This window comes from Haliotis asinina, chromosome 4 (assembly GCF_037392515.1).
Source record: "Haliotis asinina isolate JCU_RB_2024 chromosome 4, JCU_Hal_asi_v2, whole genome shotgun sequence".
Taxonomy (NCBI): Eukaryota; Metazoa; Mollusca; class Gastropoda; order Lepetellida; family Haliotidae; genus Haliotis; species Haliotis asinina.
This window is the reverse complement of record NC_090283.1, coordinates 5,599,415-5,671,503: the sequence shown is the minus strand read 5'-3', so window position 1 is coordinate 5,671,503 and position 72,089 is coordinate 5,599,415. Positions and strand designations below refer to the sequence as shown.

General features: G+C 40.9%; 5 protein-coding genes across 7 annotated transcripts; 4 read left to right on the top strand and 1 right to left on the bottom strand.

Moving 5' to 3' along the window:
* Nucleotides 1-8,028: 8,028 nt before the first annotated feature.
* LOC137282559 (uncharacterized) lies at nucleotides 8,029-13,098 on the bottom strand. The gene is made up of 6 exons (XM_067814330.1): nucleotides 13,066-13,098; nucleotides 11,471-11,522; nucleotides 9,639-9,740; nucleotides 9,169-9,224; nucleotides 8,555-8,711; nucleotides 8,029-8,315 (listed from the first exon to the last, which is right to left on the bottom strand). Exons 1-6 carry the CDS (start codon nucleotides 13,088-13,090, stop codon nucleotides 8,282-8,284), a joined length of 426 nt encoding a protein of 141 aa, XP_067670431.1. The 5' UTR covers nucleotides 13,091-13,098; the 3' UTR covers nucleotides 8,029-8,281.
* Nucleotides 13,099-15,464: 2,366 nt separating this feature from the next.
* Nucleotides 15,465-23,858, top strand: LOC137282109 (uncharacterized MFS-type transporter YhjX-like). Its single transcript, XM_067813839.1, has 11 exons — nucleotides 15,465-15,693; nucleotides 16,605-16,794; nucleotides 17,188-17,314; nucleotides 17,515-17,654; nucleotides 18,270-18,390; nucleotides 18,835-18,962; nucleotides 20,693-20,807; nucleotides 21,486-21,608; nucleotides 22,285-22,494; nucleotides 22,802-22,901; nucleotides 23,512-23,858. Exons 1-11 carry the CDS (start codon nucleotides 15,609-15,611, stop codon nucleotides 23,565-23,567), a joined length of 1,395 nt encoding a protein of 464 aa, XP_067669940.1. The 5' UTR covers nucleotides 15,465-15,608; the 3' UTR covers nucleotides 23,568-23,858.
* A 3,772-nt stretch (nucleotides 23,859-27,630) lies between these two features.
* On the top strand, nucleotides 27,631-37,175 carry LOC137282108 (uncharacterized MFS-type transporter YhjX-like). Its single transcript, XM_067813838.1, has 12 exons — nucleotides 27,631-27,852; nucleotides 29,613-29,802; nucleotides 30,400-30,526; nucleotides 30,760-30,899; nucleotides 31,279-31,399; nucleotides 31,560-31,670; nucleotides 32,049-32,158; nucleotides 32,727-32,841; nucleotides 33,678-33,800; nucleotides 34,370-34,579; nucleotides 35,257-35,356; nucleotides 36,161-37,175. The coding sequence occupies exons 1-12, from the start codon at nucleotides 27,768-27,770 to the stop codon at nucleotides 36,214-36,216; spliced, it is 1,488 nt and encodes a 495-aa protein (XP_067669939.1). The 5' UTR covers nucleotides 27,631-27,767; the 3' UTR covers nucleotides 36,217-37,175.
* Nucleotides 37,176-42,598: 5,423 nt separating this feature from the next.
* LOC137282228 (oxalate:formate antiporter-like) lies at nucleotides 42,599-50,118 on the top strand. Its single transcript, XM_067813964.1, has 10 exons — nucleotides 42,599-42,768; nucleotides 43,319-43,445; nucleotides 43,714-43,853; nucleotides 44,040-44,154; nucleotides 44,323-44,537; nucleotides 45,069-45,183; nucleotides 46,060-46,182; nucleotides 47,165-47,374; nucleotides 48,670-48,769; nucleotides 49,511-50,118. Exons 1-10 carry the CDS (start codon nucleotides 42,599-42,601, stop codon nucleotides 49,564-49,566), a joined length of 1,371 nt encoding a protein of 456 aa, XP_067670065.1. The 3' UTR covers nucleotides 49,567-50,118.
* A 2,404-nt stretch (nucleotides 50,119-52,522) lies between these two features.
* On the top strand, nucleotides 52,523-64,857 carry LOC137281216 (metallo-beta-lactamase domain-containing protein 1-like). 3 transcript variants are annotated; one of them, XR_010956716.1, is made up of 7 exons: nucleotides 52,523-52,649; nucleotides 54,305-54,393; nucleotides 55,171-55,269; nucleotides 57,380-57,543; nucleotides 61,944-62,058; nucleotides 62,651-63,767; nucleotides 63,922-64,857. XR_010956716.1 is itself a non-coding variant. In XM_067812340.1 (6 exons), the coding sequence occupies exons 2-6, from the start codon at nucleotides 54,339-54,341 to the stop codon at nucleotides 62,920-62,922; spliced, it is 705 nt and encodes a 234-aa protein (XP_067668441.1). In that variant the 5' UTR covers nucleotides 52,560-52,638; nucleotides 54,305-54,338; the 3' UTR covers nucleotides 62,923-63,805. The 3 variants fall into 3 exon arrangements, 1 of the variants encoding a protein (XP_067668441.1); XR_010956715.1 differs by having other exon boundaries at nucleotides 52,563-52,638; XM_067812340.1 differs by lacking the exon at nucleotides 63,922-64,857 and having other exon boundaries at nucleotides 52,560-52,638; nucleotides 62,651-63,805.
* The last annotated feature ends 7,232 nt before the right edge of the window (nucleotides 64,858-72,089 follow it).

Below are 72,089 nucleotides of genomic sequence, written 5' to 3'. Positions count from 1 at the left end.
TGCATTAAATAATCACTTGGTTTTAATTTTAAGTTTGCCATATGTCATTTTTTGGGCACAAATCAATAAAAATGTACTTACCATGTCCACATGACTTGCTCTGTATTGTCAATGCCAAATTGTTCTATCTCCAAGTCATGTGATTCAAAACTCAACAGTGATTGGACCATCACTTAGAATACTATGGTCCGTACAAAACACCTGGTTTTGTGGATATGAAACAATTTTAAAATCTAAAAATGACACTTCCAGTGCATATATCCATGTGAAACTTTATCAAAAGATAGAATGACACTACAGATTTGGTACAATAGTCATAACTCATTTTTTTCAAAAAGTGGACTTGGAACACTCTGGTTTTCAGGCGACGATTTAGGTATAACGGCAAATCGAATGATCATAGCGTTAATATCGATAACAAAGTCATCGTCTACAGAGTGTAAAATTTATCGTCTCTTCATCCTATATAAATCATCTGTAGTTCCTATATTAGATTACGTCGATCGCATTTGGGATAAGTGTTCAGACGAACAATCTAAACTACTGGAAATTTTACACCTACACGCTCTCCGAACTATCTGCAGTACAGTAAGAGGTACGAACCACGCAAGTCTTTGGCATCCAACACTGATGAGATAATAAATATACCAGGCTTAATGGTTTAGACCGTTTCCTTAGTTGAAAGAAATGTGAGCGTTGACCTTTTTGTCCAAAAGAGAATAAATTATATTTTTCAGCATTCCTGAAAGCGACCATCCGGGTAACAACTTCCTCTTTACTCATGCTTGTCAAAAGAAGCCACTTATCAGCTGATTGGGTCTGTATGCTATAGTACATACTTGTATTCTCTTCAAAAAAAAGGGGAAAATAATGAACTTAATCGTAAATAAAAAAAGAAGATTCCCTACTATTTTGAAGAGTCTACTTACAACTGAAAAATATGTGAAATGTTGAACAAACTTTATAGGTGATAAATTCTTTGTGCAAAAGACATCGTTTTTCCGATTTTTTTTCAATATTTCGCGCCTTGACTGCAAAAAATGCCACTCAGACAAGTAAAGATGCAATTGTTACAGGGAATGTGTGAGATCATAGATTTAAACGTAGTTCAAAGTGAGTCAGTGATTTGATGAAATCAGTGACAGTTTTACGGATCACGCAGTGTCTATTCTAGAACTGAAAATCTAGGGGGGAGTTCTCGCCCCCTTACAAAAAAGGAGGTGGGATTTGGAAAATGTAGGGGGAAATACCTGTATTACCGTCTTTCAAAATAGTGTGGATGAGAGAAAGTTATTGCAGCCACCACCAGTGAAACTATTGCTCATTTGAAACTATTGGCTATAATAGTCACATATCATAGCACCAAGCTCATTTTGAGAGAACCTTGGCATTCTTGCAACCATTTTTTTTTCTGAAAAACTCTTGATTTGGGTTTTTGTAGAGTCGGAGGGACCGGGGTCAGTTTCTGGGTTTCGCTCGCCTTTCGACTCACACATCTCCTTAACAGACGTATTGGTTGGGGGAGACATGGTGGACACTACTGCTTTCTCAGTGGTATTTTGTGTAAAAATGTCAGTTATTTTCATTCTCATGCATGCCATTATTCACGCGAAATTGAATAAATAAGAATTTCGAATTCATTTATCGTCTGCAACTTCAAGTAATAATTTTGTCTAATTTCGAAAATGAAACTAAAACGAACTGATGTTCTAAAACATATCGACAAAACTGTGTTTTGCAAGCGCTGTACACAAGCACTAGGTTTAGAGTTCATAGTCTAACGTTGTCAATTAATTATTTAATCAAATCATAACTTCATCGAAAAATGTGATCTATTTTCATACTGATATGAATGGAATTTCGTTTCCCCAGTGCTGATAGTGGTTTTAACTAGGGGAGGTGACTCTGTTATGATTACATGTCACTCGAACTTGACAATGTGGCTGACTCCGATTTGAAAAGTCATTCCTTGTCAATATAAAACTTTTTCCGTATGTTTTTTGAAAGGTAGTTAGGGAGGAAATTACTATGCGCGACAGTTCGCGCTCTTTTGTTTTTTATGAGGCGCGATTTGATCATTATTAGCGAGAATCGCGCAATCGCGCGTCCTAGAATAGACACTGATCACGTGAAATTCCTAATTTCACACATTCCCTGTAACATTTATTTATACTGAACATCATGTACATATTTACTGCTTCAACGTGCACGGCTTGGATACAGCTGCATCAACAAGATCGGAATGGTTGTGAGTGCAAACATAAAAAGAAACAAGTCAAGCATTATTCCCTTTGTGTCATGCATTTCTAATTCAAACAGAAGTCCTCTGTGCCACTCTCTATCAGAAGCGTTAACGAAATGTCATACAGTAATGTTCTTTTTCACCAGGACTGGTAATTAGCAATGAAATCTCGTACAAGTGTTTAAAGACAAACGTTTCCTTTCCCATGATGAAGCAATCATATGGGCCTGTTAGTACAAACAACAGGATAATCCTTCTCTTGTATACTGACATAATGATCTGGAGTTTCCATGTCTTTGTGGAAACATTTGCTATACAAGACATAGTAACAACATGCAAGCTTTCCTGTGAACACCACGAAGACTTTTTAACAGCATAAAGTTAAGAATAGAAAAGAATCAAAGAGATTAAGAAAAGTCTTTTTGCAAAGCATTTCATGTTATTTTTCTACGCTGTTTTAATATTAAAGCGAATCACTTTTTTTTCAGATATAGTGGCTCGTTTTCCCAGTTTGATCTTTGTCCTGCTTTCGCGTCTGATATTAGGGTTAACCATGGAATGTCATGAGGTCTAATAGTCACACATTTAAATGGCATATATTGATTTATACACTAAGCAGAAAATGGGTATTCGGAGGGATACGACACATGACTATTACCAGTTAGTACCCAACAGTCAGCTGGAACAGAGTTATCCAGGGTAATAATGTGATGTGCTTTGGTTGTTAACGCTATGAGCATTCAAGTAGCGAATGAAGTTTAGCGCTTTTTTAATGCAACAGAGTGAGTTCGGGTGATGTTTGCGTAGTCAGACTGGTAAGACTCATCATCAGCTCAGGGCCTTTCCCCACTCGACGCAACCCAGACTAGGACCTATCCCAGGAAACGCTGCATGGAATAATGATTTGTGCATTTTAATGATAGTTCTCAGGCGTATTTACATCCTGCCACTGGCACGTATTCGCCTTCATTTATCACTGGTTGGAATTTCACTAAAGCCAACTGGGCATTGTTTGAAACGCTTTGCATTAACAGACTGCAACCTGTTTATTTCTTAGATGCCATTAAAGCTTTCTCCGAGGAGCTACACAAAATAGGTGATGAATGTATCCCAAAGTCCTTTGTACATCCTCACATCTGTAAGCCATGGTTCAACAATGCTTGCAAGCAAGCTAGAAAAGCGCGTAAAATGAAGAATAATACTTTCGTGCCATCCAATGGTCGATAATTTGAAAACATTCAGAATTTTAAATGCTAAAGCTCGGCGTACATATAAATAAAATAAATGCCAGTCTTGGCAAAAATATGTATCAAAGATAAATTCACGAACACCAATGTGTAAAGTATGGAACATCATACAGAAAATAAAAGGTAAAATGAAAATGGAGATCAGTTGTTGACTGATCAATCAGATATTGCTGATAAACTAGGTGAAACACTTTCAAAATATTCTTCCTCATCAAACTACACACGCCAATTTGAAAAAAAACCCACCAAAACCAGCAGGAGAAAAATAACCTTTGAATTTTCATTCAGATAACGGGAAAGATTGCAATGAAACCTTTTCTATACATGAGCTCCACGCTGCTTAATCGCCTGAAGACAAGAAAGAGAGTCTGAATAGATGATATATTGTTTATGTTTCGGGTGTCTTTGAATATACGTAAGAGCCGTTCATGTGACGTTTGCTTCAGCTGTGAAAATAGAACTGCTATCTGGAAATCTGTAAGATATTGTTCCGGACCCAATGACCCTGGCACAAGCTACTGCATCACCGTCAAATAGATTTTAGCGTCAAGATAGGACATTTTTTCTCACACCTTGATCTCTTTGATTACTTGTATTCCTTTTGCCATACTTGACATGATTTTGGGCCATGACCGTCAGCGAGTTATCAAACCCCTTGTTATTCTTGTTATGTTGTCACCATATCGCTGACATGTCACAGAGCCATGACACGAGTTGTGACATATGACCAATTGTGTTGCCATTTGTAACCGGAATGTACCTCACGTCCACTCCGATATTCAGTAGCCAGCTTTAACTGACTGCATCATGGACGCACGAGCAAAAGTCAGGAATTTTCAGGATAGTACCTTCGTTCTTGACGTTGAAACGATTCACTCCTTTTCCAACCCTTAGATGAAGCTTAAAGACTGTACATCAGAAGCCTCAATCACCAGGACACGATCCCAGGAATCGTCACTGGAGTGGACACAGTTCTCAAAGATTCATCGACATTTTCGTTACGTTTAAGTTCACCAGTGAATGTATGAAATGTTTTCCTACAGAACTTGTCTAAATAAAGACGATATCATTCGTTAACACAACAGAACATAAACTTTTTGTTTCAGTGTATAACGTTTATTGCATTTCGTATTGATTTTGTTGGGATGGTAACTAGATTAGGTGCCGGTCCAAATCACATATCCGTAACATTGCTTGTGCGGCCTTGAAAGACACAAACCTACCGCTGTTGACATATGTCATTATTAGATGAATCGGTACAAAATATGAACTGATTGATATATAATATCGGCAGAAAAATCCCCATCCTACAAAGGTTTTACGCCCATCCAAAACGTGTTGTACAATCTCAATCGTTGGAATCAAATGATGAGAAAACTACTGGCCATTGATGGTTGAACTATTTTTCATTACGTACTCTCTTCATGGTGTAGTGGATAGAACCTTCGCCGAGAGACCGCGGGTTCGATCCCCGGCTGCCCCATGCCCGAAGACGTTAAATGTGGTACTTGTTGGTCCTTGGGTTAGGCTTGGCGTTAATGGCTAAAACAAGGACTTGCAGTCAATATAATATGTCTGAATGGGGTAATCATGATTAACTGCGGCATGGTATAGTGAGCTAGCACTGTAAAACGAGCTAACGTTTGGGTTAGTACAAGCAGTCACACATACATACGCATGCACGTCGTCATATGGAAGAAACATGAAGACGTTAAACACCATTTCACCTCACCCCTTCTGGCTTACTTATACACAACTTTGTACAATTATGTATGAAACTGCATACACGAGAAAAGTGACTTTCTGGCGAACGTGTTTCCTCGTCGTGTCGATGGATGGCGTTAGTACAGAGAATACACAATTTGTATTGTTTGTTTTTTTCCCTTTAATCTGAGGGCCTGGTAGTGATATAGGTTTTATTGACTCGAATTACGTCAATCAATATTTCATGGTGCTTTGACATCTTAAATTTACGTTACAATTTGTTCCACTTTGAGACAAAATCTGCTTTAGCGATGGTATCAACATTTATTGTGAATTATACTAAGTGGTTCGCAAATGTCATATGGAACCAAAGTCCAAACAAATGTTTACTAAAGGTCGGGAACATCCATCGGCGTATCCACATATACAAATGTCGGGAACATCCATCGGCGTATCCACATATACAAAAGTCGGGAACATCCATCGGCGTATCCACATATACAAATGTCGGGAACATCCATCAGCGTATCCACATATACAAAGGTCGGGAACATCCATCAGCGTATCCACATATACAAATGTCGGGAACATCCATCAGCGTATCCACATATACAAAGGTCGGGAACATCCATCAGCGTATCCACATATACAAAGGTCGGGAACATGCATCAGCGTATCCACATATACAAATGTCGGGAACATCCATCAGCGTATCCACATATACAAATGTCGGGAACATCCATCGGCGTATCCACTTATACAAATGTCGGGAACATCCATCGGCGTATCCACATACACAAATGTCGGGAACATCCATCTGCGTATCCACATATACAAAGGTCGGGAACATCCATCAGCGTATCCACATATACAAAGGTCGGGAACATCCATCTGCGTATCCACATATACAAATGTCGGAAGGCAGAAATGTAGTCAAGAGGTGCCCACGGCTTTTACCATTTGACATGTAAACTGCGTAAAGTAAAAGCCTTTTAAAATCCGTGGATGAGTGGGTCAGCAAACAGAACTACACTTGACTGTTACTGACGTCTGTAGTCTTGAATTACTTGGTTCAGCCAATAGGGCTATGGTTGATTCAGCCACGAATCACTAGGGTCACCCAACATAACTACATTTACTGTTATTCACGTCTACAGTGTGAAATAACTAGGTTCATCAAACAAAACTGCTTTTTACTGTTATTGACGTCTACAGTGTGAAATAACTAGGTTCATCAAACAAAACTGCTTTTTACTGTTATTCACGCCTAAAGTGTGAAATAACTAGGTTCATCAAACAGAACTGCTTTTTACTGTTATCCACGTCTGCGGCCTTGAACCACTAATGGCAGCAAACAGAACTATATTTGAGTGTTTTTCTCATCTTCAGCCTTGGACCGCCCAGGCCAGCAAACATAACTTCATTTGACTGTTACGCCCATGAATCACGAAGGCCGGTAAACGGAGCTATATTTGCCTGTTATCCTCCCCTTCAACGTTGAATCACGAAGGCCGGTAAACGGAGCTATATTTGCCTGTTATCCTCCCCTTCAACGTTGAATCACGAAGGCCGGTAAACGGAACTATATTTGCCTGTTATCCTCCCCTTCAACGTTGAATCACGAAGGCCGGTAAACGGAACTATATTTGCCTGTTATCCTCCCCTTCAACGTTGAATCACGAAGGCCGGTAAACGGAGCTATATTTGCCTGTTATCCTCCCCTTCAACGTTGAATCACGAAGGCCGGTAAACGGAACTATATTTGCCTGTTATCCTCCCCTTCAACCTTGAATCACGAAGGCCGGTAAACGGAGCTATATTTGCCTGTTATCTTCCCCTTCAACGTTGAATCACGAAGGCCGGTAAACGGAGCTATATTTGCCTGTTATCCTCCCCTTCAACCTTGAATCACGAAGGCCGGTAAACGGAGCTATATTTGCCTGTTATCCTCCCCTTCAACGTTGAATCACGAAGGCCGGTAAACGGAGCTATATTTGCCTGTTATCTTCCCCTTCAACCTTGAATCACGAAGGCCGGTAAACGGAGCTATATTTGCCTGTTATCCTCCCCTTCAACCTTGAATCACGAAGGCCGGTAAACGGAGCTATATTTGCCTGTTATCCTCCCCTTCAACCTTGAATCACGAAGGCCGGTAAACGGAGCTATATTTGCCTGTTATCCTCCCCTTCAACGTTGAATCACGAAGGCCGGTAAACGGAACTATATTTGCCTGTTATCCTCCCCTTCAACCTTGAATCACGAAGGCCGGTAAACGGAGCTATATTTGCCTGTTATCTTCCCCTTCAACGTTGAATCACGAAGGCCGGTAAACGGAGCTATATTTGCCTGTTATCCTCCCCTTCAACCTTGAATCACGAAGGCCGGTAAACGGAGCTATATTTGCCTGTTATCCTCCCCTTCAACGTTGAATCACGAAGGCCGGTAAACGGAGCTATATTTGCCTGTTATCCTCCCCTTCAACCTTGAATCACGAAGGCCGGTAAACGGAACTATATTTGCCTGTTATCCTCCCCTTCAACCTTGAATCACGAAGGCCGGTAAACGGAGCTATATTTGCCTGTTATCTTCCCCTTCAACCTTGAATCACGAAGGCCGGTAAACGGAGCTATATTTGCCTGTTATCCTCCCCTTCAACGTTGAATCACGAAGGCCGGTAAACGGAGCTATATTTGCCTGTTATCCTCCCCTTCAACCTTGAATCACGAAGGCCGGTAAACGGAGCTATATTTGCCTGTTATCCTCCCCTTCAACCTTGAATCACGAAGGCCGGCAAACATAACTATCTTTGATGTTATTCACTTCTTCAGCCTTGATTCACTAAGGTCGGCAAACAGAGCTATATTTGCCTGTTATCCACGTCTTCAGCTTTGAATCACGAAGGCGGGCAAACAGAGCTGTATTTGCCTGTTATCCTCCCCTTCAACCTTGAATCACGAAGGCCGGTAAACGGAGCTATATTTGACTGCTATCCTCCCCTTCAGCCTTGAATCACGAAGGCCGGCAAACATAACTATCTTTGATGTTATTCACTTCTTCAGCCTTGATTCACTAAGGTCGGCAAACAGAGTTATAGTTGACAGTTGTCTTCTACCCGTTCTTGTCTGGAAATACGGACCATAGGAGTTTAAAGGCATGACAAGGAGCTTATAGTTTATTTATTCACAGAGAATATTTAGATTTAAAGGTAGATCATTTGAGAATGATTAAGATTTGCATTGACATAGGGAGCAAGAATCTGCAGCACCTCGATGTAGAGAGCTAATTACAGAGCTAATGTTCATTATTATCATGAAATGAAATCATCATTATCATTGCAAACAAACACCCTAGAGTGGCTTACCTTGTCTTTCTCTTGCAGCAGGTGAAAAAACATACAGTAGACAGTATTCCAATGAGCATAGCTATAAGAGCCGCCATGCAGACCAGTATGATGCCTAACGTCACTCTGGGGAGTTCGCTGACACCGGGTGTTGTGGTTGGCTGGGGTAGAGGAGACGCTGGACGAAACAAAAAACAAAACAACATCACAGTACATGGTAACAACACAGATAGGTGGACTGGAATGTGATTGGATTGCTCTCAAATGCAAATCGGCCTCATATGTCGCCACACTCCTGATGGGGGATTATCCTACTATCGTGCACATAATGATTGAGGGAGCAAAGCAAAATTTAATTAATGCCCGTACAGTTAATTAAAATATTAAATTTCGGGCATTTTTTCCATCCTTTCTAAGAGAACCCTATTAATAATATATACTTGAAATGTTGGGGAGATAATCGAAATTGTGAAAATGTAATCAAAATCAAGGGACAGAACGGGAAATTTCGAGTCGAGATTTCTAGAATATTCGGGGAAAAAAGGATGCTCTCTCTCTCTCTCTCTCTCTCGCACACGCGCGCACTTCACGTTTTTTTTTTCTCTACATTTAATTTTATATACTACTGTACTTACGGGAGCTGTTACATGGTCCTTCATCTCTTGAAAAACACTTATGTAGTTCTTGTATTCTGCGGAAAGACAATTTGCCAAACAAAATATCAGAAATTTGCGACGATATCACATGCTACATGTGATCATGTTTTAGAGTAAAAAGTCTTCCCAGGCGTGTCTGCAAATGTGTATCCAATTATAGGTAATCTTTTCTGTAATTTAAAGGAACATATTATGTACATTGCAAGATTTTGATGACATGAAAGGGCAAGTGTTTAATGTATGAACAAGGAAACGTGAACTTATAAGAGGACCTGGTGTCTGTCACAAACACATGCAAGGGCAAGACATTTCGGCGGTCAAAATCAACGACATATAATTTCGTCATCATGTTTTCATATCAACTATTGGAATTTAAAGTGCCATAAATAGCAGGTGCACCTGAAGTCTAATGTGAGGAAAATATTGCTGCAAGGGTTGTATGTACTTACTTTTGATCTTGTAATTCACTTATGTCGGTGATATTTAGATTTAACACTCTTTCCAGGCATATACGGAAGTGCTTGGGTACAGCCTTCGTCACGGTTGGTATCCTATAAAGTTAAAATCTCACGTTTACCAGGCAAGCTATAAAATTATGGCATCATCCTTTGCCTGACTAAACTATAAATTAGTTGAGTTATACTAAATGTTAAAACTGTGGTAAATCTATTATTTTGTTCAACACCGCACTAAGCAAAATTCCAGCTATACGGCGGCAGTCTGTACATAATGAAGTCTGGAGAGGACAATCCTGTGATCAACATCATGACTATTGATCTACGAAATTGGAATACGATTAGATGTGTCAAGCAAATCAGTCTGATCACCCGATCCCGTTAGTTGTCTTTTACGACAAACATGGGTTACTGAAGACCAGTTCTAATGGAGATCCTCACGGGTCAAATATATCTGTAGTACAGTGATATCAAATACCTGAGCTGTGATTAACTCAGTCGTGTTTTGTACTGGACGGGTGAACCTGTTGTTAGTTCCGATGGTAACTTGAAGCAGACTTAGTCATTGGCACAGCTTGCGTATGCGACAGTTCAGATCAGGTGGGTTTTACATGTAAACAGGAAAACTGACAACTTTACTTCCGGGCTTTTTTGGACTGGGTTTTTAACATTAGGTTAAAAAAACTAATGTTGCAAGGATGTCAAGGCTTGCACGTAACCTATAGCTTTACAACATTAGGGTATTTAGACTGTTAGGTACTGTATGAAATATTTAAAATTTTTAAAAGTTATTTGATAACACAGAAAAAGCAAAGAAAACAAAAGAAAAATGTCGAAATTTATCAACTTTTTTCAATTTGTCTTTGCATCTAATAGAGCTGACAATATACTAAGATGTACGACGTGCAAAAACATCGCTCGGGCTTTACAATACTTCAAGGGCTCGTTACATATGGCAGTTGTCACTTAATGGGCCTAGCGTATAGTCTGTATATCATACACCTAACTCTATGTCGCACTGGTATTGCTCGTGCGTGGTCGTTTGACTTCACGATTTAGTTTCCGGGTTCGACTTAGTATATCTAGTCAGCCATCTCGTTACGGAAACCGGGGGCTCGTCCGGAAACGGAAACAGATACTGATACTCATACGTTACTAAACAATGGTGCATTGTGAACGGGTTGAGTGCCACGCTAAATGTGATTCCTAACGACGAATGCTTACGGTCCCCTAAACACACAAACATGACATCCTGACTGTGTCTATTGTGCATGTGTCTCTACATTTGAATATGTTCATGTGTCCCCGCACCGATAAGGTCTATGTGTCGTAATGTCTGTGTTTCTTCATATGTCTTGTTTACCTGTACATGTGCATGTCTGGCAGTGTTAAGCGTGTGTTTCTGACGGTCTGTTCACATGCCTGCTACACATGACTCAAGAATCTCAGCAGAATGTCAGGAAAAGTACATACGCTTCATACAATTTGTGTGATTGTCGGATACGTTGTCTCATCACGTAGGTTCAGTGATCCAGTCGTTTAATATGCAACTGTGCGTCCATACTGAACCAGAGTCGACGGACAATATTTTCTGGCTATTTTCTGGCTTGATGTTTCATATTTCCATTGTTCATTGTACAGAATGGTTTGTGCATTCCTTTGACGCCAAACGTGTGTGTAATTACGTGTGTCTAAAAGTCATTTATCTGTCACCAAAGTGTTTACCTGGCATATGAAGAGTTTTAACGGTCAGTCGTGAGTGATATACATTGAGCTAACAAACATGACTTAATAGAAATAATTACTGGTCCAACTCCAATACTTACTGGTCGTGGCGGTGATCGCCGCAGACACCAAGCACCACGGACATGAGATAAACTGCAACATCAAAAAGAACAACCCAGTTACCATTTGTATGAGCATGAGATTCTCGCGTGGAGTATGTTCCAATACATGCTTGTCCCCCAAGGGTGATACAGTTCCTGTTGTGTGTAAGTGGTGTAATAGTTCCCAGTGCAACATGCTTGTGTGTCAATGGCTCTATAGTTTCCCGTACAACATGCTTGTGTGTCAATGGCTCTATAGTTTCCCGTACAACATGCTTGTGTGTCAATGGCTCTATAGTTTCCCGTACAACATGCTTGTGTGTCAATGGCTCTATAGTTTCCCGTACAACATGCTTGTGTGTCAATTCTGCTATAATTCCCAGTATAAGATGAACGTTCGAATTTAAACATCATACCAGTTTTCTCCCGTCGCCTGTGAACATAGTTTGATAAACACACAGGAAAGTCATTGTTTTTCATTCATAGTTTGATAAACACACCGGAAAGTCATTGTTTTTCATTCATAGTTTGATAAACACACAGGAAAGTCATTGTTTTTCATGCATAGTTTGATAAACACACCGGAAAGTCATTGTTTTTCATTCATAGTTTGATAAACACACAGGAAAGTCATTGTTTTTCATACATAGTTTGATAAACACACAGGAAAGTCATTGTTTTTCATGCATAGTTTGATAAACACACAGGAAAGTCATTGTTTTTCATACATAGTTTGATAAACACACAGGAAAGTCATTGTTTTTCATGCATAGTTTGACAAAAACACGGGAAATTCCTAGTTTTTTATTTGAGGATTAATATTTCATATTAACCTACCTTTTATGAGTGAGTAAGTGAGTGAGTTTAGTTTTACGTCGCACTCAGCAATATTCCAGCTACATGGCGGTGGTCTGTAAATAATCGAGTCTGGACCAGACATTCCAGTGATCAACAACATGAGCATCGGTCTGCGCAGTTGGGAACTGATGACATGTGTCAACTAAGTCAGCGAGCCTGACCACCCAGTCCCGTTAGTCGCCTCTTACGACAAGCATAGTCACCTTTTATGGCAAGCATAGGTTGCTGAATGCCTATTCTATCCCGGGAACCTCACGGGTCCACTTTTGTGAACGCAAGGTTCAGTCTTAAATACCCTACTTTACATACCATAATGTGGATCTGCCTTTCATACGTGAGTCATTGCCAAGCATAACGACAATATAATTTGTTTCAAAACAGACTATTTTCTTTGCAGATAAGGCATAGTGTATATCTGAGTGTTACGGTTTCACACATTACGGATAAGTGTTTCAAGTGGCTGTTATCGTTTCACATGACGGTTGGATGAACGTTTCACGATGTTTCAAATTATACGTCAACTCTTTTTATCAAGCAAATAATGGTGACGGTGTTAACATCTACGCCAAAACATCGCTTTGAAATAAAAGGGGTAGTATGTTCACAGAATGTCTCTTCGATTCACTACACATGCTCCTAACGGACACTCAATAAAGTCTCATCACCTTTCATGTTTGTGTATTAAAAGCAGGGTAGGAATTATGTCACGAATTTGCAAGAAGAAAGACGTAGCTCACCTAGATAAACCAATTCCACCTCCATGTCTGGTATCCTCGTGTCGTGTGTTAGACTGACTCACTACATGTACTGGGCCCAGCTTCCCGTTGCGCTGTAATTAGTTGACGAACAATGCGGAAGTAGACAGGCCTGGCGTTTAGTCATCTCATATTGTGGGGAAGTAAAGTGGGAACCCGCACAAGTTTGGGGAAACGAGAAAACGTGAATACGCCACAGAGGAGGATGGGGTGCGGTTTTGTCCTCACAGATAGGGGTGTACCGGAACATGGGAAACGTAACTGTATGATATATTGGGGGTTGATTGTTGAAGATGTGGAGGAATTTTGGTGAACGTGAGTGGAATGGGATTATGGTGTGAGGGGAGTTGGTGTAGGACATTGGGTATTTTGTTTCGGAGGCGTTACGTGGTCTGTCGCTGGATGAAAGCGTGACGGGTGCAAGATGAAAGCGGGACAGGTGCAAGATGAAAGCGTGACAGGTGCAAAATGAAAGCAGGACAGGTGCAAGATGAAAGCGGGACAGGTGCAAGATGAAAGCGGGACAGTTGCAACAGGAAAGCGAGACGGATGACATAATGGTGGTCGATCGTGTGATAATGGTAGAGGATGCCAACAGAGAATGAATGTTTGTTCATAATTTAATGCAACTCTCTGTATAATGCATTAATACATCGATAAATACACCAGTCTGGTACAGACAATCCCCTGATTTACATCATGGGCACCTTTCCACGCAACTGGAATACGATGATCATTGTCAAACAACCGGGAAAGTTTTACTGGCGATCGCTCATGTCAGTCGCCTCCTATATAAACGTGACATGGTGACAACAAATAGCTCGGAACTTCGCGGTTGGGTTGGGGATGAATGAAAACTTCTTTGCATAAGGCGTCTGGAACTCGAAGAAAGGTGACGTGGAACCCTGTGTTGGAAGCTGGAACAAGACAGAGCAGCGTGGCACGAGTTCTTTCACAGATTGCAGTCACGATGTTGACAGGCAAATAGCGTTAATGCAGACGTCGATATGGTGAAAAACAACGGTGACAGCTGCACACAAACCCGTTAGTCAAAGTGCCTTTCAAACTTCACTGATCGGATGTGTGTGTGAGTAGACAAACGACTTCTAATCGTCTACACAGTTAGACCCCGTATGCCCGACGTGGCGGTTTTATCACACAGTTAGCGGACCTTCCCGTTGCTGCATGGCGTTGTTATGTTCATGGGTGAATCAATGTTTACTTTGGACTTACTTGACTCGCACCGATAGTTAACTCATACGTCTGGGACATATGATGTCTCGAACGTCTGCACATCGCCACTAATGTTTGGCAAGGACAAGTTGGGTTACAAGAAGTAGGCGGTGTACTGCAATGATCCAACCCGTTTGCATTTCACTGAAAGGTAGAGCAGGTGTAGGCTAGTGCACGTGCATTACATGACGATAAAAATGACTAAAATGAAATCAATTGCACACGTCTTGCTCATTAGACTCTCACGTGGTCGCGGACAGTTTGGATCTCCTTCGCTCACAATGGTAAACGCCAGTGGGTGGCACTCATAGATACCAATACGGATGAGTTGTCAGGTGCTCAACGTATCCTTGTTTGCCAGTAGGCGCTGCCACGCAGAAAGAATGGAATGCCGTGTCCAATGCAGGAGTGTGTCGAGGACAGATGCAGATTCATGTGGCATTACTGATATGATGGACAGTAAGACAATCATCGGCTAAAATCTATGGCCTGTTGACTTTCGTCCAAAAATACTAATCTCGGCCAATTTTCCCGTTAATCTGTAAAACGTCTCTTTCATTAAAAATATAAAACCTCAATAGTTGTGAAACCAATTTATTGAATATTTTCGATGCATTTTAAATTTCCTGCGATCATGGCATCAGATCCTGTACAGGATAATAATCAGGTCTACTTTGATGGACATGCCGAATCTCTGCACATGTGCAGTTCTGAAGCAATCCGCTTTCATATTTATTCCTTCCAACAAAATCATTACATATTTCATTGTATTTTTGTATTACTTCTATTGTGGTCGTGTGCATACAGGGCCGACTATTGCTGTGTAGAATCAAGCAATACATGCCCTATGTTATCAGTGATCTTCAACAAACCATTATAAAATGTACGAGAGCTATTCTCTGGCGATGTTTTACCACAGGAGCTTCCAGAGTATACGTTGGAGTGACTGACTGAACTAGCCAATTATGTGTGTGTCAGCTATGATGTGTACATCTCAGTGTACCGAAGTGCTTTGTGTATATACGCCTGCACGTGCTTATTGACGAAATATCCAATCATTAATTTCTGTATTTATACATTGAATGTATTATGCTCACTGTACATTGCTAGCTGGGTCTATTTATTGCGACATCCTGTTCAAACTGAGCACGAAAGAAAAATTTGCCAAGTAAAGTCAACACACTAGAAACACCCTTGTCAACAGCATGTTGTAATCCCTGTCTCGCGACCCCTGTGGGGCGTCGTCGACTACATCGTCACTGACGTAGACGTTTTCTGATCTGCTGAGAACAATGGCGTGCGGGCGATGGAGGGCGTACCTGGTGGTGCTGGGGGGTCTGATGGTTCATCTCACCCTGGGAACCGTGTTTTCCTTCGGTGAGTTAGGAAAGCTTGTTAGATCTGTGTTCACTATATGTGTCGCACGGTGTACTCGTTGATCCATTGTCATTCCATGTACCTGATATCATATCTCGCTGTGTGTGGAGAGTGTAATTCTTGTACCTGTACTTCCCTAGTACCATGGTACATCATGTATCAGTATTACAGCTCAACACGAACTTGCGAAACACAAAACTATTGCGATGTCGAGGCAAAAACGAATGTGACCCATTTAAAACAAGGATATTGTAAGGGTAGCAGTTGAGCAGGGTAAACTCCTGAGCACTGGGGGTATGCAACCGGAATGTCATGATAACCCACTAACACATGTCTCAAAGTACAGGAGTAATTTAGTTCGTGTGTTTTAGGGACAATTCAGTAATTGAATGAATGTGACACTTCCCTTTGAATCCAATAGGATGCGTTCCAGAGATTCCACTCCTGTTACAGAAGTAACAGATTTGTCACATCACACGAATGCAGCTTAAGCAGCCTGCAAATAATACGCAATATTTTACGGTTATTATTTCTAATTAACTGGCGAGATGATTATCCAAAATGAGCAAAAATATTTCCTTTATTGCATATCAAATAATACCCTATGGTCTTGCTCGATGACTTGGTTCACACACGTCATCGTATCCCAGCTGTGTGGGTCGATTTTCATATTGTTAATGACTGCATTGTTAGGTCCAACCTGTTATTCGCAGACAGCTAGAATTTTGCTGAGTGCGCAACCTCAATCGCTCTGATTCTACAGGTAACACAACGCTGAATTTCGTTTTCAAAACTAGAGCAATGACCTGACCTTTTGTTTTCCCACTGATCATATAGACAAAGTTATGCAAGCCATGTTAATGTATAATTATATATACATCAGATCATTACAAGATGTTATAATTGTACAGGTAACTTGACCCCGTACTTGACGTCATACTTACGTAACAACACAACCAACCTCGACATCGACTACGGCGACAGTGTGTGGATTTATGCCTGTTGCCTCATGGGACAAGGAACAGCCATCTTTCTTGGAGGAATCATCAGCCGTACCCTAGGCTTGAAACTCACCGTGTTGTTGGGGTCCTGGTTCATGAGGTGCATAGATCCTCCCTCCTCCCAGCCAATTTTCCAAGCACAGGAAACTGAATCCATCAACCCAGTTCCGCACCAAATGTCACCTTCTTGAAATTATCTGTACAAACATAAGCATAAGTCATGTTGGTAAAAATGGCCTCACTAATTACTTAACACTGTGGTCAGTTTTAGTTTTACTTATGGATGTACTTTAAAGAAACAAAACAAAACATAAACATCTTTGACTATGTGATGCATTGACAGTGGTCACAAGTCTCTATGTCTTCAGTTGTTCATACAAAGTACTCGCTAGGTGAGCTTGTGATTCTGACTTATTGCAGTGGGACTCGAATGTGGTGGCCTCGGCGTTCTTCGTCAACTCAAATACAAACTACTTCCAATGTTTGGTTTCAGTGCTGGCGTCATCCTGACATATTTCACAGTGCAACATTCCTACATCGCCGTCATCTTCACCTATGGTGTCATGAATGGACTTGGATGCGGAATTGCCTATTCACTGCCGATGGGCTGTGCCATGAAGGTGAAATAAAGAGAAACAGAATTGTAAAAAATATCATAACAACCACATGCACCAGGAAACGTTTGATTACAGTATTGACCTTTATGCTCGGAGGCTTGTCAGGACAATGCCTCTGGGTATCCTCTAGTTTGTTTCAGACTTTTAACTGTATATGTTAAACCAAACCCGTTAATTCATGTGTGTATCTGTATGATTGTCAGTGGATGCCAGAACGGAAGGGTCTAGCGGGCGGTCTGGTGGTAGCAGGGTTTGGAGGAGGAGCCTTCATCTTTAACCTGATCCAGACAGCCTTCATCAACCCAGACAATCTGTCACCGGATGTCACCGTCAACGGAGAACAGTGAGTCTTTCAGACACCAACGTAAACTGATATCATCCAGGCAGCAACTTTTAGAATGAGGATTGCTTGCTTCTGTGAAACTCTTCGGTAGAGGTTTAACCCCGAAGCTAACTGAAGGTGAGATTCATGTAAAACTCAGCATGATTCTTCACGCCTTTACAGTTTCTTGCAGTGGACGCAGACTCTTTATACACAGCTGAACAGGAAGAGACATTAACGATGTCATCTGCATATAAGATACAATTCCATTACACCGATGTCTCCGACCACTGATCTCATCCATGCAATATCGTCCATTTCTTGCGGATGCGAATATTTGGAGGACCGAAACTATACAGGAACATATATAAATGTCTTGTGAATTAGCGGGCTTTATATGAATCGATCTAAGCAATTGAAAAAGGCAAACATGCACCGACCGAGTCAGCGAGGCTAATCACCTTGGCTAGCTATTCTCGAAACGTTCGTAGCCCTACGCACTTTTAAGCCCATTCGTAACACATTGGCTCACGATCAAAGTTAAGAACTAAGGGCCCTGTTTCGTTAGTCATGTATTACGGCCATCACGTGATACTGAAGACCAATATTAACTCGTTTCTCTCGTCTTGTGTTCAGCTACTTCAGTCAGTCGGAGCTGCTACAGAGAGTACCCTGGGTTTTCGTCCTGACAGGGGGGATATATGCCACCATGCAGTTGGTGGGCGTCCTCCTGATCGCTGATCCCCCGACGCAGGAGGTAGGCTCAAGCCATCACCATGTTTATCAATGCATCATACCGAAGCATCCGTCACCATGAAACAGTAATTAGAGCAGACAGAGACATGTCCGAGTCGGGTATCACGCGGTTCCAAGCAGCATTGGCACTGGCTTTACAACCATTTCCCAGAGTGGGGAATGGAGACCTACTGATTAAAGCATTCGCTTGTCACGCCGAAGAACATGTTTCGATTTCCAACATGGGTACAGCCCATTTTTTGTGTTCCCCGCCTTGACATTGCTGGAATATTGCTAATTGCCCACTCGTTCGCTCCTTAGTAGTGAGGGGCAGGCATAACACATGTTACTACTAGCTAAGCAACGTTACGCATGCACTACAGTATATCTGATGATATAACTGCGTATGCTCTTTCTGTTATCCTTATAACAGTCATTATATATTTCCCTATATACGTATTTTTAGGAGGTCAAGATTGTATCTGATTCTGCACTCGACAGCAGCAACAACGTCGTCATGAGCGACATGACATCCAGCAACGGCAACAGTGGTGGCACAGACGTCACGCCCGTGAATAACAAAGAAGAAAGTAGGTAGGTCATTTCTGCGTTATCTGTATTAAATTATGAGATCTACGTACATATGTTTTTCTTATATATCACTACTCATCCAATAAAGGAAAGAGACAAACTATTTCCTGTAAGGTTCAATACACCTGTTCCCTTAACAAGTTCCACGAATTTGGATGTTTGTGTGTTTGTTGGGAGTGTGATTATCATGGACGATGTTCAATAACAAAAACATAACTTCACTATCTTCTGGCATTCATACTTCATCTGTAAGTATCTTTTATACATATCCCGGTTTGAAAATCAATGATTGAATATACAGGTTTTGAAAAAGGTTCATGAAAATAGTTTAATTGCTGTGGACGTCACAAGCCGGTCACCCACATGAGACGTCACCATGACAACTAAATTCACTAAAACTGCCTCCGACGTAAATCAGTACGCCAAAGTGTACTTCCCACCACCTCCAGGTACCCACCACTTTGTGTCATCAGCACTCGAGCTTCCAAACACAAGACCAGAGTGATACTGGGCAGTCATGGGGGTCGTGCAATGGTCAACAGGCGTTCATGGGAACGTTACCTCTACTAAGGTCGTCAGTCAATTTTTATGGTATACGTTCCAGAGACGAAATTGTTCGAGAGCATGTTCCCAAATGAATGAATGTAACTTCACACTGTTGACGGGTAATCCCCTCCCACAATCTGCACGTGTTATAATAGTTCCGCATCACTCACGCACAAAGTTCACTAATTGTTTATATGGGACGAAAGGAAACAGAAGGTACAGTCACATGTATCTCCATGGTATCATCTGGTGATATAAATTGTGTTGTTTAACCAACTATTTCTTTAGCCGTGTCCCTCTGCTTCATGTTGCAAGGGCTTGTTCATGAATTTTGTTGTGATATAATTTTGTTGAGATGAATGACCGACCATTATTCAACACCACTTCATACGAAGCACATACATCATATCCCGTTTTATGTATTTATTTCTCTTAGCTCACACATAAATGTCGCGGTTCGATTGACTGAGCGCTCTTCTATTATTTTGAATGAGCCCATTGTACAAGCAAGATACTTTGCAATATACCCCGCTGCCAACAGCAACTCATTCGGTACTTTGTGTTATACGTACGTACGTTTTTATCTCGAATAACGTTAAAGGACGCATGATGCACGGAAATTACCGATGTTTTGCGAATGGAAATCGATGGAAGGGGGATAACTATAAATCTGTATTTCTTGTGTCGTCCATAAAATCTAACAATGGATACGGAAACGTTTGACTCTCTTTCCAATAAATAAAATTTGACAAATCGTTTAAATGAAGTCACTCTGAATATTAAGAAAGGGACTTACACCACGGCGACTTTAGTAAGACAATACGGAAAAACAAAGCAAGATGCAACATTCGAATCGTTTGATTCACACAGGTTGACTGAAGTGTACGATCCGACACCAGTGCTTCAGAATGTTCAAAACTGAGGTGTTCGGTAAGATACCTACGTTGTCCACCGGTCCTCGGGGACCATAGGTTTAGGTACCCTCGATGTTTGTTTATGTTCCAGATCCCAAAGGGCGAGGGGAACATAAACAAACATCAAGGGTACATCAGAGTAAACAAGCCCCGAGGGTACATCAACCCATCGTTCCCGAGGGACCAGGGAACACCTTGTAACATAGTTGAAACTATTTGTTGACAGTTGTACTAGACTGTTTTTAATAACAGTTAAACACACTTTGTTGGCAGTGACGATGAAAGTTTGAGTCCCCTGCAGGTCTTGAAGACTCGGTCATTCTACACCCTGTGGACGTGTTTCCTTCTGAACGGTCAGGGCGTGGTCTTCCTGTCGTCACTCTATAAGGTATGGAAAGCAGATTCAAATGTATTTTGCCCGCCCATGTGAGAGTTGTAATTTCTCTGTTGGAGTGTCTTATTGTGGTTTTGAGGAACGGATTTTTGGGGTTTTTTTTCTCCTGTCATATGTGTACGATCAAAACATAATCCAAAAGCCACCGACGCAATATTACATGGTTGTTCTAGAAAAACTACAGATTTCCATGTTTATCGCACCTAACGATTTACTCTAAGGTGATTTTGTAGATACAACCGACAACAAACAGGAGCACGAGAAACATATTTTCAGTATTTGTTTTCTACTTTCACCTGTCATGATATTTAGATTTATACGACTGAAGTTAGATATATGTAACAAGTTGAGATAAAAATATTTTTGTAAGTTTGGAGCATCTGTGCTATGAAAAAATAATATGGAGACTCCTTTTTGAACCAGTCAGTAACATAAGTAATTAATCCTCTGTAGTATTGTACCTATATGCTAGTCTGAGATCATAGCCAGATGGCGACGTTTCCACAAGCTTTATTTGATTTCAGATACCAGTGCTATCAATGAACATCAATAATATGGATATGGCGATATGGCGTCATTTATTTCGAAGACACGGAAGGTTCCTCAATGTTTAATTGTCACACAACACTTCCGTACATCTCCGTGATTGATATTTGACCGTCTATTTTCCAGGATTACGGGCAAACATTCATCCAAAATGACGTGTTCCTGGCAGTGTCTGGAGCCTTCGCGTCTGTCTTCAACTTCTCAGGACGAATGTTCTGGGGCTTCATTGCAGACCGGTATTCTTTCAAGGTTGGTTTGGCACAGATGGATGTGCGAAGTCACAATACAGACTCCACCGTTGTCCGTATCATTCAGCTGCGCATATACACTCGTGCTCTTTCACAGGTTACTGTAACATTTTTGTGAAACGCCTCACGAACAAATATATGTCCTGTGGCTATTATGTGGATTAAGACCAGAAAGCTGTAAAATATGTTCAAAAAATTACATCAGTGATAAAGAACGGTGGTTTTTAGAACCTATTTGTTTCTATTTTTGTGATCATCTTGATTTTCGAAAATGACACCATTATTGATTGATCATATTAAAATAACTTTTTTAGAAATATTTGTAATACACACGACCGTCTGTATTAAACACTACTGACTAATGACCGCCATACAAGGCGTTAAAAGTACAACACATTTTTATTTTTTTTAAAGTTTTCTTCGAATCAATTATCAATATATAGTAGTGATTGTGCAGCTGTAATGTCTTAAATTACAGAGATGATTAACATTGTATCTAACTCCCCCAGTTCTCTGAAAAACTCCATCATCATCAGCTTTGTGCGGGTTCTGTGTTTCTGCACCCTTTGCTCTTCACACACTTTACAAAGGTCTCCGTCAAATGCATCATAAATATTTTTCTATCGTTATTTTAAAAGGTGTATATCTCCTTGACATGTGAAATAAAAAATTCCCAGATTGCCATGATGTGTTTGTGCACGTCATTCTCCTGCCTGATGATCACATTCAACGCCACCCGTGTGGGGAAGGAGGCCCTGTACTTCATCTATGTATGTCTACTGTTCGGGACATTGGCCGGGAATTATTCCCTTTTCTCCGTCGCTGCGGCCAGGTCGTTCGGGGAGAAGCACTACCCCATCAATTTTGGACTCGTCTTCACATCTCAGGTAAGACGGGATGTCAGGTTCTTCAAAACAGCACGTGTCAGCATGTGATATTTCCAACAATGTACATATTGACCTATACAGATCGGTTGAACTGGAATATTGTTGATAATAATTATTGAAGAATGAAACAGATCAGTTCGGGTATTACGTTTTGGGTATTGAAGATTATAGTTTGCATTAGCGATTGCGTAATAAATTGATAAATGTCGAGGATGGGTTTGCTCCTCTACGTACAATGTAGTCTATCGGCGGTTGATATGATGCCTGTCTTCCTGTGAACTAACACACGTATTCGATTACACTGTAGACCATCACCGCACCAGTGGGAGCCGTCTTGGCGTCTCAGCTCAAGACACAGATTGGCTGGTTTGCCATGTTCGGCATGATCGCAGGCTTTTCCTTCTTGAGTAAGTGTCATTACTTAAGTGACAATATTCAATATTCGCTGCAAAAGTGACCCAAATAGTCCCAGGCAGGTATCCAGGGTGAAAGATGATCTTCACACAGCCGTTGGTCTTCACCTAGTACTGAGACATTGCCCACCATTGCTTTTAACAGACAACGAAATAAATTACATTTTGTGACGTCATTCCATTGTCTGCTCGCTTCATTACTTTTCAAGAATGGGGCGATGTGTAACAGTTTGAAATTAAAGATTTCATTTATCATTTGAACATATAATTTGGATAGCAGAAATATTCCGTCGATGTAATTTAAGTAGGACAATATCCTCATAACTTACTCGGACATTACCCTCTACTTATTGTTGAAACACAATGTTAAGAACTCCTTCTGAATCGTAACGTATTCAATATTTTGTAAATGCCGTATTAACAACATTTGAACACTGACATACAGCTTCATATCGGTTTGTCACAAGCTTTTCCCCTTCGCCTCGCACTGCGACTAGCGAGTAATAAGTTTACTTCGCGTTGTATAAAAACTACAGCACTGCTGTACTTAATGTTTCCCTCATTCATACATAAATGTTTGCAGTCATTGTATTTGTATTGGCAGGTTTGCTTCTCATCTCAACATTCAATGTCAAGAACAGTAAAGCCCAACAGACATAGTCACCTGCTGGATGCTGTACCTCTCGACAAGTTCTACTATTTAAATCCATATTCGCTCTATACTATATTTAAATCATATTCTTGGATCTGTGTCAGTCTGGACACGGGGATGTGTTGAGCCTGGTCTGTTCCTGTCATGTACCACCTGGTTGGAAAGATAAACAATTTAACAGTCTCATAAATCAAGATGTTTGCCACACAACTTTGACTATCCCAACATTTGAATGTTTATATTCCATTATGTGTTTCTGTTTTTTATGATATGTATTAAAGTATTCTGCATTGTCGATATGTTGAACTGTTCATGTTTCGGTATACACAGGGACAGTCCTGAGTGCAGGGGCAAAAATGTCAGACTTTTGCGCATGTTCTTATGAATGTGTAAACTTAAGCTTGAATCCATTACGATAGAATGACGTGTTGTGAAAGTTTTGTGGCAGCTGAATGCTCAACTTACAGGTTTGGATGGACTGGGGAGACTTAACATGGGGAGTAGTCACTTCTCGAGAATCCCTTCAGCGCATGCCTCGACTCATCGTGTGACCAGTGTAGCCATTATGGCAGCCGCTTAGCGTTAAAGATTGGACCCGGTTTACTTTCAACAGCTGATAACATTCACTGAGTGTTGTGACAACTGAAAACCTACATGTAAAATATACGATCAAACAATTGCTATTAGTGTCAGTATGGGTACAGTAGATTTCTAGTAACGTGTCAAGTCGGCTATAGCTCATTTGTTTTCATTTTCTCCGAACACAGCGAAGAAAGACTATATTCTATCGCTAGAAACTTCTTTCACATATTCCTCGATCTGTTCTGATCTGCCACTGCGATGTTTGGGTTTTTCTAGTTAATGCTCCCAAACAGCTTTCATATTCACCTTTAATGTCATATAGGGGGATATACCATATGAAGGGAACATACCAGCAGGTGAAAAGTGTCAGCAAGTACGGGGTAACAGTGATAGTTTCACAATTTTGAAAAAAAGGATCGATCGAGTGTATCTGAAGTTTCTGAAAATATGACATCAGATCTGTTCTGATCCGCCACTGATGCTTGTGATGCTGGAGTATTATAGTTCTGAGTTCTCTTTTTGGTTGATTAGTATTTGATAAAACTGGTAACCTGTTTAAAAAGTTTTGTGATAGTTCAAAACATTCTGTTTTTGAAGGGTGTCTGACGGGGTCAGTGAACAATGTCCATGACACTCCCCAAATGCAATAAGATAACTGAATTAATTACCAATGTAAGAAAATGCCTCAAAGTAGATTCTAGTTTTGCATGCTTTAACATGTTTGGGGAGAGACGGCCGTGATGTACCGGTTATTCTTTCAAAGTCACTGTGTGCGTAGGAACATGACGAAGCACACGCTAATCAGTACAAATAGTAAAGAAAGCAAGTCAGTGACCTATGCCTATTATAGATTATCCGTGGATGGACGTGAGAAAGTCAGATATGAATGGAATATATTTGGCTCCTCTTTGATCCCATATACAGCACGACATATTTTAACGGCCGCGGTAGATTAACATAAACACATCTACCAATTTCGCGTGAAACTATAATCGATATATATTTCAAACATAATATGTTCATTCTCTTCCACTGATTTTATAGTGATAATGTACAAGACGTTTTAATTCCTGACGGTTTTGGCAAAGACTTTCGACATAGCCATCGTGTAGTGAAAGCTCTCAACAACAATTTTAACATTCAAAAGGAATTATAATCTTTCTGATCTTTCCACTACAGTTTTTTTTTTCACTACAGAATTTTTTTTGTGGAATGATCTCCACAGGAATAGTGACGTGCGTTTATTGTTCCTTGTGTCATGAACTTCGTTTTTCTTCACCACAATGTGCAATCGGACATAGACTCACATCACACACGGAACATATAACAGGAGATGTTCCTGAGATCCGACTACGACCGCACCAGCTGTTGCTGCACGCTACATCTCCCGAACCGCGACAGCTGGGCCTAATGAATGGCAAATGACAGTAGTGTTGACATATGTGTCATATATAACGTCATGTCTTCATATATGAATACATAATTCCAGTATATACATGTAATGCATTCATGCAAGTAGAAAAAAAGAACTTGGTTTACTTTAATACGTCACTTGTTGATACACATCTTGAATGCATCTCCGCAACAAAAAAGAACCATGAAACAAAAATGTTACTAATATGTCTCCTACAACGTCATACGATGCTATGTGATGATAGCCTGCAATCAATGAACTCCTTTGTTTGTAAAGTATGGCGCCAGAGAGTCTCCAGGACGTGCCATATCCAATAGAACCACCAAAATGGTCACGGTGTTATTCCCGATATTGGCAGCTCAATGAAAGATCGATTAACATCTGCAGGCAGTTGTGTCTGCCAATCAAATTTATTTTGCTAGTGATACACTTGTTATTTGCTTGATCTTAATCATTGTGTATGAACAAGCTCCTGCTGTGTGTAAAGCGTCCGACAGTCTAGACGCAGGCTGGAAAACGCCGGAAATCAGTTTCCAGTTGTCATTATGTATGTTTCGTACTCAAGTTTGTGTTCAGCTGAATACTGGACAGGTTCCAACAAAATCAAAATGTTTCTGCTCTACTCCGTTATCATGTCACTTGAACAAACGCCTGGCTTTACGAAATCGAACTTACATTGTTCTTACTTTTCGAGGGTTGGTATTTGTGTAGTGTTTTTGTAATCATTATCAACACATGTTCCTTCTAATAGTAGATTCCAAGCTGAATCTTTGGCATCACCAGGCATCCGTTATCCTACAGGTCCTAGTAGGTGCCGTTGTATTGAGTGTTTCCACGCCTTTGTCCTGGGAATAGAGGTGAACTCAAGCGATGTTACCGAGTTTGAATTTGTAGGTCAAACTGGAATAGTGGCGTTTTAGCCAGTGGTAGGAAAACTCTGTAGTTTTCTGACGTTCAGCGACTAATGTAAATCTCTGTGAGTGTTAAGCTATTTATCTTTTATAAGATATTTACTAACAGTAGTGGTGAGACCTTTTTATACCAGTTCGCCGGCTGTGTTAAGCAGGATATACAGGAACGACTCCATCATATTATGTATATCGTATTCTGGTGTCATCATTGACTAGCAATAGTTCACTCATAGATCTTCCATTCTTCAAGTCTGTTTCATATCTTGTCTTGAGTACATCAGTTGTCTTTTGCCTCAAAGGCGGTGTGGAACACGTGCTAAATGCAAGGGTTTTAAAGACATTACACTACAACGACACTGGACTGGTAGGGGGACTGTCAATATTCTTGCCAGCTGGAAGAAGCGTTGGAAATAAGCACCGCCACAGAGGCAGAGCGCCATTATATTGCATTTGTTTTCAACCAGAACCTTTTTCCACATATTTTTTTTTTTTTGTTGACGCTCGAGAACCGTCCATGATTCATGATTCGTCAGTGGCAGCAGCACCAGTCTGATAAACTACTACCCTCTGCGCCTTAGTCTGCTTGACTGTGTAGATACAGTGTAAGATTTCATGCAGTTTACTTCATTTTGGTTTTATTGGTTTGACTTTAACAAAATGGAGATTTCGTTCAGAGCTTGTTGATTTTAAGGGTTGCAAGCGGCAGAAGGCCCCGATCGCCAACCGTCAAATTAAAGTTTTTGCAAACACTGGCTCAGAGTATGTATTAGAATTCTAAACTGACAAAAAATTAAAGAAATAAAAAAATGTAAAAAACAGTAAAGCCAACACATCATAAACGCCGTTGCCTTTGTCACCAGCAAGTTGTAATCCCGGGAAGGCTGCTGCGATTACATCGACTTACGCTTGTCTTTGATCGACACGGAACAATGGCCTGTGGACGATGGAAGAAATACCTGGTGGTGCTGGGAGGTCTGATGGTTCATCGCACTCTGGGCACCGTGTATTTCTAGGGGCTGTAGCTTAAACATCTGGTATTCCTAGAGAACAGTCAGTAAGTATGACAGGTATGCTGTACCCTTATAATTGTGCAAAAAGCTCACCAATTGTGGAACTACTTTTCGATAATAAAGACCTCTTTACCGGATGTCTTCCCACACAAATAAATCGGCCATTGCTATTCACAATCACATTCAACACTCTAATTTATCTCACCAGCAAGTTGTAATCCCATTCACACGGTCCCTGGAAGGCTGCTGCGATTACATCGACTTACGCTTGTCTTTGATCGACACGGAACAATGGCCTGTGGACGATGGAAGAAATACCTGGTGGTGCTGGGAGGTCTGATGGTTCATCTCACTCTGGGCACCGTGTATTCCTTCGGTGAGCTGCGCAAGCTTCTTTGGTCTGTACTACTTTTATAGGTCATATCACCTACATGATGATTCCTACACAATCTCTTTCGTGATGTGCCTCTACATATTAGATATCTTATTTTATACAGTAGATAGTGACTGTTATACAACTATACTTTACTAAATCACCATCGCGCATTCTCTGTCAGTGGTAAACCTTATCCTGTTCGTTTATTATTTAATACATTTTATTGTGAGGTGGAGTCAAATACGCATGTGACCCACTTAAAATATTGCAAGGGTGGGTTGACGACTGTACTTTCCCAAACGACGACCTCCTTGGCAATGGAGATATGCAAGTACATGAACCTGTGTTACCGGCAGACCATGATAACCTATGTACTTATCGTGTATGTTAGAAACGTACCACCTAGGTATTGTTTACCTCTATTGCATACACATAAGCATTACGTTAGCAGAGCCTGGATTCTAGAGCTTTTATGGAAAAACACGTGTCTTACACACAAGTCGTGAAAGCAGCTGACATAATTTTCACGTGATGCAAAGGGGTCAAGTACATCGGGGTATACATATGCTAGTTGCACATTGTAAACTACAGTCTTCTGAACTGATTTCACAGACGACAGAAGCAAATATTCATTCAAAAAGACAAAAACATATTTAGAAAATGTAAGGTGTCAAGTTGATGGCATGCTTGACGCAGGCTTGTCGACTTCAAAAGTCGGTTCCATCTTGAATATTATATTAACCAAGCACTTACTAGCAAAGTGTCGTACAGTATAGGATCGTCCAAAACCCGGAGGTTCGAAGAAGATTGACGACCGTGATGACGAAAGACCAGAAAGACACAGTGCCATGCATGATTCTTGCTGAAGAACTGCATCAGGAGCTGAGTCTGACTGCCCATCAGAAGGAGTCTAACGGCTGATATCCGAATAGACATTCGTGCCTCACAGTAGGCATTAAGGTCTTCAAAGCTAAGCTACCAAAGCTAGCTGTTTTGGTTTGATGACAGTTGCTATCGACGCCCGTTGTATGCAGACGTCGTGACGAAGCATACATGATCCGTGCAACTGAACCCTGTGGCGATGGATCAGTGATGGTGTAGGGTTGTGTTTCATATGACCACAACGTGGATTTAATTACACCTAATGGTCAACAGGAAGTACTGGAAGCAGACGTCTTGTCTTATTTTCATGGCCATCCCTTGCAGTCGTCTCATGTCCATGACTGACACTTGTAGACTTCACAGTTACCATCATCTATGTGCAGAACAAAGCCATCCAAACATTCCCGTGATTACAAAGGGCCCTGTAGGGATTTCGTCGAACAGCTGCTGGATATTTTGGTCTTCATAGTTAGCAGGAACTGACGCAAAACACCCCTCGAGGAACTGCGAAGTATTCCGAAGCCGATAATTTATATGTTGTTGTGTTTCTTTTCAATACTTGTACGGCTTGGATGGGACGAGGCGTTCAGATGTTATCTGTTATCTGATGACTACACCATGTAATAATGTCGTCAGACACAGTCATTATTTGAGGCCTGTGACGGAACCAGACCAGTGGCGCAGTCATTGTAGCCATACTTTCCATTATTGCTATTCATGGTTAGTGTACTGAGTCCAGGGGTTAAAAAGAAAGTTTTATAAATTATATTTCCCTTTTTGTTTTTGATATACTCATATGTGTCATATGTGTCAATTATCATTTTAAATTTCTATACGTTTGTTGCAATCAGATCATAATAAACACTTCCGATTTTAAGGTAACTTAACTCCCTACTTGACGTCGTACATGCGTAACAACACATCCGACGTCGACTACGGCTACGGGGACAGTGTGTGGATCTACGCCTGTTGCCTCATGGGACAGGGCGCAGCCATCTTTATCGGAGGAATCATCAGTCGTACCCTAGGCTTGAAACTCACCGTCCTGCTGGGGTCATGGTTCATGAGGTAGACGTTTAAAATATCTGATTCTCACACATTGGACTCTCCGTCTCATAGGACCACCATGACATTCATAAACAGACACACACATGTATGGTCTTGAGATTAGGTATGGAGATGAGAGGGACAGACCTCCTTCGTCAAAAATACTTTAAGATAAGATAAAACTTATAGGTGGTCGTTGGAGAAACAAAATCGAAAGAACTTGTTTTCTCTTCATGTCTATACATCCACACACTTTGTTAACTGTAAGGTATTGAATATCTAATGGTGATGTTTTCTTTGAGAGTCAACAGAATGTCTCTGTTCATACGTTGTTTATAATTAACTTTATGAAGGCGATGTGGTGTAATTCATTGATTATAACGTTCGCTCGTCAGGTTTTGGGTACTGGTTTGCAGCATGGCGTGGATAAATAAGTGAACCCCGTTTCGTATGTGTACCGCCATTTACAATTTCATATAACCCTTAACTTTCATTTTTTTACAGTATTTTTGTCCTTGACCTGCCAGAATATCCATTATCTATGTGAGATATAACGTAAAATGTGGCCTTGGCTTACTTAGTCAACTTAAAAACAAACTATTTGCAATATTCTTTCAGTGCTGGCGTCATCCTGACGTACTTTGCGGTGCAACATTCCTTTATAGCCATCATATTCACGTACGGCGTCATGAACGGACTTGGATGTGGAATCGCCTATTCACTACCAGTGGGATGTGCCATGAAGGTGAAAGTTTGAACCAAATCACTCAGTAATACACCGCCATAATTTGCATTTCGAAGGCACTCCAGAAAGTATGTTTTCCTTCGATTCCAATTTCGCCCATATTGCTTGTATTTTTTTCCCCACACAATGACTCTGTGAATTATTAGGTTTGGTTCAGAATTTTAAATCACTAAATCACTGCTCGGTATTAGACCAAACTCGGTCACTAAGGTGTGCCCCTCAATGATTGTCAGTGGATGCAAGAGCGGAAGGGTCTGGCTGGGGGTGTGGTGGTTGCAGGGTTTGGAGGAGGAGCATTCATCTTTAACCTGATCCAGACAGCCTTCATCAACCCAGACAATCTGTCACCGGATGTCACCGTCAACGGCGAAAAGTGAGTGTTTCATCCACCAACATCCTCCCACCTTTGCAGTTTCTCGCAGAATAAACAGAGATACAATTGAGTTGGGAGAAAGAGTAGTGATGTCATTTGAGGCTGGCGTCGTAAACGTTTCCTGTGTTGCAATCTCATGGATGTGCGAGTATGTAACATCTCATAGATAACAAGTATGTTTGCAAAAATCAAACTAAGAGGACATGAAATGTTAACCATACCAGGATGACTTGAGTCGCAAATACTTTCAGGCTGTCAACTGATTTACATCATTAGCATCGGAACTGAAAAGCCGAGTCTGGCTAGTTACAAAGATAAGTTTTACGACAAGTCTGGGGTGCCGTAGATCAATGCCCTTGTGGTTCTCTCTTGTGTTCAGCTTCTTCAGTCAGCCGGAGCTACTACAGAGAGTACCCTGGGTGTTCGTCCTAACAGGGGGGATGTACGCCACCATGCAGCTAGTGGGCGTCCTACTCATCGCTGACCCCCCGACACAGGAGGTAGGAAATGGCTCACGCCATCATAATGCTCACAATGCTCTTATTGTCCTCCAAAGTCACGTTACGAATGCACTGCAGTACATTTGCTGATATAACTGCGTGTGCTCTTTCTGTATTGCTTATAACAGTCATTATCTGTTTATTCCTATACGTATTGTAGGAGGTCAAGGTTGTATCTGAATCTGGACTCGACAACGTCGTCATGAGCGAAATCACATCCAGCAACGGCAACAGTGGTGACACAGACGTCACGTCCGTGAATAACAAAGAAGTAGGTAGGCCAGGGGGTTATACATCATCATATTCATCAATACCCGTCATTCCAAGTAGGTATGTCCATCGTCAGTACAGCCATTAACATCATCGTATATACAGGTCATTGTCATCAGCTGCAGACTGCAGTCTTCTTTTCCCTATTAAAAGTGTGACTGAGGTATGTTGTAGGTGGTTTATAGCAGCTTCTCATAATTTACGGAAACGATATGTGGAACCCGGTTTCCAGGATTTTCTCACCATTTAGTGTCCTTAGCAGTCAGAGCTTCTCCGTCTTTAAAGCTTTCCATTGTCACACAGAAAAGCGAGGTTTGATTCCTCGCATGTGTACACACTGTGCAGCCCATGTCTGATTTGCCTGATGTGCGTGTCCTAGGAAGTGACGATATCGGAGCCTGGGCTCTCCAAAGGGAAAGACCCCACAGCCAACAGCATCAACAATGATGATGGAAACGTCACGGTTGTTGACCTCAAACAAGAACATGGGTAGCCATTCCACATTTCCCTCTTCAAAGATCACACATACAGATGTGTCCAACTAGCCATATATATTATATATGCTTAATATGAAGCTTAATATCACTAATTTAGCATTTATCTTTCCCCTTCCGTCTGTTAGCATTGTTTCACTGGTTGCACGAATATGACAAATCACGGCACACAGTCTGGATGTGTGTATGATTGTTGGCAGTGCCACACTCACTGGCGGAGGCCATGAACATGGAAAGCAACTAAGTATGTTCTAGCATTCACAAGAATGTGGTCATAAACACAGTTTTGTTTCACCTGTAAATACAGTTCAGGTGATGCTAAAGCAATTATTCAGGGGCTACGTTCATTGTGTAGAATAACGTTGCGTGGCTTTCAAATGCATACATGAACACAATATCGACGCTGAGGACGCCGCGAACTGATCCTCCGCACGAGACCTCACGTCTGCAGGACAACTGCATTCGCAACATTCACCCCCGACGTAAACTGATCTGCCAACTGACTGTCAGGTACGCCTAACTATCAACTGTGATTAACGAAGTTAAACATACTTTGTTGGCAGTGACGAGGAAAGTTTGACTCCCCTGCAGGTCTTGAAGACTCGGTCATTCTACACCCTGTGGATGTGTTTCCTTCTGAATGGTCAGGGCGTGGTTTTCTTGGCGGGACTCTACAAGGTAACCTGGCGCCTGATGGACAGCAAATTCATAAAGATGTTGTTCATCAATTGGGGGAGTTAACTCTTCCCTGTTGTGGGTTTTGGGGACGGATTCCAACTTTTTCTCTTAGATGTGTTTGTCAAGCAGTCCACCAGCCTCCGTCAGATCGGTACACAGTGGCCCGTTCAAGAAATACACGACGTTTCCATGTTTGAAACATATATACACTACACCAAGGTAGTGTCTGAATAAAAGCGACAAAAAAAAGAACATTCCTACGTTGACACGGGGTAACTGCATCTGAGTTTCGTCACTGATGGGTCACATTAGGAAAAGTTCCCTTTACATTGGGCCAACACTTGTTCTATGAATATATATGGTTTTGATAGTAACAAATAAAACCATTTAAATTGAAAAGGGTTCCGAAGGCGACCAGAGATTCAGAACATGCGGAAATATAGACGCGTTTCATTTAGGGCTCTGGCAAAACACTGTGGTTCATGGTCTGTGACACAGACTATCCTTACATCCACCATACCTCGGCTTTGGACCCAGTCATACAATTTGCGAGTTACTGTCGTCAGGCGCTGTAGGAAAACATTGAGCATGCTTGGATGTATCTGAAACATTTCAGCAACTTTAGATGCCAGTGTTGAAATTAGCTGTACGAATGCTGGTAGATGCGAAGCACAATATCAGTACAATTGAGTGGACAAGGATCAACACATTCACATTCATTGCGGATAAGTGATTGCTGGATGGTCCGTTTTAGAATCACAGTATATATAAGATCAGACGACGATTTTGAAGTACCAAGTGCGTTTTAATCAAGTATCTGATTCTGTTCTTTTCAGGATTACGGACAAACATTCATCCAAAATGACGTGTTCCTCGCAGTGTCTGGAGCCTTCGCGGCTGTCTTCAACTTCTCGGGACGGATGTTCTGGGGGTTCATTGCTGACCGGTATTCTTTCAAGGTTGGTTTGGAATAGTTGGATGAGCGACCTCACATTGTATGTATCAGTCCACTGCGCATGGGCGTTCTTGCATTTGGAAAGGTTACTATTGTTGTGAAACGCCGTGCACAGAATACTTGAATGTCTAGGTCACGTATGGCCAACAGGTGTGTATGAATGAGTGCCAGCGATTCGGTACAAATGCCTGCTTACTGTCGGGGAAATGATATGTAGTTATACAATACGTTTCTGAACCTGGAATGCCTCTGCCGATCGAATCCAGCCTTACATAGGTACTGTCAACGTGGCTGAAATTACTAAACGAATTTCAAGATGAGTTTTCACTGTCATGGATGATCGATGACTTTGGCTTGAAATTGCTGAAAGCAGCTGTTGTCGATGAATAGTTGCGCAAAACGAGTATTTTGCGTGGTGAAATCTAACTTTGAATGAGGAGAGGATGGTTTCATAGTGACATCCCCTTCATTTTAAATGGTAATATGGTTGGGGCTGTACACCTATATGTCTTTCTAGCGCTGTTTCTAAACGAGATACGCCCCTGCGGTCAATGTTGGATATATATTCCCCAGACAGCCATGATGTGTTTGTGCACGTCATTCTCTTGTCTGATGATCACATTCAACGCCACCCGTCTGGGGAAGGAGCCCCTGTACTTCATCTATGTGTGTCTACTGTTCGGCACCCTATCGGGGAACTTTGCGCTCTTCTCAGTCGCTGCGGCCAGATCGTTCGGGGAGAAGCACTATCCCATCAACTATGGTCTCATGTTCACATCTCAGGTGAGACGAAATGTCAATGATATGGGCAATTTAAACAGCATGTGTCACTATGTTATTTCTAAGGTGTAATAGATTTAGTCAGTCCTTTGTGATAGTGAGTGAGTGAGTTTAGTTTTACGTCGCACTTAGCAATATTCCAGCTATATGGCGACGGTCTGTAAATAATCGAGTCTGGGCCAGACAATCCAGTGATCAACAACATGAGCATCGATCTGCGCAATGGGGAACCGATGACATGTGTCAACCACGTCAGCTAGTCTGACCACCCGATCCCGTTAGTCGCCTCTTACGACAAGCCTAGTCACCTTTTATGGCAAGCATGGGTTGCTGAAGGCCTATTCTACCCCGAGACCTTCACGGGTCGTCCTTTGTGATAGAGCTGGATCGTTGCTGTGTAATGCCACAGAACAATCTGTCTTCTTTGTAACTTACTGAACCTCGTTTGCTACAATTGTGACACGGAAGACGATAAATTGTGGTCATGAGACCAAGAGCAGTTAGTTAACAGATACATTCTGACCATGGTTGAGCTCCGCAACCTTTGCAGTAGCTTGTTTGCCATATTTTTATGTGTGTGTGTGTGTGTGTGTGTGTGTGTGTGTGTGTGTGTGTGTGTGTGTGTGTGTGTGTGTGTAATGCATTTGTCTTCCTGTGAACTAGATTCCATTACACTGCAGACCATCACAGCACCACTGGGAGCTGTCCTGGCATCTCAGCTAAAGACACAAATTGGCTGGTTTGGAATGTTCAGCATGATTGCAGGATTTTCGTTCTTGAGTAAGTGAGATTATCTAGCCTCATGTAAGAATGTCGAGTTTTGATTGGTCCATGTGACTCTGATAAAATACCATGTACATCCATCACGATCCGCCAGCGGGCGTATAAAAGTCGTATACTCCCGCTGCGAAAGTCATATCTCCACGCTACGCCTCGGTGACGACGCGAGAAGTGAGAAATGCGTGCATCGACAAGCCTTTAGTAACGTGCGGTGCATTGAGGTCAAACGATCAGCTGGTGTCAACATGGCAGCAAGTCGATTCGATGCGTGTTGTTTTGTTTTAATTTAGTGAAAACATTCAGCTAGATAAGGGTTGTATAAGGTTGTATTACAATGATGTTGAATACAACCTTACGAGCCGGAGGCGAGGGGAATACAACCTTACGGGCCGGAGGCGAGGGGAATACAACCTTACGGGCCGGAGGCGAGGGGAATACAACCTTACGAGCCGGAGGCGAGGGGAATACAACCTTACGAGCCGGAGGCGAGGGGAATACAACCTTACATGGGACTGATAAAACCTCGTATTTCCCTCGACACGATGTGATAACTTATAATGTTCACCTTGCCACCCGATTCCCCAACAGTCCCAGACTAGGTATCATGTTGTTACGAGCCTCTTGTGAATCTATATAAAATCAGTGCATATAATGCAATAACGACACTGTTATGTTACACCGCCAGTTATCATCTTCATAGAGCAATGTTACCAGCGTATGACGCCTTCACCTCGCACTATGACTAGCTTCTGATAACTATTGTATAAAATCTTATGACTTTGTACTTGTATTTACATTTTACAGGTTTGCTTCTCATCTCAACATTCAACGCCAAGAACAGTAAAGGCCAACAGAAATAATCACCTTCTCGACGATGAAACGTTGATTGATGTTACTAGTTTGAAAGATATCTTCTCCTACCCTTGGAAATGTCCTTAGCCTGTGGTCAGTCCGTCTTGTGGCACCTGACTGGACACATTGGTACTAAGATAGACAATATGATCCGTTTGATAAATCGAGATGTGTGATATGCTGCACTGACTACGGCATTATTTGATGATTTGTGAGATTATTAAAGCTGACTCTGTTGTCACTTACAGAGGAATCGTCATATGTGATATATGTAGAAACAGTCCTTGATGTTGTCAGAGAGGAGTCACGTGTTGTATGACATGTCTGTAGAGAATGCTGAATACAGCACATACAAATAGTCCCATTGACGTTGTAATGTAGAACCTGTAGATTATGATTCCAAGACACACATTCCCTGGACTCCGTCAAACAGTTCTATAACAAATAATAGTTTTCTGCTAGTCCCGAATCAGAAGAAAGTGTATATGACACGTCTAGATGTCTTCTATTAACAATGAGGTTTTTCTCTGATAAGAGGAACGCAGGAGTATTGCGTCGAGTTCAACAATATTTGTTGTTTGTTGAGTGAAATATTTATACAATGCTTTTTGACTGAGATGAATTTTCAGTAATGTTATTCTATAAGATTTATTAAAGAGAATATACTGTCTCTACAAAACAGCTTCCATCGTACCAGCAGGGTAAGTACGGAGCGACCCTCATCTTATCTTATTATGTTTCATTATCAGTTGACAAACTGTTTACATTCAGAACGTCAGTGAAAAGAATAACCAGCCATAAATATCCTGTGAAACAGATTCTGTTTGTCGTGATGGAGTAGCTGTGACAGTTTTATGAATGGATCTCTGGAAGCCATAACAGAGCTCAAAGAATAATTCGTCATGGATTTGTTGAAAGAAAAATAATAACAAATTCACAAGCTAAATAAACATAGATACCCAAATTACTGAACAGAACATGCTTTGTTTTCGGTAGAAGGTCCATTTCAATTTGGAGATCAACAACGTCGTAGCATTCTTTGTTAAGCCAGTATAGCATACATTATCCGTTCACACATGTACCGTTTACAAACTGTTGTAGGAGTGAATGATGTTCACATAGATAATCAAATTTAATAACACCAAAACTTTAATCCTTCAATGTCTCCTTGAACAAAAGACACCCACAACATTTGAAGTCCATTTATATAGGAATGGATCACCCTATTTCATCGTGACACCTGGCTTCACCGCCAGGGTAAAGACGCTGCTTCATGCAGGCGGCATGTCTATTGCTTGACATATGGCGGTACGCCAGTAGAGCTATTGTGGAAGGAAACAGACCAGATACGCAAGCGATGGATCAAAACTACAGTCATATACGAGCTAGCTGGTTGATTTCGTTTGAAACTACAATCGATAGACATTACTAAAAATATCATTCACTGTTCCAAGGTACTTATTGAAAATGGTACTCATTCTCGGGTGTTAATATACATAAGTTTTAGCACCATGCTGACAAAAACTTCAACATGCGGTGAACAAACGGTGAACTAATGTACAGCTCCTTCAGCGATATATTTCTGAGCTTTTAACACTGTAATTCAACTGACACAAACTTCACAGCTTAGGGCCGCGGAGCGGTACTTATGTTGTTAACTTTGTTTTCCACAATGTGCAGTCGGACATGGGTTCTTGCATCACATCCAACACTCGGGATATATAACAGGAGATGTTCCAGATATGTGACTACACAGCCACAGCTTGGCCTGATCGGTATTGTCGGCAGTGGTGACAAACGTGTCACATGTCAGGTCGTTCCTTCACATTGAGCAAAAAAATCGTAATAATGAAATATTAATTTTAGAAGTAAAAAGTCAACAATGATGTTGTTTTAGTAAGAAGGTACGTGATGACAAAAAACGACACGTACACCACGATTCATGTCGAAAACCAGGTTTTATGAATATATCTCCATCGGCAATTCATGTTACTGCAAATATACATCAAGTTACAACAGTACAACTGTTGCTTCAGGCACTAGTTGGTTCTACATTCAAAGTCCCAAGTCCCAGCCCCTGTGAATTTTTATATTACTAACAAATGTTAGTGGTGTACTCGATGAAAGTAAAGTTATGATATTTCAAAACAACGCTTCGTGTAAACGGTACTGGTCCCCAGTGTTCCCCTCCAGACATGTCCCTATATTACCACACAACTGTTCTCACCTGAACTAATCTCAGGTATGATTGAAGGTGTTTGCGTGAACGTCGTCTGTCACCGACTACGTTAGATGAACATGGCCAGGCGTTGGAAGAGAAGTGCCAAGATTATGCAGCACCTATTGAATAAAAGTAAAAGTAGTGGCGGTATCAACACTTACAAGCATCACTTTCAAAATGCCCCATCCTTCAAGATTTATGGCTGTCATATCGTCTACAGTCATGCGTCAATACCAGTTGCCTCCAGTATGTTCATTGTTATCATACAACTCAGAAAGCAGTGGAAAGCAATTGAAACACTTCTTCGATAGGCAGTTTAGAAGCTGAGTTGATGAAGAATGGTGACAATTATCATGGACATGCAACTTGTTTCAATCTGTGAAGGCGATGTTTCGACATAGATTCTAGTGTCGTTATTACCTGCATGATATCGACAAAAGAATCTAAGTCGAAAAGTCGCCTTCACGTTATAAAGGATGTTGTCTAGCAATGAATAATTGTCATCATTGTTCAACTGAAAATACTTATGAAAGTTTTAGAAAATCAGATGTCAAACTCCGATCATGGATGACGACTACAGGTCATGTCATCATGGCGGACTAGATCAGTTTCACATTCATTGATGCATACATTAAACTGCCATCTGTTGCAATGCTTCTCCAAGATCTGCTGTTCATTGTTGGGGGGACATCATGTGGTCCGGCCGTGCCTGTTCAGTGACTGTGGGGGGCGTGCTGGTTCATCTGACACTTGGTACAGTCTACACATTTGGTATGTTCTTTATCACGTTTCACTATTACATCACTTCACTATTGCTTTGATCATCTTTGAAGTTGTAAACATTACTAAGTGTAATGCTAAACGCTTTAAATAAAGGAATTCAAATGCATGGTTACTGTTAGAAACTAACAGCATTTAGATTGATGGACACACCAACTGTAAGAAATGAACAGAACTTAAGAGGAAGCGACAAAACTCTTTACACATTCATAAGAAATCTCTATCAAAAGCAGAGTCGATTGCGGAACTGTGACTACATGAGCAGATACATCTGTTTGGTGTTGTTTGTAATCAAATCTGAACCAGACAACTCAGTGATTTTCAACATGCGATACGATGGCAGAGCATATGTTTCTATGAGACAGTGACGATACCGAGTGTTCGTGGATAGGTGAGCCTATCCTACCCCTTCAGTGGAACCCTTCGTGAACACATGCTAGACTTACCGACGTGTATACCTGAAATAATACGGCAAACTATGATACAGGGCAACACAAGGAACTGCATCGGACATCATATCTGTCACCGATGCATCATTCAGCGGGGAACCTTCCTCCACTTTAATGCCAGTAAACCTCTTGCAAGCTGCACTGACTCCTTGAATGTTGTAACCCTGATCAAACACCTTCTCACCTTAATCCTGATAAATAGATCATGCTCGAATGTACTTCAAAAGTTGTGAAATATAAACCCAAAGATTGATGTTGTTGGAATATTACTCGACCTGAACGGGAAGTTGAGTGTTGAACAGTATTGACATATATCATCATACTGAATAGTACAACATTAAGGTTTTGTTTTAATCAGTAGGAACTGGACAGTTTCCAGTTCTAACCAGAAGAAATGATCAGTACTTGGGATTACACTTTCTCAGTAGAGTACACATTCTGGCACGTTTTGGTGTTGCGTTGCATCCTGGATTCGAAACCGCACCCTCAGAGTCAGGCACCTAATCACCAGAACACAAAGTCAGTAGTCTAACCCACTCAGCCACCGCGACTTCCACAATATGAACAGTACTTACATGTATGGGCACACCAACATGCCAGAAATTAACAAAACTGAAATGGATGATCATACAAACTGTTAGAAATGATTAATACAGAGATGGACGATCCCACAAATGTTAGCAATGAACACTACTGAGACGTATGATCTGTAAGAAATGAAAAAAAGTTGAGAAGGACAATCCCACAAACTATTAGAAATGAACAGTATTTAGATTTTTGCTTACACTAACTGTTAGAATGGTACAAGTATGAATTGTCGTATTGACAGATATAAATAAAGTGTACTCAACTGAATGGTTATCGCATAAAGAATAGGAGGTCTCGAACATTCCAACCATATGCAAATAGTGCCTGGAGGTACACTTGCATTTGTTAAGTATCCAGGTATACATAATATTTGGACAAAAATAATGTTAACGCAACTGAGCTCACTGGAAACAGTGTGCACAAACGATCACAAATCACGTGTCGACACAAATTTCAACATAGGCCATACCACGTCTCTGTTTCACCATCCAATCAGAGTTTTACGATTGTGTTATCACGATGCTGTGGATATTCCACCCTTATCTCGCCCGTGAAGATGCGGGATAGAATAGGCTTTCAGCAATCCATGTTTGCCATACTAGGCGACTATGCTTGTCTTAAGAGGCGATCAACGGGATCGGGTGGTCAGGCCCGCTGACCTGCTTGACACATGTCATCGGTTTCCAGTTGCGGAGATCGATGCTCATGTTGTTGATCATTGAATTGTCTGGTCCAGACTCGATTATTTACAAACCGTGATCATATAGCTGGAATATTGCTGGGTGGGCGAAAAGCTAAACTCACTCACTCACTTATTAATTACCTGTTGCTTCCAATGTAATCATTTAAAACCTCTAAATTCAGATATTGTAGTCTTTTGCGAAACGTCCATAACAAATGAACATGGATATCAACGTGGCACATGATAAAATAGTATGTCAATTGGCACCTTGTTTTCATAACGTTGTTTCAAGTAGCTTATAATGAATAATTATCATTTTATGAACGGGATCACTTCACAGTAACTCAGTTTGCAAACGATCTATAACCAAGCGCCAAACAGACATCAGTATGACTATACGGTCCTGGTCTGATTGACGTAGAGAATAAATGCATTTCAAACCAGGATTCACATTTCAGTTTGTGTGTGGAATATGTTGGGTAAACAGAAATGAATACTCGAAGAATGTGCCGGCAGCTTATAAATATAGGTGAACGTGCTGTGTATTTTATCGGAGGTTGTTGGCTTCAACAACCAAGATAATTCAACTGTTTGCTGGATGACTCTCACAATCTTCGTATCCTTGAGTCATGGGGTTTATTTTTACCATGGAGAGGAAATGTTTTATCACTAAAGTATTACTTAGTGTACGAACGCACTCCGAATGATCGTCATAGGTGGCATGGATGTGAATTGCAATCCTGCCTTTCATTGGAATGAAGGGACTTATTGTCCACATCATTAAAAGAATATTCATTCATACACAGTTTTCAATCGCAATAGATTTGTACATTTTAAAGACAATTTCTCCTACTAGTTTTAATAATAAATGTGGTATCTAGTAGCTGCAAAGTCGTTCGATGACAGTTTTTTTTGTAAAAATAATCTATGATTTATCATAATTTATGACCTTTTGTTGTCACAATATGGCCGAAATATTGCAACTTTATTGAAATCAGTGAGTGTGGCCATGGTTTAATTTGCACTTGCTAACTTAAGCGAAAACGCAATTGCGCTTTAGGCATTTAAGAAAGGTTATGGTTAAGGTTAATTCGATGAAACCGGCAATCCATCACACCTTCCTGGACTCAAAGCAAACAGAAACGAATCCAGTGTCCGTTTCTGGTAACAAGAATGATTTGCCTGTGCATGTGTTTTTTTACTTGTGACAATGAATAGGATACGCTAACCACTTCTTGAAAACCTGGTCTAATCACAAGGCTAGACGTGGTGAATCAGAATAGTTTTCCAGTTATAACACGACAGAAGTTGCGGAGGTTCCAGACGGTCACCTACTTGGTGAAACTCACATTCACCAGGAAGTTTGCTGAATAACACGTTTTCAGGCCGAATTGAAATTTTATGGAACAACCATCAGTTTCTGGTGTATCCACAGGAGGAAACGCTGCAAAGCAAACTCTAGCGTCTTTGACGACTGTGTAACGATTTTTAAATGAAAAAATATATACGCTCGTTGTAGAGCGCGAAACGTGCAATGGAGATTTTAAATGATTACTGGCAGTTGTTTTGTCATGCGTAGTTTGTCAAATACAATGTGTATTTTGTGTTTTCACTCCGAATAGGTGAACGATAAAGTGCATCTAATCCATGCAGGTAACCTGTCACCCTATATGACGTCATACTTACGTCATAGCACACGTGCAGACTTGACGTACAGTGACAGTGTGTGGATCTACGCGTGTACCCTGATAGGTCATGGCCTGTCTATGTTCCTCGGGGGCTTCATCTACAGACGTCTCGGACTCCGGCCTACAGTCCTGCTTGGTTCCTGGACGATGAGGTGAGAACACTGAGCGACCACGAGTTTACAGTGCAGACTGCCACTGTACGCTAGTAGATTTAGACCTGAACTGGACATAGTATGCCAATTTACATTTAAAGACAAAAGTTCGTATGCTTAGAACACTAACACACGAACATGAGGAGCATGTCTTAAGATCTATTTGGATGACGTTTCTTTGGTGCTAAGGCTGGCTTTAAATGGGCGATGTTCAGGTGGATCAGAAAGCGCTGGATATTAGCAAAGGCCGCGGTTTCTTTTATGATGAGAGGCAGGACGTTGGTATATAGCGTTGAATCACCATATATCACTAGATCCGACGTTACCAAGAACTGTACAATGTGCGTGAATGTTAGTGCATAATTTTATTCCTGATTACACTTTGAGCAGCTGCAAACTGAATAAACAAACCGGCGCTGGTGCATTAAATTGTAAATGTAAAATTAATGTTCACCCTGGTTGTGTGAAACTGCTGGTCTAACGTTGTTGCCACACTGAGTCCTGTGACATATTGATATAGATGCTATTGGATGGTTTCGTTTGGTTTCAGTGCTGGCGTCATGCTGACTTTCTTCACTGTCAAGCATTCATTCCTGGGTGTCGTCGTGACGTATGGCGTCGTGTGTGGTCTTGGTGTAGGTGTTGCCTACTCACTGCCCATGTCGTGCGCAATGAAGGTACATCCCAACCGCCTATACGTGAACATGACTTGCTCCCTAAGATTCCTGGTTAAAGATGTTCCCCTTGCACACTGTGTTTAATATATGAGACAACTTACTGAATGGGGTGGTCATGTTTGATGATTTAGTTGATAGTGTAGAATTGTACAAGACTGACAAGGACAAATGATGCTATAAGTGCGTGTTGTGACTGGTATTCAGATGTTTAACAACATCACAACAAAATGGCCGTAATATGACGCTTCCCTTGCTATTGTGTTGCCAGTGGTTACCAGAACGGAAGGGTCTTGCTGGTGGTCTGGTGGTGGCGGGGTTCGGAGGAGGAGGTTTCATCTTCAATCTGGTCCAGACGGCTTTCATCAACCCTAGTAACCTGTCCGCCGACCTGACAGTCAATAACGAAAAGTGTGTGAACATGGGCAAGTCCATTAGCCCTCGCTACTCATTTTATGCGAACCATGTGTAACTAAGTTAAAGTCACTATTACATTAACGATGTATCCTGATACACATGGAAGTGTACCATTACCTGCACTACATACATGGGAACAAAATGGTCGATTATGATAATCGATTGTGTTCTCATCGTCAGATACTTCACCCAACCGAAAGTGTTGGAGAGGGTGCCCTGGGTGTTTGTTCTGACTGGGGGACTGTACGCTGTCATGCAGTTGGTGGGTGTCTTGCTGATGACCGAACCTCCACAGGTATCAAAGTTATACTTGCGTCTATGTGCGCGTACTTGTGCGCCTTCATTCATGTGTGAATGCTTCTGTGTATCTTGCCATTCAACCAGTTGAAACAAACAATAACAATTTGTCACGAATAATCATCTGATGACGCCATATGTAAAAAGTAAATTCGCTATGTTGCAGGATTCATCAGATAATTCCCCTGACCCTCGGGCCAGAGCCAGACATGACCCAGAGACCAGCCCCACTGCAAACAGGGTGGTGAATGATGAGACCAGTCTTGTCTCTACTACACACCCCTCCATATACGCGGAGATCAAAGCTAACGCCGGTGTAGTCTCTAACGCCCGTCCCGCAGCAGACAGCGGGGCGGATGAATGCATCAACGATGTTAATGAGTAGGTAAAATAGCTACATCACGGGTGTCTACGTAATACAAGTACTGTTCTCTTTGACGTTGGTGATACTTTAAATCATGTATTCCTAATCATTTGGCTTATAGCCTCTTTAAAGGGATCTTTAAAGGACAAACCTGAACTGATTTTACAGGCGTTTCCTGTGTCTCTGTAATACTCCGATATGTTGGACTAGGTGTCCATTCGTAGGAATATGCAGTCTGTACATGTCCCAATCTGTAATACCCCAACATTTAACCATAGCATGCAACCATGCATGTGATACACAGTTTACAGTTTGCATATATTTGTTGCATATACAGTCAAAACCCGATGTGTCGATTCGCTGGGGACCAAATAATAAATTCGACTTATTGATGTATTCGAGACGTAGGTATGTCTATGAGGACAGAAAAAAGATGATAGAATATTGAGCAATTCCTTTACTAACGTTGGAAGATATGACAGGAGTATCCCCTGGAAGAGAATGTGCCCACCTTGAATGCTACGTCTTGCTTTCTTGTTCTGCTACAGGTCATCTGCGGACTTGACCCCAGGCCAGGTGTTACGTTCAAGGCATTTCTACATCCTCTGGACGTGCTTCCTGCTGAACGGTCAAGGAGTTGTATTTGTCTTAACTTTGTACAAGGTGACAATTCTCCGTTTTAATATTTGTTGCATTTTGGGGGGATATGTCTCTACAATATACAGGAACTAATATGTGCCAACTACTCAGCATTTACCTGCGTTACCTAACTACACCATCGTGTCACGTCATAGTAGAAGCAGGCGTTCCAGCAGCTGAACATGTTCTGGTTGTTGTTTTCTGCCTCAGGGAGGGAATTTACGATACATGACAGCCGTCCACCAACATAATGTTTACAAAGTAAATCAAGCATTGTTATTACGTCCTATATTAACCATCAATCCTATACAAAAGATTATTGTTATCCTGAGAGGGTACATGAGTACCAAAACATTGTAAGTAAAATTAAACTTTCATTTTTTAATAATCGTAGAATATGTGTTTTTAATGTATGGCTAACTGTGTCTGAACTGCAAGTGATGAAGGGATGGTGTAAGCCCAGATAGGGTCAATGTAAGTAGCCAAGGTACCGTAAGTCAACATGGTCCTTAGTATGGTGACTTCCGGCTGTCGGTGATCTGCCCGTTTTCATTTTGTATTGTCCATAAACATTTGTCGATTTCTTACATGCTAGTTTTACTTCACTGCCTGTGATAATCTGGTTATTTTACTGGTCTTCTGGTCTTCCTTGACATGGCCGTCTGTTATGAATCAATTTTTAACTTTCAAGTCAAGATTTGGCTGAAATGTTGCCATTGTGACTATAAAATTAAACTAACTCACTCACTCACCTTTACAAAAGAAGCTATATATGAAGCCGATGTAACAACAACACAAAGTTAAATCGTCCACAGGGAGTGGATACCTGCATGTTATGAATGTCCAGGTTGAAATTCCTTGTCAACCGCCCCTACACTCCATGGACATCTCTTACTGCAGGACTACGGTCAGACCTTCATCAAGGACGACATGTTTCTGGCTGTCACCGGTGCCTTTGCTGCCTTGTTTAATTGTCTAGGGAGGCTGTTTTGGGGGTTCATTGGAGATCGTTTTTCCTACAATGTAAGTGCATTCTGTATCTTATTATATAAACGAACAACTATGGAACCTGTGTCTCCCCGTTATGTCGGAAATTATTGCTTTTCCGTCGTGGATACCACCGACGTAAATGGCAGAATGCTAGGGAAAGTAACTGCGAGTCACTTTAAACAGAGTGGCACTTTAGGTTATGCATGCCAACTGTACTTTGTGGATTGGAACGTTTTGTTCGTTGTGGAATTTTTGTGACAAATACATTGTGCTTCTCCGGTATTCAGGGCGTGGCGCATATTATTATATACGTGTTCATACATATGGTCTTATGGTCTTGTGAGCTCTGGTCACAAATCAGTTGAGATTATGCAACGTTGAGAGCGGGCAGTGCTCGGATGGGTGACCGTGTTTGGCAGCTTGATATCTGAGAGTTTCTTTGCCCTGTCCCACAACATAGCACATGTGACTCATATGGCCTTACTTTAGGCAAGCGAGTTTGTTCAAAGTTTGCGTCAGTTTACCCAGCAGAAAGTGGGTACCTGGTGGGACAAATCATGTCACTGATAACTTTCTAGCGCGTCACAGGCAGCTTGGTAATAATGTGTTAAGGCCGAGCATGAGTGCGTTAAAAAGGCCATCATTATTAATATTTACTTCAAATGTAATCAGGAGATTAACACATTGTGTTTTACCTGCATTGAAGACAAGACGTACAGTGTGCTCCCATGTATTCAATACGTGACGCACATTTTTGTTTCACGTGCATGTATCATCGGTTCTCAGTATCACAGATCGATGTCCATGCTGTTCATCACTGGATGGTGTGGTCCAGACGCAAAGGACCGCCGCCATATAGCTGGAATATTGCTGAGTGTGGCGTAAAACTAAACTCACTCACTCAAGCGCATGTGTATTCACATGGTGTATATTGTATTTCACCGGTATTAAGGAGATGACTTGTATTACGTGTCACACACACTGAAGACAAGAAAAACATCTGTTTCACCTACAGACGGCCATGGCGTGCCTATGCAGCATCAGCACAGGCGTCCTCATCACGTTCCACGCCACCAGCCTCGGCGGGATGGCCGTATACTTCATCTACGTGTGCGTGATGTTCGGGACACTGGCGGGAAACTTTGCCCTCTTCTCCCTCGCCGGCACTGCAGTCTTTGGCCAAACACACTACCCCATCAATTACGGCTTTGTGTTTACATCGCAGGTAATTTCATTTTCACACAATCTACCCCATCAACTGCGGCTTTATAAACAAATACACGAACATATGAATGAATATCTAGAACAGAAGACACTGGCAATTCCCAGACCCTTCACTAAAAGATCAAAAGCACCGACTGTACGTTATCCAGAGACTCCGTTTTCAGTGACGTCATAATGACTGTTAGTCGCTGCAGGGTTCTCCAATACTCGAGTGGCAAACAATGAGTTAACATTTACTACAGAAAGCACGTCAGCTCACAATAACCATCGACACCCAGGTCGACTTATTAATGAGCATCTGTACGGTGTACTTATGAAACGTTTCGAGTCATGTGGTCAAGTATTCTTTAAAGAAAATATCGGTCCTAACTGAATTCCAACATATACTGAGAATGGTTGACATTCATCATTTCTAGATATGGGTGGAGTGGATGAGTTTAGTTTTAAGCCGCACTCACCAATATTCCAGCTACATGTATATGCTGGACCAGACAATCCAGTGAACAACAACATGAGCATCGATCTGCGCAATTGGGAACTACGAATTGGGATATAGTTGTTTTGTGTTTTGGAGGTTGTAAATGAATGAAAGTATGTTTATAAGTATTGTGACCCAAAAAATGAAATCATCCTGATCTTAATTCTACTAATCTCGCTCATGGATGAAAATATTTTCATTTGCTTGTTTTCCTTAGTTTGCAAACATATGGTTACATATATACGAAAGCACAATGACACAAATTTCAATTTAATTTAGTGAGTGAGTTTAGTTTTATGCCGCACTCGGCAACATTCCAGATATATGCGGCGGTATGTACCAGACAATCCAGTGGTCAACAGCTTGAACATCGATCTGCGCCACTGGGAACCGATGACATTTGTCAACGAGCCTGACCACTTGATTCCAATAGTCGCCTCTTACGACAAGCATAGTCGCCTTTTATGACAAGCATGGGTTTCTGAAGGCCTATTCTACCCCGGGACCTTCACGGGTCAGATATGGGTGGAATATCGACAGGCGCCGCGATAACAAAATTGTAAAACCTATGTTGAATTCTGTTTCGACACGTGACTTGGTCAACACTGATAACGTGTTACATAAATGTGACGTCACAAAAGAATTTCAATGAAATGAATATTGTCCATTTGGGTACAAGCCTCTATACTGAACAATCTATACATAAAATATTTTTGATATGACAAAGACTTTACAAACTGCCATAATATGTCAGCTATTGAACTCAACAGGTTATACACTGCAAACGAACCTGATCTGAAAGTACTATCTTGTTGTAGGCCATATCGGCACCAGTTGGCGCCATCTTGGCTTCTCAACTGAAGACTCTGATCGGCTGGTTTGGGATGTTCGGCCTGATGGCGGTGTGCTCCTTTGTCAGTAAGTACGGTATAGCCGTGTCCCTCCGTACTGATTACTACGTGCTGTAGTTCTGTATCAGAGAGACTCCATAGCTGAAATATATGTTATCGATTGGACTGACTGGTAAATTAATGTTTTAATTTACTGATATGTTTGGGGTGTTGCATCGTCACTGCCTTTCTGTTCTCACAGAAGTTACTCCTGTCATACCTTGCTACGTAACTTAGGAATATAAGGCAGGAGTAACTTAGGAAGATGAGGCAGGAAGAAACTTATGAAAATAAGGCAGGAGTAACTTAGGAAGATAAGGCAGGAGTAACTTTGGGAGATTAGGCAGGAGTAACTTAGGGAGATTAGGCAGGAGTAACCTCTGTGGGAAGAGAAGGCATGAGAGCGCAAACGTAGGGGTGACACACAAAATGAAAAGTTCAATACCCTTGAACTCTCGGGGTGCTCAGATCCAAGGATGATCATATCCGCGAAGAAACCTGGAGTCAAAGACAAATCCTGGCACAGTTATGTCGTGTTGCTCTCTGTGTACTTGTGCCATCACGTGAAAGAAAAGTCTCTCGGATGGGAACCCCAAACTGTTAGCTCGCTACATCTAACATCGCACGAAAACAAAATGTATCCCTGGCATTGCATTCACGAGCTGTTTTATCGAGCTGTATCAAACTCGTAGCACTCATGAACCAGTTCAGATCTCTCCTTTTGGATAATCAGCCGTCTTAATCCAGCTTACTCACTCTTTCTTTACAGGTTTTCTCCTTACAGTGATCTTCAAGGTGGAAACCGTGAGGGGAGAGCGTGTATGAAGGATATCACCAACACAGACCACTGTAGCCTCGTATACGTTCCACATACGTCACACCAGTGTGTCGTCAAAATTCCTTTAACAGGAAAGGACTGACAGTATATGCTTCTCTTGGCTACTTTGATGGACACAGATTCAATCATCGAGGCCGCCACTTCTGCCAGCTTTTCTTACAATAAACCAGAAACCAGCTGGTCAAACAGGCCATGTGTATTGTGTTGGCAGGAATTCTTCTAATACCAGTGTGTATAATGAGTTTTCAGTTATATCAGGTCGTGTCAGCTTCGTTCAGCAAAAAAAACCCTAATGATATTAATGACTAAATATAAACATCTACAATCCTGAATACACAACTGTGACAGACCAGTGAGTGTGAGTCTGGACTATGACCTGATTAAAAAGAGAGAAAAAAAACGTTGCGAGAAAAACATAGATACTGAGATATACGAAAGTGCATATTTTTGTTGTGTGTATGCATACTGCTCACGATGATCGTTCTGTGAATTTACGCAGCAGTCAGAAAATGTAAAGGGAAATAAAACTGTTGAACCTTCGAAATATGGATCAGTTGTTTCTTTGAGAAATAAATTCCTGCATACCATGGACTATATTTTCGACATGTTTTCTTTGTGCCTGCGCGATATCTATTGGAGAATCGAAAGAATGAAAAACTGTCTATCATAACAAAGAATATACAAGACAGAGCTACAGTCAAACTATGTTTATTTCTGTTGTTCTAGAACAATATGCATGCAAGACTACAAACGTGACCTTCAGTATTATGCATGCACTTCGGATAAAGTGCATGGTATCTCTGCAGAGACATCATGACTTAACATATGATTGTATCATTTGCTTGTATCACCTGTACTACCAGAAATAGTTATATGTGCAGATAAAAAGATTATTGTGTGCATTCTCTTGCTATTTAAAAGTCACGTGTCATTTATCGATATTATACATTTCAGTGTCGAAATATTCAGTTGGAGCTTGAACTAACTATGTTTGATGAAAATATAACAATTCTGAATAAACTGTTTCTGTTACTGCTGTAAATACTGTTTACGTATGGGGCAGTTTGATCAAGGACTAGTGAGGCCCCACGCTTTTACTACTGACAAAAAGAAAATTGAAATGCCGAAATTTGACAGATTGACCGTACAAGCTAATGTTAATAGTGGTTATCGTCGGTTAATCCTTTGATTGAGTTTTTGAGAAACTAGCTGCACTGCCACGTGCATACTACATAACACATAATATGTAGTTTCACTTAATCAAATATTTAATAATTAACCTTGCAGACTTTACATACTGTAGATGTAAGAACACAAGTCCAAATTGACGGAGATGTAATGAAACAAACGAATTTTCGTAGTCGTTGACAATTATCGTTGACACGACCAATCTATCAATAAGGTTTAAGAAACTAAAAGAAACAAAATGATTCTTTTAGCTAATACATTCATTTCAACATTTAAACATAACTTTTGTGAATGTTCAAACGCAGGATTACAAGAAATTCAAATAAAACACTTCAGAATTGTTAGATACAATCATTAAACAAACACGATAATTACCTCCACTCTCACTCTGATTGCTGTCAACTGACCAGGTTGGGGTGGGTGACAATGGGGGATTTGACTCGGCAGTTGATTCCAGACTTAGATGGAAGTTGACGGTGTCCAGCATGTTGTCAAAGGAATTCCCTTCACACCGAACACATACAAAGGGGAAATCTTCTTCGTTTGCGCATATCTCACGGTAGCGTGATACAGATATACCGGTGCCACAAACTCTGTGAGTCCATAACTCACACTGGTCGCAAGACACAGCATGTTGATTTCTTCGGACAGTCTTATCGCATACAACACAGTGGTGAGACATTGTGATGAATGATGTGTATCGGGTACATGTCTGTGCTTTAAATACAGTTTGAAGGGTGCGATGTTTTTACTTTCCAATCATTGTCGGCAGAGTAGACGCATTTATTATCTAAACATACTACACGCAGCTTGGGTATGAGAAGCACTTTCCAATCATTGTCGGCAGAGTAGACGCATCTATTATCTAAACATCATGCAAACAGCTTGGTGAGTGTTAGTGATATATATTGATGGGCATACTTACCTGATATATTCCTAATATATTATTTATTTATATTTATATCAATCCAAAGTTCACAATCCAATAACGTCTACTTACCTAATATATCTGTTTTTATTTCACAAAGTCTATTTACGAAACACTAAATGTTTATCCAAAGTTCACAATACAATAAAGTCATCATATCAATGTTCATCCTTTTTAAAATTGTATATGGTGACGTTTTCGCCATAACATTTGTAGCCGTTTTCGCCAAGGGAAGGTTCCGTTCTGTCCAAAGGGTGACGTTTTCGCCAGGTGCCGTTTTGCTGTGGTGACGTTTTAGCCTGCACCCCTGCTTAAATATGTTTTTGATACATTTGTTAGAATACTAAAATTATCAGTTCAGTTTCAGTAACATACCTCTGTTACTAAAATATATTTTATGATAAGTTTAAAATACGCCCTTTCATGGAAATATAGCTGTGGAAATGCCCCCAATTAAACCCCACTTGAAGTCTCGTGCGTTACGCAGGATTGCATGTTTTTAAATTGTGCCTACTCTTTATTCTTTTCTGGGTACGCCCCTGGAAGTATATAGTCGTGTAAACAGCGGCTACAGGTATGAAGGAGTAGCATTAACACCGAAACGTTGTGTTCTCATATAAAGAAGTTGATATCCATAAAATCTTCTCTCTTAGCGGCTACAGGTATGTTTATGAAACATTGTCGCTGCAGACTGACTGTATACCCCACTCATAGCCCATCCTGGTTCCCGGACCTCACAGCCAGTGATAATATTATTGTGAGGCCCTGGAACAAGGATGCTCATCGTCAAGCCCGGTATATATATAATCTGTGCATGCCCTCGCTTCAGCGTTGCTGTATGGAGTAATCAAGAGATCAAGAGGAGATAACTCCGCTTTGTCGAGAAGTTTCGCGAAGTGAAATCGAGAACAAGTTGTGCAGACCTGCAGACAACTTGAGACAAGTGAGTTTTTGGTGAGGCTGCTGTTTATATATACATTAGCGTCAAGGTCAGGTTTTTGAAAAATGTTGCTCAGCTGCTACTTGTGTTGTCAATGTTCCGGAGTAAACGTTTCTGTCATCACTGAGCTTGGCGATTGTCAACACAACTTGGTCCTGTACCTGCAAAGAGGAATGGCGATTTCATGATTCCTGATAATGACTAGTTCATATATCGATAAATATCGTATTCCAGCCAATGCCTACATTGAGACGGCTCGGTATAGTATAAAACAGTCTAGTTTAAGTGGGATTATAGTGGACCTTCGCATTATAATATTGTAACTATTTTTACCATGTTTACCAATATTTAATATATATAATAAGTTTTGGAAAGGTTTCCACAAGTAACCCCTTTTTAATTTATCACTCTATAACTAAGAACAATTTTATATTTATCAAAACTCCTAAACACTAACTATTACCCTAACCCAAACCCTAAGACCCAAATCCTAACTCTAAAAGCTCATAATAATCATAATAAATGTACAATACATCTTACGCGGGGTTACGGTCGGAACTCTTACCTATTGTTTTTCCTTTAATACTCAGGGCTGTGGGGTATCCTAGCACATGATGTGTCCTCTCGTCATGCCGAAGACATGTGTTTGATTCGCAAATGGTTATGTGTGTAAAACTAAGCGGTGTAAAACAAAGCTCACTCTCCTCCAAATAGAAGGGATGAAGTCCGCTATACACAGTATACTATTGCATGGTGCTTATACTTTGATTGATGTAAAACAAAATAGTGGAAACAGATGATGGAGTTAAAAAGTCCCATCGCCTGACGCCCAGGACATGTCAGTTTTCATTTCGTGCAATGAAATAATATTACAATGTATCTTACTTGTCTGTATGCTACTTGATAATTTCAGCTTATGTTTTCAAACTGTATATAAACTTGGATTTCACTTCATATCTTCTCAAAATGTAGCTATTTCATTTCACAATGATAATAAAGTAGAGTTATTTTTCTTTGCTGTTTGCCACTTCTCGATCAATACTCCAGCAAACATTAACATCTAATACCATATTCATTCTTTCATAATTACATCATCATGATTATGTCATGAAAATCAGGTCAAGTAGAAATTTAGCGAGGACAATTTACTTTCTTAAAGTTACTTGCCCTGTGGCAAGTGGCACCCCAGCAAGATAGGTGTAAGTGAGTCAGTGAGTTTAGTTTTACACCTCCTTTCGCAATATTTATTCAAATGCTTTAACCACAAGGATCCTTGGGACCATCAGCAATGAATATAAGAGCATCATGCAACTGATGTGAGGATTCCGGGCACTGTACTGCACTGCACCACACTGTAAGATTCAGTCATGACTTTCATTGCATTGCACAATCTTTAGAAGTATGTCAAATGCTGAATTGTATCCTGTGTTAAGGAACTCAGGCACTACACTGTAAGTACTGGAAATGCTTTCCTGTGACAGGAAACTCAGGCACTGTACTGAAAGTACAGCAGATGGGTGGAAGGGTAGCCTAGTGGGTAAAGTGTTCACTCATCACACCAAAAACCCTGGTTGTATCCCGCACATGTGCAGAATATGTGAAGCCTGTTTCTGGTGTACCCTGGCATGATACTGCTGGAATATTGTTATGGTGTTTTCCAACATTTCAGTTTGTCCCGTGGTTGTTGTGACATCTGCCTCTGCATGATGTATGAAGTGATAGTTCTGAAGGAAGGATACAGTGTCAAGGATGGACCAGGTAAGTTGCAGTACTGTAGATCTGAGATTACTCCTCGATCACTGGTAGAAGTTGGTATGTAATCTGTGTTCTGCAATGTAGATAAAAGTTCATTATAAATTCTTAAGTGATAAATTTTAATGGTGTTGGGGATGTTTGTTCACAGGTCCAGATAAAGATGTGAGTGAGTGAGTTAATATTTAACGTCACATCGGCAATATATCAACCATATCATGATGAGAACATTTAACATTTTATTGGAATGTATGCATATATTAAAAATCTGTCTACAAAGGACAGTAAAATAACTAGAATATCACAGATATACATGTAAAACTACTACTTATATTTAAAACATTTTATCTAGAAGGGACAACACGAATAAAAATAGGTTATAGATCGCCAACAGCTGAAGGTAGGTCACCACACCAGGGGACTTACAGTGCCTTTGCTACCTGCATGGACCCTAGGTGGATTTACACCATCCCTTCAGTTGCTGACGATTGTAGGAAATCTTAGCCAAAATTAAAATAACAGAAATACTACGTTTACAAATCCTGGTAAGCTTAAATTTACTTTGAATGTTTCGGGTCTTACGGATAAAGCTGTGATTCTTGACGTTCAAAGTACTTGAATGCACAAAACACATAGGACAATTACTTATAGTTATGCCATCAAAATTATGACCAGGAGCTGATTTTGAAACAAAAAAAATATCGCATCTTTTAAACATTGACTGTGGTTGAGTCATTAAAATTTGTTGCTTGTCAACCGTTTCATGAGTTATTTGGTTGCTAGGCCACCAGAAGGCATGTGGCAGCATCACTCTTCTGCGAGGAACTCACACCATCCTCGTGGATACAGGGAATCCCTGGGATAAGGACCTCATCATTGAAGGTGAGAACTCATGAATATATTGTGTTCCCACTAGTTACATTATTTTTCATGTTTCAACATATCCTCAAAATACACACTATAATATTGCTCAATCTGATTACTTAATTAGGAGGTTAGATACTTGAGGGCAGCAGGAAGGAAGACTATGTATGACTGTTACATGTGATGGGAGGGTTTCGTCTCCAGGGAGATTACCATGTCTTAAAGGGAGGTAATCAGTATGTCTGTCAGAGAACAAGTCAAATAATAGCAAGTAATCATGAGGATCATCGTTTGGCCTGTAATTTTATCTGGCAGCCATTTTATAACTATTGCATTTATAGATGATGTAGTAAAGTTGTCAAAATCCTGCTGTAAGTGACCAAATGTGTGCATCAAAGACTCCTAAAGCTATTTTTCAGAATTTTAATCCATTGCATTAATGCTGGATGTTTTTCTAGTCCTAATAGCACAGAATGTTTAAAAGTGAGATCAATTTAAGTTATTTAGACTAATGTGGGACAGACTGAGTTACTGAGCTGAAGTATGCAGCATAGAATAGATGGTAACGTAATTACAGTCAGATGAAAGTAGAAAGTCCATGGCCTAGCAAGTACATGAATTTCTCATACGTCTTGTTCTGCCAGGCCTGCATGAGCACAGCCTGTTGCCGGAGCACATTCAGTATGTTGTGTGTACCAACGGCCACACGGACAAAGTTGGCAACTTGAACCTATTCCCGGGGGCACTGCACATCGTGTCCTTTGACGTGTCCACCAAGGACCGTTTCCTTCTCCATCAGTTCGGAGAGGTAAACCTGTTTAATTTATACAGCACCCCACAGCATTGTTGGATGGTATCTTGTCCTGTCTACTAACATTTTCTGCTTTAATGTTCATGTGTCTCAATATTGAAAAGTCATTGTACCCTGAGATGGATGGGTATGACATTGGGAGGCATAGTTGGAATGCAGCAGTCAGTTTGTGGGTTGGGCTTTCCGTAAGTAGGCAGGCTTCATGAGTGGGTAGGTATCATAGGTGAGTGTTCCTCACAAGTAGGCAATATTCATGAGTGGCTTCACAAGGTTCGATTCAGAAGCAGCGATGGTCAATGAAAACCCATGTATCGGAGTATGCATATTCTACAAATATGAATGTTCATAATGAAGAACCAGAATTCCCATTTGGTTTTCTTGAAAGTGAAATAATTGTACTTGGACCTTTTCTAGTTAGCCTGAAATAGTAACTGCCTGAAGTTAGCTCGTAGCTTCTGAATTTTTAGATAGTTAACATGAGGGCCCTACAATATTCTCAAATAATCTCTTGCCTCAAGTTTTCATAGATTTTACTGAAATCATTCAACTTCAGTAGCTTTTTGTCTGTTTCCATATCTTTGTGCTTGAATGAATATGGGCATTTCGTTCTTATTTTTAAACATTGTGTGTCATTGTTGTCCACTTCATTAATTAACAGTAACTTTGTAGATTTGTGGTAGTTGTGTGTCTTTCGTTTCATGACTGAAGACAACATTAGCAGGAATCTTTGAAGCTCTCACAAGACGGTCATAGCACAAAATTATTCTACGTGGGCTTCAGTGACTTTTCCCAAGTATCCAATAAAACTTGAATTAAGTAGTCAGCATTACCACAGTGTCACTTTCATGTCAGTATAGTGGCCTCTTTAAATGATATGTCAGGCCACAAACTCACACCACACTTGTGCTGAGGTTAGAGGCCAGGGTTGAGGTTACAGGTTGGGGTTGAGGTTAGAGATTGGGGTTGAGCTTAGAAACTGGGGCTGAGGCCAGAGATTGGGGTTGAGCTAATAACCTCTTTCATTTCCTCATGTAACATGTCATTGCCCTCTTAGTATAACATGTTTGTCTGGTGTTATCTTGCCTAACACATACATGTCATTGGCTGTTTGGCTGAGCGCTCTTCTATTATTTTCAATGAATCCACCTTACAAGCGAGTAACATTTTCTGTGTATCCCACTGGGAGTGAAGAAATCACTGCTCGGGGAACAGAAGTAAACATCAAGTGTACATCAACCCATGTTCCTCTCATGACTACTGAATGACTTCTAATGTGATTGGCTGTCAGCTATACTAATAAGTGCATGTTCTTTTCAGGCTTACGTAAGAATGGTTTGACTCCAGAAAAGATTGAATATTGTGTGTGTACACATGGACACTCAGATCATGTGGGGAACTTGAATCTCTTCACCACAGCAATCCACATAGTGTCATACGATTTGTGTGTTGGAGACCAGTACATCATGCATGACTTCCAACAGGTATCTCCCTCTTGTATCATCAGCTATCTTTCTGTTTTGTCCAGTGTGTCATATCTCCATTTTGTATCACCCGTTAGCTTTCTGTATTCCCCGTGCGTCACTTCTCCTTCTAGGACCCATGAAGGTGTAAGGTAGTATAGTCTTTCAGCAACCTATGCATGCCATAAATAGTCGACTATGCTTGTTGTAAGAGGATTGGGTGGTCAGGCTCCCTGACTCAGTTGACAAGTCGTCTTTTCCCAATTGTGCAGATTGATGCTCATGCTGTTGATTACGGGATTGTCTTATCCAGACTTAATTACAGACCGCCACCCACTAGCCTTCTGTATTGTCCTGTGTGTCATGTCTCCCTCTTGTATCACCCACTAGCCTTCTGTATTGTCCTGTGTCTCATTTCTCCCTCTTCGATCACCCACTAGCCTTCTGTATTGTCCTGTGTGTCATGTCTCCCTCTTGTATCACCCACTAGCCTTCTGTATTGTCCTGTGTGTCATGTCTCCCTCTTGTATCACCCACTAGCCTTCTGTATTGTCCTGTGTGTCATGTCTCCCTCTTGCATCACCCACTAGCCTTCTGTATTGTCCACTGTATCATATCTCCCCCTTGTATCACCCACTGGCTCTCCGTATTGTCCAGTGTGTTGTATCTCCTTCTTGTATCACCCACTGGCTTTCTGTATTATTCATCATATCTCCCCCTTGTATCACCCACTAGCCTTCTGTATTGTCCTGTGTGTCATGTCTCCCTCTTGTATCACCCACTAGCCTTCTGTATTGTCCACTGTATGATATCTCCCCCTGGTATCACCCACTGGCTCTCCGTATTGTCCAGTGTGTTGTATCTCCCTCTTGTATCACCCACGGGCTTTCTGTATTATTCATCATATCTCCCCCTTGTATCACCCACTAGATTCCTGTATTGTCCAGTATGTTGTATCTCCTTGTATCACCAACTAGCATCCTGTATTGTTAAGTGTTTCATATCTCTGTTGTGTTGTGTATGATTGTCCTGTTGTTATTAGCAGACAGAAGTTGTGGAAGAGTGGTTGACAATACGCGGAATATTTCAAATGGTGCGGGTTGATTGATTAGTTTGTTTAACACCACTCTCAGCAATATTCCAGCTATATGGTTGCAGACTGTAAATAGTCTCGACCAGACAATCCAGTGAGACACCATGGGCACCAACCTATGCATCTGGGATATGATGACGTGTCGGCAAAGTCTGAAAACATGACCACCTGATCCCATTAGTTGCCTTACCACAGACATGGGTTAGTGGACACTTATTCTACACCTGATCCCATTAGTTGCCTTACCACAGACATGGGTTAGTGAACACTTATTCTACACCTGATCCCATTAGTTGCCTTACCACAGACGTGGGTTAGTGAACACTTATTCTACACTTGATCCCATTAGTTGCCTTACCACAGACGTGGGTTAGTGAACACTTATTCTACACCTGATCCCATTAGTTGCCTTACCACAGACATGGGTTAGTGAACACTTATTCTACACCTGATCCCATTAGTTGCCTTACCACAGACGTGGGTTAGTGAACACTTATTCTACACTTGATCCCATTAGTTGCCTTACCACAGACATGGGTTAGTGAACACTTATTCTTCACCTGATCCCATTAGTTGCCTTACCACAGCCGTGGGTTAGTGAACACTTATTCTACACTTGATCCCATTAGTTGCCTTACCACAGACGTGGGTTAGTGAACACTTATTCTACACCTGATCCCATTAGTTGCCCTACCACAGACTTGGGTTAGTGAACACTTATTCTACACCTGATCCCATTAGTTGCCTTACCACAGACGTGGGTTAGTGAACACTTATTCTACACTTGATCCCATTAGTTGCCTTACCACAGACATGGGTCAGTGAACACTTGTTCTACACCTGATCCCATTAGTTGCCTTACCACAGACATGGGTTAGTGAACACTTATTCTACACTTGATCCCATTAGTTGCCTTACCACAGACATGGGTTAGTGAACACTTATTCTACACCTGATCCCATTAGTTGCTTTACCACAAACATGGGTTAGTGAACACTTATTCTACACCTGATCCCATTAGTTGCCTTACCACAGACGTGGGTGAGTGAACACTTATTCTACACTTGATCCCATTAGTTGCCTTACCACAGACGTGGGTTAGTGAACACTTATTCTACACCTGATCCCATTAGTTGCCTTACCACAGACATTGGTTTGTGAACACTTATTCTACACCTGATCCCATTAGTTGCCTTACCACAAACATGGGTTAGTGAACACTTATTCTACACCTGATCCCATTAGTTGCCTTACCACAGACATGGGTTAGTGAAGACTTGTTCTACACCTGATCCCATTTGTTACCTTACCACAGACATGGGTTAGTGAACACTTATTCTACACTTGATCCCATTAGTTGCCTTACCACAGACATGGGTCAGTGAACACTTGTTCTACACCTGATCCCATTAGTTGCCTTACCACAGACATGGGTTAGTGAACACTTATTCTACACTTGATCCCATTAGTTGCCTTACCACAGACATGGGTTAGTGAACACTTATTCTACACCTGATCCCATTAGTTGCTTTACCACAAACATGGGTTAGTGAACACTTATTCTACACCTGATCCCATTAGTTGCCTTACCACAGACGTGGGTTAGTGAACACTTATTCTACACTTGATCCCATTAGTTGCCTTACCACAGACGTGGGTTAGTGAACACTTATTCTACACCTGATCCCATTAGTTGCCTTACCACAGACATTGGTTTGTGAACACTTATTCTACACCTGATCCCATTAGTTGCCTTACCACAAACATGGGTTAGTGAACACTTATTCTACACCTGATCCCATTAGTTGCCTTACCACAGACATGGGTTAGTGAAGACTTGTTCTACACCTGATCCCATTTGTTACCTTACCACAGACATGGGTTAGTGAACACTTATTCTACACCGGGTCCTCAGGGATCCATGTGATGATGGACTGAGTGAAAGTAGCTGGAGAATGTTGGAAGTCTCATCTAAACATGGCAGTCAAAGAGTCAGTGCAGAGTGAGTGAAATTGTGCATGGAGTTTACTGTAACCAATCAGCTGAGCAGCGTCATGGCTTGGACATTTAGCTGATGTGGCCAAGCTGTTAATTGATATATTTACACTAAAATACACCTGCTACATTTGTGTAAATCAAGTGAAATCTAACACTGCAACAGTGTTGACCAAGCACCACAGAAGAAACATGCTTACAACAAGGACCTCAAAGGGGCTATGTGGACAAGCTTTATGGACAACGTCTTTGTTCCTTGACCGAGTGACTGACTGACTGAATGAATGAATGTGTATAGTGCCTTGTTTCCTGACTAAACATGACAGCTCATCGGCACTTGTTGAAGTTAATGGAAAGAAAGAGAGTGACATTTTGATACAGATTCTTGTACTGTTACCAAGCAGGAAACAAAGGTACAAGAATCTGCAACAAAATGTCGCACTCACGAAGTACAGATGTTAGTTTCCATAAAGTTTGTTGATATTGTCCTTCTGAGCTTCCAAGACGCCCCTCAAAGAAGTCACAAATGGGGTATTTAGCTATGCTGTGAAATATGCCATGTGGTATATTCTATATACCACTGACTTTCATCGTGGATGTTATTCTGAATTGATGACCTGCAGATCAAAGGTCAGTTTTTGGGCACTTAAGGCATGACATATCTGAAGTAATTTATACCAAGGGTTGCCTGTCCCAATCTATTCAGTTTTCGCACCTTGTTGGTCGAAAGTCAAGGTTGGAACAACATGGCAAATGAATGCACTGGATGATCAGAATAGTTAATATGTGATGTTTGTTATTGTTATTAGTTTTAGTCACTGGCTTGCGAAAATGTTTCTCTTATGTTTGACTGTGTATGTTCATATTGTTTATTTTTAGCATGGTTATGTTTTCCTGAAAACAGCTTTTAATGGCATGTGGGGATTCATGGCTATGTTCCGTTAACTGATGAGCATCATAAACAAAGAATGATTTACCTGTTGACATCAGTGGCTATCACTTAAATGCTACATGTGAATTTTAATCTTACATGGACAAATTGTTCATTGATGTTCCATGGATAGTGTTGATTTGAATGACAGCTAAATGATTTCAGTTCCGTCTCTGACACATATTTCATTGATGAAGAAAATACAATTGAATTATTTGCTGTTGACAGCAGTATGAAGGTTTGACAGTGTCCACTGCACATTGCCTTATAGAAAATCAGTTTCGTATATTAAACTGTGTTGCAAGTAAAGGTAGTCAAAGCTGTATTAGGAGTCTTATTGTTTAGTAATGCAGCTGGGGTTGGTGAGTAGGTGATGGTGAGTGAGTGATTGACATGTTTCAGGGAATTCCATATGAAATAGACGAGCATGTGGAGGTCGTCCCGACCCCAGGCCACACAGGCTCCGACGTATCGGTGATTGTGAAGAACACTGCTCTGGGGACTGTGGCTGTGACAGGTGAGTCATTGAATTTTGCATGCACAGATTCAAACTATGGACCACACACCTTCTCCTCAAAGAGGGTAAACCCTGTCAGCATGCTGACAAGGTAATGATGTCATCTGTTGGGGTACCAGCACCTTGAGCAAGCACTAGTTGCAAGGATTTGTGTGCTGTATAAATATCCTGTAATAATAGTGGTGACTCCATGTCCAGCTACAGAAAGATTGCGTGTAACATCTGTGTAACAGCACATAACATAGACTAAACCTGTGGTATGTTACTATATTGAGTCACTCTGGCATAAGATCCTTTCATTTATGTGAACATGTGTACAATTCACGTAAACAGTAAAGCTGTAAGTCTTACATGGAGAAACATTGATAAAAAAAAAGTCACAACTGATACTAGCACAAAGATCTGTTTTTTCTTGGAGCACATCCAGAATTTCCGCTGAGGAATCAGGAAAGGAAACAGAATAAGTTTCTTAATCACTTTTTAAACAGATTTGAGAGGAACTGAAACATGACTTAAGTTACCTCTCTTGGACAACCAGGCAAAACAATGCAGTGTCTTCCCCAACTGACAAACTAATGATGTATGTTGGCAGGAGATCTGTTTGAAAGGTTCGAGGACCTGGAACAACCTCACCTGTGGCAGGAGAACAGTGAGCAGCCGGAACAACAGGAAAGGAGTCGGATTGCTGTGCTCCGCCAAGCTGACTACATCGTGCCAGGCCACGGACCCATGTTCCAGGTGCCGCCTGACAGCAAGAAACAGTTGAGAGTAGTGATGGTGTATGAGGAACATATGGTGGCAGGCATGTTGATGCGCAACCTTGCTGTTTCCCAGGACTATAATGTGTGGGAGGAGGAGGATTGATCCCCTGAACATATTCATGTTCATCAATCATTAGTTGTAAACAGAATTTGTTGGTTGTTGTGATTCCGAATATCACAGATTATGCCATCTGATTGTCCAACAGCTTTGAAACTTGTAAGTGACATATACATCTGTATTTTGTCCCTTTATATTATACCTTCATTCTTCAATTGGTCCTTCATTTGATTTATTAATCTTTCATTTGGTTCTTTGGCACTGCCCTTAACATTTTATCGACCTTTGGTACCTTGGGTCATCATTTGACACCTTTTCTGCATTTGATACATGGTCCTTTGTGATACCTTGGTTCTGTTTTGATTCGCTTCATGTGGTCATTTGACCTTGATGAATGGTGGGGTACCCATGCTTGTCACCCCAGTGACCTGGGTTCAATTCCCACATACATACAATGTGTGCAGCCAATTTATGGTGTTCCTGCCATGATATTCCAGAAATATTGCTAAAAGTGGCGTAAAATTAGACTCACTCATTTTTACGTTCCTGTAATTCCTTGACCCTTCTTTTGACACCTTGGTCCTTCATATGATATATGAAAAAGTGGTCCTTCATTTGACACTTTGGTCCTTCGTTTGACAGGATCAACTCTACTGTGGATGGCTTTGTATTTCCTTATCTAGAACCAGCTTCTCAGAAAACTCTTAGACACCTCTCTCTCAGAAACATATTATCACACACGCCCGCTCTCACATATGCACTGACTACACAGATGCTTTCTCTCTCTCAGTCTCTCACACACATACAATTACACTGCCCCTAAATTTGTAAATGAATGAACATTAAGGTACTATATGACTGATCTTCAGGCACTGTACACTGATATGGAGGTACTGTACAACTGATACCGAGGCACTGTACAGCTGATACAGAGGTACGGTACAACTGGTACCGAGGCACTGTACAGCTGATACAGAGGTATGGTACAACTGATACCGAGGTACTGTACAGCTGATACAGAGGTATGGTACAACTGACACCAAGGCACTGTACAGCTGATACAGAGGTACGGTACAACTGATACCGAGGCACTGTACAGCTGATACAGAAGTACAATGCATCCAGCGCTGTGGTGCTGTACAACTGATTCTGAGGTAAAATGTGACCACTGTATGACAATAATGATGCAGTGGTCTGTCATTGGATTGGAATTGTAAAATCTCCATAAGCAATTAACCAGTGGCAGAAGCTAACACCCATCCATGCATCGATAGTATGTGTTGCAATGAGCAGGATGTTTGGGTGCAGACTTAATTGAGCTCCTATTTTACCTGTTAACCTGATCTGGGTTTCAGGCTTCGTCTCACTCATGAAAAGAGATAGAAACTGCTTCAACTTGTATTTATTTTATGTAAACTATACATTTATTTGGAATGTGACTTCAAATTAGACAATTCATGGAAAAAAGACCCATTGCAAATAGTATTGCAGTAGTTAGTGGCAATAGATTATGGCTACCACAATGGCTGTCTCCCACTCTGTAGTGAACAATATATATGAATGATCCTATGTACATTTACAGTAGATAATAGTGTCAGTATAAACCCAGAGAGACAACCAGGAGTAAGAGAACATTGTGTCCAACCACATTATGTATCTTAGAATGCTGGTGTATTTGTGAATGGCATATTGGACAGATTTGGCCTGCTTGATAGTCATTGTTTTCTTTCATCTGTTTGGGCCAATGTTTAGATTATATTTTTGGTGCGACTGACCTCATAGTAGTACAGTACTTTGTACACTTATCAAAAATATCATCTGGCCGGTGTCATACAGACCCACCTTTTAGTTTTGTTGTTTTAGTTACATATTTATATTGCACTTGTAACTGACATTCATGTTGGATCATTGTTAGCTCACATAGTACACGTCACTGATCGGATGACTTGAGAACTGTTAGAAATAAAAATAAAAAAAAAATTCAACAACTTATTTCGAACAGACCATGTCTTTTTAAATGTCTATTTTGAAAATACACTTACGTTCATTATAAACGATAGCTGACGAAAAATATACTACCTTTCATTTTGAAACTATGAAGGATGTAGCTGGCATAGACTACCCCTGTCACTGTGAAAGAGAAAGAGGTAAGATGGGTCGTCTCAAAAGCAGGCCCAAGGAGACGATGGCTGGGGTCGAGCTGGGAATAGAGATATCAGCTAAGACATAAAAGTCCCATACGGGAATTAAAGTAAGGAAGTATGCAGCTCGTCCTAACATATATACTAGTAACAATATCCAGTCCTGTCAATCTTCGGGTGGTAATGCCACCGGTATATTTTTAAACATGTAATATGATGCTTTTCAATGGGTATCAGATGTCATACTTTTGTACATAAACTTAGCATAAACTTTATCAAAGAAAGAAACGATATCTTTGAGATGGCCCCTTGCGCCATGCATTTCATGCTAGGTGAGTCGACAGTCTGTCGTCATACCTGGCTGAGAGACATATTTGCCATCTATAGTCTGATCTATTGTTTTCAGAAGCAGGTCGTATTTTTTCTAAGCCTTGCTCGATTTTACCAGTAAACATGTTTGTTTTTTTTCTGGATATCCTCATACGTATCCCACTGAATGTTCACTTAGGCCGAAGTGAGTTATTTTGACATATCCTACTTGCAGTTGTGTAAATTTGAAGGATACATATTAGCTGCAAAAACATTTTTTGATTTCCGACAATACTATCTTAAATTGACAATGATGAATGGTATACAATTGTTGCCTGGCAGGCCGGTCTGTGTGGACAGCCAAAGCCGTTGATAATATTTATGATGTACTTTGATTAATATACTTTGTTTTGTTAAAGACATTATTGTTGTGATCTTATTTGTTTTATGTTTTGTTGATGTTTTCATTATATTGCTTGGCTTTAAGGTATTTAGTACTAACTCCATGCATGTTTACTCGTATCAAGGACCCTGGAAATGGCAGGACTCCTCTGTTAGTCTTCATCCCTCTGCATGGCTGTACGTTTAGATGAATACGTATCTGCGTGAGGAACGACAGGTCCAAGTGCATATCGTGGAAATCACTGGCCACTGATAGGGGCGTTAACTGAAATCGGAAACTGTGCATAGAGCAGTGGTTAGGCTGTGATCCAACGTAAAGAACATTTACTATCTATTGTATTCGGATTGTAAGGATGGCCAATGACAAATAACCAACTTCAACACTGTTCAATTTATGATGTATGACAAGAAACCACAAGGTATGTTTATTTGCCGTACGAAAATAACAAAGTACTTGGGACCGTGTGTAACAGGGACAGTCACTGGCTCTTTAATACTGTCGCCTGCAAAGATTGGATGTGCTTGGCATGATCTGCCCCGTGATCTTCAGAGTTTCCTGTGAAATGACAACTTGTCCTTTCACTTCAATTCGAGCTCATGAAACGACTGTGATCAAGTAACATCTTGTACAGGTGAGGCTGTGAGATGAAGATTTGAAGATGTACAGGCTGCTACTGCGTGTTGTTTATCTAACAGACGAGAGTTACTTTGATAATGAATATATTTTTGTCTTCTGAACAATGAACTATGTATGTCCAAATGAAAACAGTTTCTTACTAAGTACATGTATATGCATTACACATGAATCAGTTGATGTAGGCTTGTGAAGAGTAGAGAGGTGATTGTAGCCTTATGGTAAAATGATTTCACTTGTCTCTCTCGAAATAGAGCCAGTTTGCATTCCCAGAATGCCTTCTGTACATAAAGACACTTCTGCTGTCTCCTGTCTACAAATCGCCGAACTTGTCAATAACGTGTAAATCCCTGCCTCTTTGTTATGTGATTCCTCTTTGTTATGTGACACTCCAGGGTTCAGACCATAAGCCGCTGTTTCTAAAAAGTGATGTTTATTGGGATATTCTCTGTATTAGTGCTGTGGAGACATCGACAATTTATCCAAACACTAAAGTGTTAGGAAGGCTAGTGTAAGTGGCCTTGCGCGTTTTATGGTGAACATAACAGATTTCAATAATATTGACTTGTGTATTAATCTGTATATGTGAACCCAGAATGACTATTTTAAGTGTAAAATTGTTATTTCACTGTATATGCCGCTTGCTCAAAACCAGCCAATTTCATTATGAATGTTGTAATTTAATTATGAATAAACTGTTAATTATACAAAGATGATGTTTATTGGGGTCATCGTGTGTACACGTACAGTGAACACACAAACGGTGGACGTATTGTGCACAGTGCAGATTACGCGAGTCTCCCTTATCTTGCTGTGGAGGACAGGACACTACGATATCCCAACACAGAAATAATGTGACTGTGCAATCTCGCTGCCATCTTCTGCAGAGATCACAATTTACCTGAATGTATGCGACTTCATGATCTTAGCCAACATATTTTCATCCATATTCATATTTCAATCGAATTTACACATGCACATATTAAGACCTGGGCAACACTTGCATGCATGATACGGAAATAAGGATATACTAAGGTTCAGCAGTTTGACACCACCGTCAGCCTTCACGTCAACCACGAGTAAGGATTTCTGGAGAGGATACAGGATTCAGAATCAGTGAAAGTCCAAAACAAAGACAATGACCCCTTCCACTTTGAGTGGCATTTTGAAAGCTACAAAGTTTCATTTGAACATCTCGCGGTTCTGTGACTTCTCTCTTCGTCTACCACTGGCGTCATGACCCCAGTGTCCACCCTATTGTGTTAATTACCTTGTTATCTTGTTGTCTTTGCTATGTTACATTCCTGCTTGACAACCGTATAAGCATCTGTATCGAAACGTCGCACTCTCGTAATGAAGAACTTATCCATAAAATCAGTTTTCAGCCGATCCGAATTTTCTCGTGTTAAAGTGAAAAGTCACACTACAAGCAACTATATTTACACGAAAACAGGCACATGTACCAACAAATTAGGTGGAAAATAGTTCTGGGCTAGGTATGAAGGCAACGTATTTCTACATTAAGTCTATTCGAAAGTACACACACCGTGTGTGCGTAGAGGATCTGTTGTTACAAACTACAAGGCTTCTATTCAACGTTTCTCTTGACGTATATGTAAGTCCCAGAGCGCTACTTCCGGTTCAAAGCTGGCTCCCTGTGCGCGATCAAACATGCTACATGCGAGATGTGGCATAGCTTAGATCCTGTACCAGATTTCCGGTTCCGGTAGTTCTGGTACCGGATTGCGCAGTCGCCACACGACTGTACTTGACTATGTTTGCAATCATACTTGGCTCTCACAGGTGTTGACAACGTTCGAAATACCTGTCTGTCCGACCGCCCGGGACGGATGTTTTTCAACACGAACTGACATATTCTCAAATTCATCTGCCCAACGGGTGGGTTAAACATTTAGACACTTATATGCAGATAATCATGATATTTCAGGGTAACAGATCATTTTAATTTACTCGTAAAAATAAATGATGAATTCCAATTCCATGACAAAACTACGTAGCTACCAAAATCTAAATCATTTGCGGGCAGATAAGTTAAGACTGGCAAGTATTACATCTAGCCAGCCCTGTGGTGTGGCTTAACGTTTGGGTGGGAGTTTCATATCCAGGTGTTGTCAGTCGTAATGGTAGATTAACATGTGGATGGTTAGATCGGATATTGGTTACTCTTGCAAAGGATTATCGATTCCTGACTGTCGACAGGGAACTTTTATGAGGCATTCGGAAAAGGTATGAAACGTTGTTTGTAACCGGAAGTACTAAATACGAAATGCGAAATGCCTCGAGCTACTTACGTGATCTGTTACTGAAGATTCCACGGGTTGCCCTCGAGCTGGCACACCTTGTACTGATAAACAGAGACAATACAGGAACTGGGTCACGCTAGAGAACCGACCAGCTGCTGACATCTGACCACAACGCTGACGTCACCAGCGTAACAGAGAAGTTATGCAGTGCTGTATAGGTGTCACGACTGAGTGTGTGTAAATTTATTTATCATACAATGGGTAGTGTTCTCGGCAGGATAAAGCCAACGGATATTTTCGGTATCCGTTGGGGTCATATACGGATATCGATGCAAATTAGAGAGGTCATATGCAAATATTAGGGACTACTTTCAGAGTGTATACAAATGTGGCTTCAGGGGTCGGTCACGAGAACATTGAAGTGCATTTGATGTTCAAAGGGTTAACTGAAAATATCCCCAAATTCCACACGTGTTTTTCTGTCATTCTATCAAACTAAGTTAATATTTGATGACAACAATACTCTCTGTAACATAAAGCTGACTGGGAACTACATACCGTAACGCAGTCAAATGGGTGATCAGAAGAAAACTGCGTCACCGAGTTTGTGACGTCACGTATTACCACGCACATATTTGTGACGTCATAGATATGCAGGCACATCTCAGGAAGTTTTGTTTCATGATCAGTGGCAAATGAAATCACAATTCTTTTTTAAATTTTAAAGTAAGAATGACATTGTATGATAAATTGGTTATCACACTCACGTGTTTTGGGATGATTAATACCCCGCATTAGGAATAAACACTATGTATTTAGTTAGCCAAGGTTCGCTAAATACAATGTTTATTCCCAACGCAGGATTAACCAACCATCCCCAAACACACTCGCGTGATAACCTATATATAACCGTTTACGACCATATTACGGCCATGATCGTCTGTGAAATCGGTATTTACGCTGTATGTGGATTATATTATTGTTGGAGTTTATATATCCGTTGCCACAGGTCAGAGAATTGACCGGTACATGCAATTGTACCTGTTGCCCAGGTAGTCTGAGTCGAAGACTCAACTTGTGTGGCCGAGACGTTAAGGATAGTCTGACCGTGCATGTCAACACGCTCTGTCAGAAGTAGACTAACAACTAGTCTCTGAAATGAACACACGCACACAGACACGCATACAGACATACAGACACAGACACACACTCAAACACACACACGTGATGGCAAGGAAATCTAGTCTTCTAGACTTGAATGGGCTTTCTTGGATACATGCTTCAGAACCTGTATGGCAGAATGGCGGACCATATCAGTTCTTCATTGTAGCCAGTGTCACAACCATCTTTCCATAATAATTATGTATACATTCTTCGTATGTAAGAAATAAAGCAAAGGTCGCATAAATGTGATGGTGAGCAATGTGACCATAAAAAAGGCAAATAGTTAAATGACAGCAATGAGAGACTCAGTGTTATAGATTTTAGTGTAAGTTCTTACTCTACTTATAATTTCTACATCAAATTTTAATGGGAACAACGAAACCATATGCACGGGTGTTTGACGTCCAAAGGAACATCATAGGTTAGCTTGAACTGAACTTTCGTCAGCATTAATATGTCATGTTATCACTTGATTCCGTCAGTTGATTATATTAGCTAACGCTAACTATGGAGTACACCTCGGATCCTGGCACGTCTCAACTTTGAAGGGTGGAAAACAACTCAAATATTACTTGTCTCAGCCAAACACACAGAGTCAACATCTGAATCAAAGTTAATAATCTTCTGAAATTTCTGACAAAAAAATCCGAAATCTTTCGATTCCCAGGTTGTGTGTTTGTCAGTTACTGGCAAATTGTGATGATGCAAGACTTTTGCGAAAGTGATCATGTCATTAACACGTACAGTGGCAAGTCAATTGCTCACCTAAAACAAAATAAATCACGGGAACATATGTTACGGTACAAAAACGACAATTGCAACATGTTTTTTGTTGCTAATAGGTCAAATATGGAATGTTCCACACATATACTGTATATTGAGTTTTGCGGTCCTCATCAAACAACATAGAGCTCGAATGCTGAGATGTACGTGAGACTATTTGAATGTATATATACATCACAACTACGGAAATATGAATCAGCTACCACAATGAATCAAATGTATCGCGCTGTAATTCTGTCTCTGAGTGAATCCGGCAAGTCACATCAAGGTCAGACAATACAGAGGCTATAACCAATACTATGTCTTGCTTTATAAGATAACCCTCTGCAGTGATACATATACAGTCATAGAGGACACAAGTGAATCTGCAATGAGAGCAGTGTCGACCTGTCAGTATGTTTACTTATTGGTGATTTCCAATATAGCAAGCCATCAAACTGGCAGAAACACTTTACCTTCACTCCAGTGACAGTCAGTAGTGTTACAGAGGTTGAAACAAAATTAGGACAGTAATTAGAAATATCAACGGCAAATGTTCAGGTGACGGTTACATCGGTGTGTCTTATCTAGGACAGGTGCGATCCTCTCATGGCCGACATTACAACTTCAGCAGTGACCGGCGCTCCCATGACGGATATAGAACAGGTCACCTCAGCTGGGACAAACTGTCTAACATGGTCTAACTATTGGAAGAACACCGCCAGGCTTTGACTTTGGAATGTTTTCTGATAGAAGATGTGACGTTGCGTGTTTAGTGTATGTGGTTACCTGTTGAACATACCTTGGTTGACCTAAAACATAAATGAAAGATTTGATTGGTTTCTTACAACTGCATCCGCTGTGGAAATCCCTTGTTTCTCTTGTGCAAAGATATAGCGACAAACCTTTTCCTTAAACTCTTTAAAAATCCATGATGTGAGCTTTAGCCATTGCACGATAAAGGCCATGATATAGAAATTAATTTCCATAGACAAATGACGACACGATGCGCTTTTATTCCCTCCTCTTACCAACACATGTCCAAGACTCAATCCAACTACGATGAATTTCATGAAAGCAAGTTATGCGGAGAGACGACTGTTGATTCATTGTGGATGTTTTTAGATCCGACGTGTCATAGAACAGCCATACCGACGTCGTCTTCACTACCTACCAACTGTTGTAGGATTATTGTAGGGATGCATCAGTACGCACGATCCAGCTCTTGGCAGTGAGTGGACGTTGCTGTAATTCCAAAATAATCGTCTTCAACAATGGCACATAGAAATTACCCTGCCTATCTAACGAAATGTTTCCACACATTGTTAACTGCTACCTTACATTACTGTCCTAATACCTAACTTTATTCTCCCAACATCTCACCATACTCTCCTAGTACCTCACATTACTGTCCTGATACCTAACATTATTCTCCCAATATCTCACCATACTCTACTGGTACCTAACATTACTGTCCTGATATCTACTGATATCTTACATTACTGGGCTATTTTACATTACTCTACAGGTATCTTA

Excerpts from the sequence above, each read along its gene's own strand:
- LOC137282559 (XM_067814330.1), bottom strand. The coding sequence starts at position 13,090 with ATGGAGGTGGAATTGGTTTATCTAG. Across the intron at positions 9,225-9,638 it reads AGTGAATTACAAGATCAAAA|AATACAAGAACTACATAAGT; the intron begins GTAAGTACATAC and ends GTCTTTCCGCAG. Across the intron at positions 8,712-9,168 it reads AGGACCATGTAACAGCTCCC|CGTCTCCTCTACCCCAGCCA; the intron begins GTAAGTACAGTA and ends TGTTTCGTCCAG.
- LOC137282109 (XM_067813839.1), top strand. The coding sequence starts at position 15,609 with ATGGCGTGCGGGCGATGGAGGGCGTACCTGGTGGTGCTGGGGGGTCTG. Across the intron at positions 16,795-17,187 it reads TTGGGGTCCTGGTTCATGAG|TGCTGGCGTCATCCTGACAT; the intron begins GTGCATAGATCC and ends GTTTGGTTTCAG. Across the intron at positions 17,655-18,269 it reads GTCACCGTCAACGGAGAACA|CTACTTCAGTCAGTCGGAGC; the intron begins GTGAGTCTTTCA and ends TCTTGTGTTCAG.
- LOC137282108 (XM_067813838.1), top strand. The coding sequence starts at position 27,768 with ATGGCCTGTGGACGATGGAAGAAATACCTGGTGGTGCTGGGAGGTCTG. Across the intron at positions 29,803-30,399 it reads CTGGGGTCATGGTTCATGAG|TGCTGGCGTCATCCTGACGT; the intron begins GTAGACGTTTAA and ends ATATTCTTTCAG. Across the intron at positions 34,580-35,256 it reads GTCTCATGTTCACATCTCAG|ACCATCACAGCACCACTGGG; the intron begins GTGAGACGAAAT and ends ATTACACTGCAG.
- LOC137282228 (XM_067813964.1), top strand. The coding sequence starts at position 42,599 with ATGACGTCATACTTACGTCATAGCACACGTGCAGACTTGACGTACAGT. Across the intron at positions 43,446-43,713 it reads CCATGTCGTGCGCAATGAAG|TGGTTACCAGAACGGAAGGG; the intron begins GTACATCCCAAC and ends TTGTGTTGCCAG. Across the intron at positions 45,184-46,059 it reads TTGTCTTAACTTTGTACAAG|GACTACGGTCAGACCTTCAT; the intron begins GTGACAATTCTC and ends CTCTTACTGCAG.
- LOC137281216 (XM_067812340.1), top strand. The coding sequence starts at position 54,339 with ATGATGTATGAAGTGATAGTTCTGAAGGAAGGATACAGTGTCAAGGAT. Across the intron at positions 54,394-55,170 it reads CAGTGTCAAGGATGGACCAG|GCCACCAGAAGGCATGTGGC; the intron begins GTAAGTTGCAGT and ends TTTGGTTGCTAG. Across the intron at positions 57,544-61,943 it reads TCATGCATGACTTCCAACAG|GGAATTCCATATGAAATAGA; the intron begins GTATCTCCCTCT and ends GACATGTTTCAG.